Source organism: Lepidochelys olivacea, assembly GCF_965140295.1.
Source record: "Lepidochelys olivacea isolate rLepOli2 genome assembly, chromosome: 7".
Lineage (NCBI taxonomy): Eukaryota > Metazoa > Chordata > Testudines > Cheloniidae > Lepidochelys > Lepidochelys olivacea.
Genome location: NC_140417.1, coordinates 23,869,187 through 23,941,080, shown reverse-complemented (window position 1 = coordinate 23,941,080; position 71,894 = coordinate 23,869,187). Strand labels below are relative to the sequence as shown.

Genomic DNA, 71,894 nt, shown 5'->3' with positions numbered 1-71,894 from the left:
CTAATCCCCAGAGGGATAAAATGAAGGTGAGGGATTCCTTCCCACCCCCAATTTGTGTTAATGATGAAGATCTGTCATGATTCTACTTCTGACCTCTGGGCATGTAGGGGTTTCCTGCCTCCTCCCTCTGACCAGGCGATTACCGTCTGGTACTTAGAGAGTTTCCTTTTGCCCAGCTCCTTCCCATTGTTCTGGAGCCAGGCAACAACTAAGTGCCTCAAGGTCACTTCACACCAACTGTCTGGTGGGTAATAATCTCTCCTCAGAGTGGCTGGGCAGAGGCCGAGAAACATCTTGCTCTGATGTTTACAACTCCATGTTTGATCAGGGATCCTGGGAAACAGCTCATTGACTTTCCCAGGAGAGAGGCAGCCTGACCTCATGCTCAAAGCACTGGGAGTAAGGAAATCCTGAGCATTAACCCCCAACTCTGGTGCTGACTCCCTGTGTGGGCTCCAGAGAGTCACTTAAACTTCCTGCAGGCCACAGTCACCCCTGGGCAGTGGAAGCTGAGGTTTCTGACACCACAGCTTTATCTGGGCCTTGGTTCAGTTTCCCCCACTGTCACATGAAGGGGGGGATGCTTACCCACCTCAGTGAGGGGTTGAGAGATGAGAGAGTTGAAAAGGTAAAGTGCTAAGTATGAACATATCCGAGTGGAAGGTGCCCCTCACTGCCCTGGGTTAGCTCCCCCAGGTCCCCATACGAACAAGCTAAGTGAGCCAAGCATTCCTCCTCCTCCGCTGCTCATTCTGGTAATTATTTCCCTCTCAGCATCTGCTACAGAAGGGCTTCTCAACCTGCTTCCTTCTGAGCCCCCCCGGCTATTAAAAATTCCATGGCACAACTACTCCTTTTCAGCATCTCCCGTAGATTAAAGGTGGTATTAAAGCGATAGTTATACCATTAAACACCCACACACATGTAACAGAAAAGGCAAATATGGTAAAAAAATTTTAAAATGCATATTATTTTTGTTTTACTTACTCACGTGTGAATATTGTTGCTGGTGCTGACCCACGGGCTGGGTGGCTGGCTGAGGTGAGTCAGGGAGTGGAGGAGGCACTCCCTTCACAAGCCCCACCGCCCAGGGCTGAAACCCGAGCCCCGCCACCCAGGGCTGAAGCCCAAGCCCGACCCCAAGCCCCAACCCTGTCACCTGGGGCTGAAGTCTGGTTTATTTTGGCAGATCCCTGGTTGAGAACTGCTGTGCTACAGCACCATGCTGCTACTCTAGTGGAACAACAACATGCCAGTGCATGAGGGATCTGGCCCCAGGGAACAAGAGAAACTCAGGAGGGCTGGGCAGAGAGCTAGAAGGGAGGGAGCACCTCACTGCACTGCTTGGTACTTGGAGTGGCCCTGAAAGGTGCTGTCTTTAGTCCAAGGGAGGATTAGCACGGGGCATTAGTGGGAGGAGAATGAAGTGGGTGGAACAACTGTGGGGGGGTCCTGAAACCCCCCAGCACAGTAACCTGAACCTGAACCCTAACATGCAGTGGGAATGCCCTCCTGTGGTGATTGCATGGGCTTCTCCACTCACCTTGTTTCCTGGTGGCATATTTAGCTGGATATTCCATTGCTAGCCTCATGAGTGGACAGCTGCACACACCCAAATGCTGCTCATGGAAAGTCTGAATTTCAGCAATGTTCCTCTCCTGAGGGCCTGAGAGGGAATCCAGAAAGTACAGTCTCTTTTTCCAAGGCCTGCCTTTGAAAAACAACAAACAGGGCAGGCCCGGCATGTGAAGAAAGCTTTCCACTGCCCATGAAACACACTTAATATCTTGTCACAGGCAGCAGCCATGTGTCAACCAAAAGGATATTTAGAGTGCATGTGAAAGTGAGGGGCTGACAGTCCTGGCTAGAGATGAGCGAAGTACACACAGGTTCTATGTGAGGTTTCCACACACAGCTCTGCCAATGCACCTTATGCATGACCTGCATCACCCCCTGCTCTTCTAGTCCTGGCCTCTCCCCACACAGCTCTGCTAATGCACATTAGACTTGACCTGCAGCACCCCCTGCTCTTCTAGTCCTGGCCTCTCCCCACACAGCTCTGCTAATGCACATTAGACTTGACCTGCAGCACCCCCTGCTATTTTAGTCCTGATCTCCCCACAGCAGCTCTTGTCAATGCCCCTCAATCCTGACCCCAAACATCCCTCCCTGTTTCAGTGCTAGACTCCCATCATAGCTCTGCCAATGCGCTCCGGCTCTGATTTACAGTCCTGCCGGCTATTAGAGTCCTGGTCATGCTGCAAATTCATAGACTCAGATTCCATGGCCAGAAGGGACCACTGTGATCATCTCGTCAGACCTTCTGTATAGCACAGGCCGGGGAACTTCCCCAAAACAATTAGTAGAGCAGATCTTGTAGAAAAACAGCCAATCTTGATTTTAAAATTGCCAGTGCTGGAGAATCCACCACACCCCTTGGCAAATTGTTACAAAGGTTTGCAACACCGCTAAACATTTACACTTGATTTCCAGTCTGAATTTGTCTAGCTTCAGCTTCCAGCCATCAGACCACGTTATACCTTTCTCTGCTAGAGTGAAGAGCCTTATCAAATATTTGTTCCCCATGGAGGTACTCCTAGATTGAGCTCCTTGAGAAAAAGATGCATACTCTAGTAGGGATGGGTAGGCAGTGTAGGCCAGGTTCAAGTATGCAGTACAGGAAAAAAGCTACTTAGCGTGGAAACAAGCACAGAGCAGTCCACTCCAGAATAAGGTACTATGTTGTCTTGGAGGTTGCGTTGCATTGCTTTGCTACTAGAGACATGATCCTTTCATTGGGGCTGCACTATACTTAAGACCCACTCCCTAGCACAGACAGCATCAGGGGGAGGATACATTGTACAGTGGATATTTTGGTATGGACATAAACTGGTTAATCACCCGTTCAAATCCAGCCCAAGTGGTAGTGATTCACAGCCATTCCCATCTGATGGCTGTACAATGGTACTGGCGTCTGTGAAATGAGTTGGGTGGGTCTCAAATCCAATTCCAAGTGGGCAGGTGTCCAAGTCTCCCCACAATTGGCCCCCCTGCTGATCAGCTCAGCAGAGGGGCCCAGGATTGAATGGGTCATACAGACTGAAGTCCTCTCCGATGCCAGAGCTGGGGAGCCTGTAGGGCTGGGTGAGACAGACTGGTGGGAAGGGAGGGAGATGTTTGCACTGCTACTGCCCATGTTGCATGTGTCCTGTTGGGAGAGCATTTCACTCTCCAAGGCTGTCAGTGCAGCACCTTTCTCCAGCATGGAATTATCCTTTCATGCTCCCCGCTCCAGTCATTCAGACAAAACAAGCACCTCAGTCAGTGTCGCCAAATCTTACAACTTTATCTCAAGTCTTCTGATATTTGGTGTTTTTCTTAAAGCCCCAGCCCCTGGAGTCCTGTGATTATGTGAGCAGCTCAGCTTTCTTTCTTTTTTTAAAGTAGGTTTGTAGCCCTCATGGTTGCAGAGTAAAGCTTGAAAAAACAAACTATAAGGCTCAGAAATCAGAAGGCAACAAAAAATAACCCCTAAATTATTATTTTTTAAATCTCATTATTTTTAAGCCAATCTCATAATTCTGGGGGCCTGACTCTGATTTTTGAAAGCTTGACATTAGCAATACTGTTCTGCATGGGGATCATTTTTCTCCTGCCCCTAGAAAAAATGGAAATTTACCCCTGAATACAATCCTAGATGTGCAAAATGGAAATGCAAAATGTAATAGCAATGGCAGAGATGGGCAGGGCTGGGTCCATCTATCTGACTTCTGGAGGGGCCAATATAGATGTGATTGTCGGCTGCTTTGGGGAGGAGACTGGCTGTCTGGAGATGCTGGTGGAAGGGACTCTTTGGTGGATGGCCAATGACAATCCAGCCCCACCAGTGAAACCAGAGGGTCCTCTGCACGTTCCCCAAGAAGCCCAAACACCACAGGGTTGTTGATCAGCCCACACGGGCCCTCCCTCTCCAGCCATGGCCAGCCTTAAACATGTTTCCACGCAGCTGGAGGGAAACCCCAGCTGCAGTCCTAAAAAATAACAAATAATAAAAGTGGCTGTGAGCAGCAGCAGGGCTGGCAGGAAACATTCCCAGTAGCACCTGCTTCCTGAGTGCGACATTTATTTGATCCCCTGGCACCATCTGGGCCATGCCCCACTCTTTGTTTTCATTAGGAGTTTAGAAAAACAATTCAGCTTTGACTAATTGCTCTTTAAGGTTTTAGATTCACCCTGTCTCCTCCCTCCAACTTCCTCTCCCATCCCGTTACCCTCATTTGATGCCCTCTCCACCCTCTCTCTGTCTCTCCATTGCCATTTCCCCCTCTTCCCATCCCTCTCCTTGCTCCCCCACTTCCTGTTCTGCAGGACACACAAACTCCTCTATGCTTTCATTTCCCAAGGAGCCCCTTTTGCATCCAAACCGGCCAGCGGAGAGGGGTGGGGATGTAGAATCTCTGTGAAGCATGAGAGACTCTCTGCGTGCTGTTTCAGGATGGCTCCTTCCCTGCCCCTGAAGGCAGCTTCAGTACAAATGCACTAGCCTGTTACTGTGTGTCACAACATGTCAGATGAGTCACGATCTGTCGCAGCACAACTGGAGTTATGGCTGTGAGTGGGTGGGGAGCAATTGGAGGTCAATGCTAATTTACAGCTGAGTCTCTACACAGTTGGGGAATGCCCCAGGGGCATCTAGCTTTGGGAACAAACTGATATTACGACACAGTTCTGGAAAGGAAGCCGTTCACTCATGATCCACAGCTGATTCCTGGGCCCATATCTTCTTCCCTGGAAAATAAGTGAGGAACTAGACACCTTACTCAGCTGCCTGCAATCTTTGCAGCGTCAGAGGGTTGGTGGCAATTGTTATTCCTCAGCAGTCCTGTGATCCCCATAGCCTCACCTGATGGGTTTAGCAGGGTCGACCACCAAGACAAAGAACCAGAGGAATTCCGGCTGCCTGTTGACATTTATTGTGAAGACTTTGCAATGGCAGTATCCCTCCCTAATTACCACAGCATGTGGATCTGCGGACAATCCATTCTCATGTAATTAGCAGACCACATATGGCATTTTTCCCCTTGACTCCTCGAACTTCAGTGCAATATTTCTAGCTTCTCTCCCCTCTCCCTTTTGCACATCAATAGCACTTCCTGTCTGAGATCTCAAAGCACCATTTAGCATTTCTACTCCCACCTTCCAGTCCAAAAAGAGCCAGTGGCCCCATTTCCTTGCTCATTCCTAACAATCACTTCCTGCTCCATGATCCTTGTGATTATTTGGAGTGCACGGACTGCTGGGGAGCTGGGATTTCCTTTCCTGGAAACCTGGAAACAGCTTTTCTGTTCTCTTATAGACGCCTGTGTAACTAATTCTCGTTCTGTTTATGCCTCATGATACGTGCGCACAGATCAACCAACACGAAAGCTCCGAGTACCTTCCCCAGTCCTGGAATCAGAGCCCATTGCATATGGTAACCACAACAACAAATAACATTACACCTTCTTCTGAGCACAGTGTCCCATTCTGATTCCAGTCTTGCCCTTGTGCTGCGTAGCAGCACTTGGGGGCCTCGGGTGCCAGCTTTCCAGTGGAATAGAAATCAGTGATGCAGGCTCTGGATATATTCTCAGCGTAATTTGCTTTACTGGAAAGGAGTGCTGAACTGAGATGGTCGAACAGCATGCAGGGCAATGCCTTCTTCTAAGGATCTCAACCAAAACCAATGCCCAGTTCCCAGGAGACAACGCTCTCAAAGACTAGACTCTAATCAAAGCCCCAGGCAGCAGCAAACCCCCTGCTGCTCACACAGCTCCCTTGTCCACAAACTGCCTCTACACAAAACCTTGTGTAACCCCAAATTAACAAAACATAGCATGTCTTGTCGTCCCAAGAGTCAAAACTTGCTCACACAGGAAGGAAAAGAACTTATATGACTATGTGCAATCACAGGTGATGCCTGCCACAAAAACATCACCCCATTCCCCAGATTATAGGTATTATCCTGTCTGAAACAAGTTACCTGCGGGCACATGCAGGAGCGTGCACATTGAGAAGGCTTGCCTGAAAGGGTGGATAGTGAAAGTCTCTCTCTGAGAGAGGCAGCTTACATTAGTGATGAAGTGAGAGGGTCCTAACTCAGAAAGCCTGAAGGTGGAGTTTGACAACCTGAGTGTTCAAGGGAATTTGGATCGGAGATGTCGATATGGAGCTATCCCTACTTACTGCACGACAGACAGTCAGACTCAACAGACACCCTCTAGTCATAGATTTCCTCCCTTTTTTGAGACTCCATTGTCCAGAATGGGGCAAATGTTATGGACTTTAATAAATACAAATCAATGACTAGATTCCTAGGTGCATGGAGGAGGTGCGAGTATCCACTATCGCCTTTTATGATGAGATTACTGGTTCTGTGGATGAAGGGAAAGCAGTGGATGTATTGTTTCTTGACTTTAGCAAAGTTTTTGACACGGTCTCCCACAGTATTCTTGTCAGCAAGTTAAGGAAGTATGGGCTGGATGAATGCACTATAAGGTGGGTAGAAAGCTGGCTAGATTGTCGGGCTCAACGGGTAGTGATCAATGGCTCCATGTCTAGTTGGCAGCCGGTATCAAGTGGAGTGCCCCAAGGGTCGGTCCTGGGGCCGGTTTTGTTCAATATCTTCATAAATGATCTGGAGGATGGTGTGGATTGCACTCTCAGCAAATTTGCGGATGATACTAAACTGGGAGGAGTGGTAGATACGCTGGAGGGGAGGGATAGGATACAGAAGGACCTAGACAAATTGGAGGATTGGGCCAAAAGAAATCTGATGAGGTTCAATAAGGATAAGTGCAGGGTCCTGCACTTAGGACGGAAGAACCCAATGCACCGCTACAGACTAGGGACCGAATGGCTAGGCAGCAGTTCTGCGGAAAAGGACCTAGGGGTGACAGTGGACGAGAAGCTGGATATGAGTCAGCAGTGTGCCCTTGTTGCCAAGAAGGCCAATGGCATTTTGGGATGTATAAGTAGGGGCATAGCGAGCAGATCGAGGGACGTGATCGTTCCCCTCTATTCGACATTGGTGAGGCCTCATCTGGAGTACTGGGTCCAGTTTTGGGCCCCACACTTCAAGAAGGATGTGGATAAATGGAGAGAGTCCAGCGAAGGGCAACAAAAATGATTAGGGGACTGGAACACATGAGTTATGAGGAGAGGCTGAGGGAGCTGGGATTGTTTAGCCTGCAGAAGAGAAGAATGAGGGGGGATTTGATAGCTGCTTTCAACTACCTGAAAGGGGGTTCCAAAGAGGATGGCTCTAGACTGTTCTCAATGGTAGCAGATGACAGAACGAGGAGTAATGGTCTCAAGTTGCAGTGGGGGAGGTTTAGATTGGATATTAGGAAAAACTTTTTCACTAAGAGGGTGGTGAAACACTGGAATGCGTTACCTAGGGAGGTGGTAGAATCTCCTTCCTTAGAGGTTTTTAAGGTCAGGCTTGACAAAGCCCTGGCTGGGATGATTTAACTGGGAATTGGTCCTGCTTCGAGCAGGGGGTTGGACTAGATGACCTTCTGGGGTCCCTTCCAACCCTGATATTCTATGATTCTATGATTCCATCCAAACCATCCAAGCAAACCAGTCCCACAAGGACAGACTTGCCTGGGAAAGCATTAGCACAGATCACAAACAGTGACTATTTAATAGGCAGCTGACCCATCCCTTGTGTCTATTTACCAAAGGTTTATTCAGGAAAAAGCACAAATGTCAGGACTGGTTTCAGAGTAGCAGCCGTGTTAGTCTGTATCCGCAAAAAGAAAAGGAGTACCTGTGGCACCTTAGAGCCTTAGAGAGTAACAAATTTATTTGAGCATAAGCTTTTGTGAGCTACAGCTCACTTCATAGGATGCATGTCAGGACTGTGACTCTCCAAGACAGACCCACGCTCGTTGGTCACTTTCAGCTTTCCTTTCTCCCACAAGGCGGGCATTGCCAGATCTGGGGATTTAGGGCATTCAGCACGTAAAGCAGAGCAAAACAAGTGTGAGCCCCTGGAATATAGCGGCCACATGAGTAACCAACTGCACAGGGTCTACGAAGAGCAGATTGTGCCAGACAAACTGGAGAGCAATTTTCAGTCTAATTACAAAGTTAGTGAGTGGCTGGGTACAGCCATTGAATTGGTTTGGAATTAGAAAAACTAGATCAAATAGACTTGATAATGACACCTTACAACAGAGTGAACGCTGGCTGAGGGACCATAAGGAGAGAGTGATTATTATGAATGAAGCTGGGATGGAGCGCCCAATGGGATCCCTCACGGGGCAGTGCAGGGTCCGGGTTGGTTTAAATATCTTCATTTATGATCTGGAAGAGGAAGTCAATGGCACATTGACTAAACTAACAAAGGACATGAAGCAAGGGTGAGTTCTAGAAACCCAGGAAAAGAGGAGAGAGAGATGGCAGAAAGTAGCCAAATGAGATTGAACCTGGAGAAATGCAAGAAACTTCAGGTGACGGGGAAATAACCCAAAGCACAGATATCTAGTGGAAGGAAGGTGTTTGGGAAGCACTAATGCCATGACATATCAGACTGCTAGACACCAAAAAGCATGGACTGAACAGAGACACTGGCTTTATGGCTTATTACAACATTCTGTAACCCACTAACCCTCTTTTTGTCCTAGGCCTGCAGAGGTGTTAACAGGTAACTCTATCTTGAATGGTCCCTTGCAATATATGCAAACTACTTACGCTAAACAATCTGTTGCACCTTGCATTTTGCTGGGAGTTCCATTCCCAGCCCTGCAGAACAGCTCTGTGTGGCTGGAAAGCTCGTCTCTCCCACCAACAGAAGTCGGTCCAATAAAAGGTATTACCTCACCCACCAGGTCTGTGTAATATATCAGGGTGCAATAGAGGGCAGTAAAGTAGACAAGGGCTTAAAATGCAGTTGGGATGGAGGAAGCAGCAAAAAATAGCCAGAGTGGAACAGGATTGGGGGGCTGGAAACAGGCTGTATTTTCAGGGGTGGTCTATATTATGGATGTGGGCGGAAGTGAGGAGATATAGTGTATAGGGAGCTATATGTATCAGGGACCCGACATCCATCCTTATATGTTGCTGGCTTGGCCACCTACAAAATACTGCATGGGGTTTTGGGCACAACAATAGAAGAAAGACATTGACAAACTGGAGGAGAGAAACAGATGGTGAAGGCTTCGGAGTTGCTGGCCTACCAGGGACGGTGCAAAGCAGTAAATTCAGTACGTACAGCTTGAAGGAGAAATGACTGAGAGGTGATTTGGTGGGGGTCTTCAAACATTTCAAGTAATGGAGAGGGGAAGGACCATTTACCAAGGGCTGAGGAGGGAAATTGTGGGATGAAACTCAAAGGGAGATTTCAGCAGGACATCAGATGTTGCCAAACTTTACACTGGAATAGACTCTGGAACAGCCTCCCAGGGGAAGTCTCTGAAGTAGAGCTTGTAGGAAATTTTCTGAAGAAACACAGTTTCTCTGCCATGTGGACTGCCTGGGACCCAGGATCCCAGGCTTCTAGGGTCCGCAGTTCTGGGGCAGCTCTGCCATGTGGCCTGCCCTAGACCAGGGACCCCAAGCTTCTGGGGTCTCCAGTCCTGAGGCAGTCTATATGGCAGGGCTGCCTTGGAGCTGCAGACCCCAGGAGCCCTGGCAGCTGCTGAGTAAAACTGACATTCTTGTTAGTTTCACCTCTGCAACAGAATGTCAGTTTTACTCAGCAGCTGTTGTTCCTGGGGAGCAAGTTTATTTCAAAACTTCTGGTTTGTAAGAAATTTTGGTTTCACTCTGATCCCGAAAAAAACCAGATTCCAAAACTGATCAGAAATCAGAAACCACAAGTTTCAGCCCAGCACTAGTGTGAAGCCCCATATCAGGAGTTATTCAAAAGCTGGTTTGACAAAGCACTGAGGAATGTTCTGCTGGGGAGAATCCGGTAGGGTGAGGGGGGAGTGGACAAGATGAGCTCACTGGGCTCTTTTGTCTCTAACATGTATGAATCACCACTATAGATGTACTACTTATTACTTCATGGAGGTCAGCATGTAGTCACCATCCTAGCTTAAATACACACAAGCCATCTGCCATTTCATTTAGCAGTAGGGTTTTGGCTGCATGTCTGTTCACCTCTGCATAATGAGCTTCCTGTTCACACCTAGCAATCAAGCTATGCATGGGAAGGGATGTGCTCTACAGGAGAGGAATTAGTCCAATGGTTAGAGCACAAAAGGACCAGGGCTTAGGAATTCTGGGTTCTATTCCTGGCTCTGACTTTCTGAGAGATCTTGGGAAAGTCACTTCACTGCTCCTTTGCGTTTCTCAGTTTCCCTAGTGGAGCTTTACCATCCCACCTGTGCTGAGGAGGGAACGCCACTGAATAAAACTTAATTCTCATAAACTCTCCCCCCCCCACACACACACACTTCCTTACTGGAAGCCAGGTGGCTTTTTAAAGCTCCAGAAAGGTACATACAATAGAGGGCTTTCTTATCAGGTGACCACCAATTCACCTGATGCACTCACAGGCTGAATAGCTCAGTTTCTGTCTCCACTCATCTCCCCTTCAGCTGAGCAACAGCTCTACTGTCCCTCTGCAGAGCAATGAGGGTTTCTGCCCACAGTTTGGATCTTCACGCTTGAAAGGGAGCCGTATTTCTCTTCCTGAACGTACAGCCCTTTCCCCTATGTTCTGCACAGTGAGTGAGTCGCTCCTCAGAGCTGCCGGCTCAGCAGAAAGCCTCTGCAAAGCCAGAGTATTCCAGGCATGCCGCAGGAAGAGTGACTTGGGTTTCCATGGTTTAGGAATGCCGCTGCAGCCTCGCTGGCTTTGGCTTCTCTGCAGCTCACTTCCTGAAGCACTGATGCACACTTCCTGCCTCAGTTCCTGTCTCCCCCACCCACACCCATGCTCCTTTCTGGAGCCAGGGCCTGGAGTTTCCAGTAAACTCCAATTGCTCCCCAAAGCATCCATCCTTTCAGCCAAGGTTTCCATTTGGCAGTTGGCTTCCATAGCTCGGGTGGGGGCGGGGCAGGCTCTTGTTTCACACTCCTATTGTTGGGAAAGATTTGTTTTCTGCTTTAGATATACAAGGAGTGAACAAACCTCTCTCTCTCTCACACACACACACACACACACACACACACACACCAGAGCACAGATCATCACATCTTAGAGGCAACAAAGGGAAACTGATCACAGATCAATGGAGGTGATTCAGAGGCAATTCCTTACAGTTTATACATGGCATGTGGGAATACATGGGAGAGGAACAAAGAGGCCAAATGCTGCTATTGATCAATCAGCAGTGGAAATCATTTGCAGATACACCCCAAAACTGGTGGTTAATCCCCCATAGGATATACCAAACCAGCAACAAAAGTAAATTTCTGTTCCACCACACTGGCTAACAAGAAGTCAGAAAAGCAGTTTCCTTAGGTATTCCAGTCTTTGTATCACCACCAAAACACTAGACTTATAGATGAATGGTTCCTTAAAACCAGTTTCATCAAACAAAAAGAGTTCTTCTGATCCCAAAGGACCAGCCACACACCCAGGTCAATATATCACTCAGATCTTAACCAATAATCACGCTGTTGCCAATCCTTTAATATCTAAAATCTAAAGGTTTATTTATAAACAAGAAAAAAAGTGAGAGTTAAAATTGGTTAAAGAACCAATTACATACAGTAATGGCAAAGTTCTTGGTTCAGGCTTGTAGCAGCGATGGAATTAAGTGTTAGCTTAAGTCAAGTCTCTGGTTGCTTCCAAATCATTGGAAGGTCCTCAATTCCTTGGTGAGAATGCTCCCATTAGGATAAGTCCATAGTCCAGAGGTTTGAGCAGGAGAGAGGATGGAGCAGGAAAGAGGAAAAATGGAGGTGTTTCCAGGGCCTTTTAATAGCTTCTGCCATGTGGAGGGAAACCCATTGTTTCAAACAAAGCCCTCAGCACCGCTAGTGGAAAATCACAGGTGACAAGACGGTGTTTGGAGTCACATGGGCCAGTCACATCTCCACGCATGACTCCACTTAGTGACCACAGAAGCCGTTACCTATACCTCAGACAGCATGTTCACAGGAAAGTCCATTGTGAGTTAAATGTTCTTTTGATGGGCCACTCAATTTGAATAGTCCTTCCAAGATGAGCTGGCTATCTACCTTGTGGGTGCTACCCAGGTGCAAACATTTTGAAATACAGGGATAGAGACAACAGTCATGCATAGACATAGCATAATCATATTCAGCAAATCATAACCTTTCCATAGACACCTTACTTGACAACCTTTGTACAAGATTTGTTGCAATTATATAACAGTGGTTGCAACAATGATCTACATGGTCAGATTTTAATCAGATAATGTCACACCTTTCTTTCTCTTGTCGAGGCTTCTATCCAAGCCTTGATCAGTTCACAGCATGACTGCTGAAACCACCCTCCCCAGTACCCATCCTGGTCCCTACTAACCCAGCCAAGACACAGTCACTAAAATTATGTTCCTCACCTGTCAATCGGACCATATCACTCTTTCCATGTGTCTTTCCACTGGCTCCCACTTGCACACTGCATCCAATGTAAATGTCATGCCTTTCGAGCCTTACAAAACTCCTAAGAGCTCAGACCTGGTCACTGATGTCGATTCCCCGTTTGCGCACACTCTGCTCTGTGGGCAATGCCAGCCATGACCCCCTTTCTATTTCCTTCCACTCTTCACCTCTCTAGGCTGGTTTTCATGCTGCTCTGTGTGTGGGATGACATTTCTAATCCATGCTTGAAATGCAGTGCAGGCAACAAGCCTCTCTCACTCACACACACACACACACACACACACACAGAGTCCTTTTCTCTCCACCCTGCCAACATGCTTCAGCTTGACCTGGAGAAACCTCACTATCCAGGGCCTAGTCACTCACTCTGATGAGCCTACCATCAAAGGAAGTATTTAGAATTGTGGGTACTCTGGTGTGGACAGGTAGCCACATAAAACTCGAATCCACTCCACCAACCTCAAACACCGCTGACAGAATGGCCATTGGACAGTCATGACCTCTGGTCACTGCCCATTATGGCTACATTGGAATCAGCCACTTAAGAAACACAAAGTATCCCAATTCCTAACTGGAACAGAGGGGAGAAATCAAATCAATTTCACTTAAACAACATATCTGCTGGATAGGCAGAACTATCTTGCACCATGTGAGGCAACCACCAATGTTTCTAATCTCCCCAGAGACAATCCGTCAAAGCTGTTCCTGTTCAGACCCTGATAAAATCTGACCGAGATGTTTTTAACAGTAAGCTGGGGTGATTACAAAGCAGCCATCCCTCACCCGCTGGCTGGAAAAGCTTGACTTGGAGTTCTGTTTATAGCCATGTACTTGTAGATATATCGTTCAGGTCCCAGTGCGACCCAACAAGCTGTTTGTGGGCGATTCCCAAACAGGGATCAATGCAACTCACTCAAGGCATAGCCAAATTCCAGCTTCATAAAATAGCCCCAGATGAAATGCAAGAATGAAACAGGGTCCATTCTCCTCCCTCATGGAATGCAATATCACTGAATTGCCTAGGTAGCAGAGGGCAGCTGCCTATGGCTAAGCTCAGGTGTCCTCTTTGGCTCTTGCCAACGGCCAGGCAACCTCTTTGATTTCTGAGGTTCCACATGTCAGCAAGGGCAGAATCCAACCCTCACTAACTCACTGTGAGAGGAAAGAAAATGCAGAGACATAAGCAGGAACACTTGAGATGTGGATTTTTGAAGTCTTGGTTTCCCTTTTTGCATATGCACTTGGCAGGCACAGTTAATATCACTTAGTGTCCTGACATGTGGCAAGCAGGTAGGAAAATGGGTAAATATATGAGCAACACCTGTAAAAAGTATCATACATGGCGAGGCCAGGCATGACTCCTTCCCTGCTCCACTGAGGATAGGAATTTGCTACCTCTCAATAGATTTACACCAGAGTAATCCCGTTCACACTGGTGGAGTTATACTGGTGTCAGTCAGGAGATTTGGGCCCCTGATGTCATAGGGGCGACTCCATTATGGTCAATGGGAGTTTTGCTTAAGTAAGGATGTCCGGATTTGCTCCAATGCGAGTGATGAGTGCAGTCTGGGTGAGGAAAGGACTTAATTCGCAGTTAACTGTGAAGACATCACAGTGGCTGTTCTTTGGGAGCAGCCAGCACTAAAAAAGGAACACTCTTTTCTCCATCCTTAGAGTTCCAATGAAATTACAAGCCTGTGGCTTCACGCTTAAAGGAAAATTAAAAAACAAGCACAGTGACCACCAAAATAACCCAAACCCAGGATGTGCAATAAATAACGCAAGGACCAAAATGCCCTTTCAACTGATTTTTTTAATCTCCTCTCCCCTCCGCTCATAATGTCGCTTTATTGTTTTCTGATTTGGTGTCTGATTCTTACGAGTGTAATGGATGCTGACAGCGAAGTAATGGAGTGGTGGCAATTTCATCTATGCAGCCCTCACAGGATTTAATATGTCTGCAGAGACTGAAATAAGGGAAAGGTGACTACGGAGGACTGGGTGTGCTGGAGAAAGAGTTGCCATATAATAAACTGCAAGAAATCCAGGGCGATAAACAGCCTGACATGCAAAGTGGGGCTCTGGGATTTTCAGCAGCAGGTTAGTAGCTTCCTTTGATACAAAGTCCTTACCTAACATTGTAGGTGTCTTCAACATGGCTTTGCATATTTAAAGATCAGATTTCAATTGGAGGGGAATGTGCTAACTGGGTGAAAGTCAATAGGGATGATGGGGCTTCCCAGTCTCTCCCCTTTCCAGTGCCTGTGCATAGCTTCAGCCAAAGAAAGGCCACTTATTGCTGCACCCCCTGGCATGGGATAACCAGCCAGTCTCCACAAATCCCTATGTTCTGGCTGGACAGTCCAGCGTCCCATCTGGCTCCCTGGCTGCTATTTAGAAGTGTTGTTCCCAATCCAGGGGACATTTGGATGTTCCACAAATGCCCCCTCATAGCCAAGACCCAGCTTATTTGGAAAAGCGACTAGTAAGACCCATACTGATCGGCGCTGCATAACGTTAGTCTTAGGCCTGAGCATTGGCCCAAATTTCACCTTAAGGAGATGATGAATTTCGGATGCACTGGATTCTGACAGGCTATCTACACATTTGTCACTGTGAGCAATAATCAAGTAATCAAACCAGCTGGGTTCATCAGCCTTCCATTTGTTGATTTCTTGGTCCCGTTAGACCCTGCTGCCCCAAAGGTTTCCATTTAGATGGACCAGACCTGCAAGGCACATAGAAACAGACTGGATCCCTCTTGACACAAATGCAGGCAGTCCAATCACTTCCTTTGGCCCAGTTCCTTGTTTGAGCTCCACCGTGGGATCATTCCAAACTTTCACAGCATCCTTAGCAGGCAAGAATGAGACAATCTTGGCAAGCTTGGGGTTACTGACTGTGAAGAACTGAACAGTATGGTCACAGATGTGGGCAACCCCAGAGTCCATGCTGATGCAGCTCCCTCCTTGACCATGCTTCCTTGTGTCAGACATCACAGAGTTGGTTATCCCAAGCTGGAACAGTCTGGCTGCACACACCAGACCTGATATACCTCCACCCATGACAGCAGCCATAGCGCTGGGTCAATTCATCATAGACCCCTCCAGCAAGTCTGAAGACTTCTGCTGTATTCTGCAGTGAAAAAAAAACGTTTAGGTCTGAAATGCTGGGGATACAAGAAGGCAAGGTGTATTTGGATCCATTCCCTTGTAGCCCCAGGTCTGCTCCATCATGGTAACTTCAGCTCATTAAAGTTGCTTTGTCTTCCCAAACAAATTTTATATGGTCATTTAAAAATGCCCCAAACCAATTTTGAACAGCAATATGACAGTAGTAGAGGTGAAAGATACTTAAGAGAAACACTTGATGGAAAAACATAAATGAAGAAGAACATGGAATTATGTGCTGCAAATGGTGTCACGTAAGAGCTAAATCATTCATTCTGAGCCTCCCACACCCATGCAAGAGAACATACTTCAAGGGGAAAGATTTCCAGAGGCCACAAACCTTGTACTGTCTGTGTGTGCATGCCCTTTCGGCTGACAGCTGGACACATGACTGCGGCTGGTGTGATAGATGAGGACTGGAGTCTCTTTAATAGTATCTCACAGTGGTTTCCGTAAGTTAATGGAGATTGCACAACACTGCTACCAACTGCCATGCCGGATATATTTTGCAACCAAGGCTGCTGTGCCACATCTGTAGATGATATGCCAGAGCCTTCTGAGGAGGCCTTGAGGAAGTCTGAATTAAAAAAAAAACAAAAAAAACCAAACCTCTTTGAATAGCAGCTTGTTGGACAAGTGGCTTTGGATGATGTGAGCAAGCACGAGCAGACGTCTGATGTGAAGCAGCATAGCAGGTTTGATTACCACATCTCCACCAGAATGTCTAGAGGAAGGTCCACTTTGCCTACAAGACCAAGGGTCCTGAGATACAACAGTACCATACATGGTGACATGAGCTACTGTGAGAGAACAAGCCCATGAGGATCATGTGATGGGGACAGCAGAGATGCAAGTAATGGCTTGCATTAAGGAAGCCTCAATGTTAACTGTGCAACACATTGACAACGGTTGTCTCTGAACCCCCTTGTGGATGATCTTCAGCTGGCTAATGCTAATGAACTGAATCCTTTAGCTCAAGTAGCTGGGGTCTGTGCTAGAGGGTACAGGTTCTGTCTCTACTAATGTCCCAGCCAGGTGTTGTAACATCAGTGAAAACCCAGGCCAGTGCATCAAGGGGCTGAGTTCCAATCTACCTCCTTCTCCATCTGTCTTCTTAACGAAGTAGTAAAAACAGGAAAGGAAGGCTAAATGAAATGGGTTAAACTGGTTAGTGACGTGTGTTGGCAAAAAAAAACCACACACACAAAAAACCAAGATGAAGTGGGATCTGCTTAACACCTTTGAAGGTCACAAAATATTTTCTTAAACAAATGGTCCTAACAAAGTTGATTGATTTCATCCCCATGCTGTCCAATAAGCAGAGACTTGGAGATGGTAAATTCATTTTAGAAACCCATGATGGTGACCCAATGGAACACAGAGACTTTCAGTTTGTATCGAGCATCTCTTATTAAATCTCTAGACTCCTGAACAGTTTTCAAATACCTGCACAATCACAAATCTAAGTGGTTATGATGCCAACAGGACCCTTAAATAAGACTCTGCGGGTCACAATAAACTCACTCCCTCTGAAGAAGTTTGGGCCTTGCAACATGCCCTGAAACTCAACAGGCAGCTCTGTCTGATCAAAGCACCTAGGGAGAAAGATAACCCCAGAACATCTTTCCCCCAGCACCAAGTATACAAATTGAGGGATCATTGGACTTAGTATTCCAGCTGTTCTCAACTGCCAAGTCAGGACACAAGGAGAAAGGCAGCCTCTAAGATACACAGAACCCAAACTACGAAGGGCCCTATAGGTCAAACCCACCCACTTGGAAATGAAGTGGAACACAATGCAGTCTCTGTAACAAAGGTGTGTGTGAGACACACCACTAAGTAAACAGGCAGCTGAATTCTGCGCCAGCTGAAGTTTCTAAGTATCTGATGTCTCCCCTCACCAGTATGCAGAGACCAAAGTAGAACCATGTAGTTCCAAGATTTATAGCAATTAGTAAAAGGATCATAAGACCTTGGAAAACCATTGACAAAGACACTCCAATGGAGTCTTAGCTTCCAGGGTGGATCTATAAGGCTCAGAGCTGACCTCATTCTTCAAGAATAGAAGGAAGCTGGAGATACTTGGAACAGAAGGGAAACAGAGGGCCAAGTTCAAAAGAGCTCAGGGTCAGATTTTCAAGGGCTCAGCACTCAACACTGGGGCTAGATTTTCAAAAAACCCTGAGCGCTTTTGAAAATCTGGACCTGCTTGTGGGTGCTAAGCCATGTTGAAAATTCTGTCCACAGAAGACGTTTACTGTGCTAAGCTCCAGGGCAGCACCATCCAAAAGGCAGAGGCAAGTTTTAATGCAGAACAGTTGCACTGCCCTACAGGTACCCCAAATAGCATGACCTCAGGAACAATGTTCCTCTAATTTTTTACACTCATGTGCGGAATTAATTTTGTTATGTGACCAATATGGAGGTGATGTGTGGCAGGGGTGGGGCCGAGGGTTTTGGAGTATGGGAGGGGGCTCAGGGCTGGGGCAGAGGGTTAGGGTGCTGTGGGGTGAGGACTCTGGCTGGGGGCGCAGGCTCTGGGGTGGGGCCAAGGATAAGGGGTTTGGGGTTCAGTGGGAGGGGGCTCAGGTCGAGGGCAGAGGGTTGGGATGCAGGGGGTGAGGGCTCTGGCTGTGGGTACAGGCTCTGGGGTGTGACCAGGGATGAAGAGTTTGGGGTGCAGGCTGCCCTGGGGCTGAAATGGGGAGAGAGGACTCCCCCCGAGCCCTCTCCGTGGCCACAGCAGCTCCGGGGCCTGGGCCAGAGGAGGGGCGTCTCTCCCCACTGCGCATCAGCGCAGTCCTTGATAGCCTGCTGCACGGACGTGCAGCTTAGAGGGCACTTAGCTCAGGAATCAAATGCCACCTCCTCAGCTGCTCCAGAACCTGCATGACACATAATAAAAACTTCCTCTGGCAGAAGCCCAGCCTATGCAAACTGCCAAAACCCGCTACCCAGCATCCAGTGGCGGTGGCTGCTTCAGGGGAGGCCTAGCCTCCCCTGGCCTATTATACCCACCACTTATGCACCAGGGCTACTAAACAGTTGCAAATGACTTTTAAACACTACTGGCTTGGGGTGGAAATGGAACCAGTGGCTTATGGGTGATCATATTTCTGAACTCCCTGAGCTATTCAGTCCCCTTCAGTGTAAATTTCACTATTTCCATAGAGAGAGATTTCCTAGCACTCTGCTTTCCCACATGGAAAATAATGGTGATAGTAAGCAATTCTGACACTTCCAGAACTGTTCTCTAGTTCCTGAATCTGGTGGGTGTTGGTAGTCCATCGCTGTTGATGATATTATCGCAGTTCTTCTCTATGGCTAAGCATATGACTCCAAAGTCCGAACCCTGATGCACAGAGTCGGCCGCACTGAGCACATGGGAAGTCTGTATCTATGATGTTTGATGATACAGCTCCGTGGCGCCTTTCACATGCCACCTGTAGATGATTTGGCAATCCTGCTCAAACCTGTTACATGCTGATTTTGTCAGAGACCGCCAGTAAGTCCTGTTCTGGTGGGTACGGGACAGCTTAAAGCCATGACAGGTGCTAGCTGGCACAGCTTCTTCTCACTCTGGCACTGCAGCATCAGTGTTTCTCCTGGTGACCCAAGAATGTTAAAGGATCCTTCAAAATCAATAAAATGTGGGTGGATTTTAGTGCTCTAAAGTGCTTGCTCGGCATTATGTAAATAATCCCTTTTCCCTAGCTCTGCCAATACACCTCAGTCCTGCCCTGCAGCCCCCTTCCTATTCCAGGCCTTGCCTCCACTCTCAATCCTGACCTTCTGCAGTACCTGCTATTCCAACCTTAGACCTCTTCTGAACAGATTGCAAATCATGCTGAATTATACCGAGCTGCATGGCAGTCACTGAACAAGCATACATCAAGAGTATTACCCACATCCGTCTCACTGCCATGTACCTGGGCATCTTGCTTATTTTGGAAGAGATTCATAAACACCATGTTGGGGTAACTGCTGGACCCTGTTTAATAGGGGGCTGTCACTGCTTGCAGGGCATTAAAATAGTCCTGAAATATAGCCAGGGGCTGACCCAACCTCACAAGGGCATAACACACACAGCACTGAGCAGCGAAGCAATCTCAGTGTGGTAATGGGGACATCCCCACATTAGCTTATGGGAGAGGTTTCCTTGGAGCAGAATGTTAATATGTTCCTTAAATCCTGTGCTTTGAAGCCTCTTTTACTCGGCAGTCAGCAATAAGGTGGAGGGGAGACTTTAGCAACCAGGGAGCTAGCAAAAGCAGCTGTTGCTACAGTTGCCAAGGAGCACAGTATTCTCAGTCTCAAATGACTTCCTAGACCTACCTGATTGCTGGATTATCTGCTTTTCATGAACTGCCACATCAGCAGCCGCCCTGCAATCCTTGCACTGCTCACTTGACACAGTCTGGTTTATGCTTTGCAACTGGCAAAGTCAAGACCACAGTAATAGAGGTAAAGGATCAATCCCCTGTTGCAACTATTTTCCTTGCAGACATTGATTTTGAGTGGTGGAATTTGAGAACTTTTTTTTTTCTTTTTTTCCACATAGACTGTCAGGTCAGGGTTCATGCAGAATCAAGCAGCAAGTTAGGGAGTAATTTTATTTTAGTCTCCTGTTGTAGTTTCTGTAGCTGTCCCTCAATGCCTGGCCCTGGTGTACCCCTGCCCACCACTCACCAGCACAGCTGGAAACCTGCAAAGCCTGAGCTTATAGGGGCAGCACCCCAAATATTTAGCTCACTAACTTTAGCTTTTCACTCAGTAGTCAAACTGCTTCCAGACACCAAGGTCAGCTTCCTAACCTGCCCCGTTCTGTCTGGCCTCATTGCTCCCAGAATTCCTTGTTTTGTAGTCTTCACTATAAACTGATTCCTCCTTACTAATCACACACACATGTATGGGCAGAACTTTTTCTAGTCATAGTTTTTCAGGGAATGGCTTATCCTGTACCAAATCAAATACCTGATCATCTTCACCTGCTGCTGTGAAGCTCAATCTATACTCTTGCTTCCTCTCTCTCATTTAAATCTCAGCCTCTGTATATCAATCACTAACCAACCCAAGTGCCACATTTACAGAAGTGGCCTCTAATTTCAGGTTTCTCTGCTTTTCGGTGCCTAGTGTTAGACAATTCAGTATCTCAAGCTGATGTTAGAAAGTGAGGCACCCAAAATTAGAAGCTACTTTTGCAAATGTGGCCAAAAATTAATTTTCACAAGTGCTCCTCCCCTTGATTTTGGGAACCCAGTTTCAACCATCACGACATCTGAACTGACTGTCTTCAGTGGGATGGATCTGTGTATGTGCAGCACCTCTGAAAAATGAGGCCACTTCTCTTGGCGTCTACATACGGACATAGATCACTAACTTAAGGCAGACATGCTTGAAAATGTTGGCACAAGTAACTTGCCAAAGGCCACAGAGAGTCAGGTTTAGAACGCAAGTTCCTTTAGCCACCAGACCATCCTTCCTCAGTACAACTGTGCTAATTCCTACCAAACCAACAGCACAATCAACTCCGTGTCCAATACACTGTTCAGTCTGTAATAACACAGGAATCTATTATGATTATTTATTTTACAGTTGGCCAAAGTGTGCTCCCTGCCTCCCAGTGCAGACAAGAAGACACGGTGCCTCCTGCAAAGAGCATACAGGCTTAAAGTGAATATTTGTAAAGTTTAGCGCAGGCATTAGTGTTTGCAGGGTGGGGACCTGAGCATGCATACACAAACATGGTGACAATTTTAAAATAAAATAGAACAACAGAGAACACATTGGTCTGGAGTTTTTTCTCACACATGCAAAATCCATTTTACAGCTTGCATGCGGTAGCCCTGAAACAGCCCTTTGCTGACATGCAAGCCACGACGTGGAGGTGCTGGTTTTTGCCAGCAGGAAAGGGAGATTTTGTGGTCTACCTTAGTTAATGAAGAATTCATTTTACATATACATCCTTATGGTATTGCCAGGAGGCTATATTTTACAGCTGTGACACTGTACCTATTCAAGAAGGCAGCACTATCTAGTGGTCACCACCCAGGCCTGGAAGCCTGCACTCCTGGGTTCTATTACCAGTCATGTCTGCCATGGAGTCCTCGTGTGGCTTTGGGACAGTGGTGCAGGAAGTGCTCCGTGCCTCGGTTTCCCTGTCTGTAAAGCCACGATAATACCTCCTGCCTATCTCAGATCTGCATTGTGAGGCTTTATTAACATTTGCAAAACACTTTGGGATCCTTGGACAATAGATGCTGTGAGGTACAAATTGTCAAGGCTAAACATGGCATTTTCAAAAAGCCTGAGGAAACCCCCAAACTGTGTGTATAGTGTTCCATCATTCACTCAGCATGATCATCACACCACAGGTTGGTCTGTCGAGCTATCCACCCTTGGCCCCGCAACAATTGCTCTTTTCCCTCCTCTTGTTCCTCCTCAGGCAGTAGATGGGGCAAGACTAATAATTCAGATGACAGAACTAAGCTGATCCTGCTTAGAAAAGGCCTTACCCCCAAAGAGAGCCGACTCAGGCTCTGTTCTGCCCTGTAATCCAATAGTCTCTCCTGGCCTCAGCAGCAAACTCAAAACCTGCCTCCAGGCAAAGACACTTTGTCTTGAAATAAGGGAAGTTAAATGTGTCTTAAATGGGAACTTTGACACGCTTTGCTTTGATTTTACTAAAGTTACAAAAGTAGCTGTTAGAAAATATTTCAAACCTTCCCTCTCCCCCCCCCCCCACCTCCCGTGAGGGACTCACTCCTGATGCATGTCAGCTTTCCAAAAGGAATCAACGATTGGAGAAATTAAAAGCCTGGGTGCCAAATCTCACTCAGCACCCCCTCCCTGAGGGCACAATCTGACTATTTAATTACAGCTTTATCGGGAAACAGGCATCCCACAATCTGAAACAACAGTCGTAGTTTGACAGGCGAAGAAACACACCTGCCTTGGCTCTGAACAGACAGCTGACGAGCTGGCACTGGGGTGCCAGTATCATGATCTCACAGTACACTGACCAGTCCAGGAGCCCACGGGAATGGGAGAGAAGGGTGGGGGCAGGGGCTGTCAAGTGAAGATTTGACTACACCATTCCAGAACATCTTGTAAACCTTAAAGGGGCGGTTAACCCAGTGAAGAGACTCCTGGGTCCTGCTACCCCAGAATCATAGAGTCTGTCACCGGGCTGCACACAGAAGGTAACTGAAGACACTGGAAGCTGGAGGAGGGGGAGTGGGTAGCCCAGATTCTGTCTGGACAGAGGGTCCATATCTCCTATGAGACAGCCCTGCAAACCTTCAGTGAAAGATTGCTTCTGAGGCACAGGGAACACCATAGAGGGAAATGAAGCCACTTTCCACAACAGAGATGGGCAGATGAGGCCTGGCACAGCTAGTTCACTGTGTCTAGGGTGGGGATCATGTCAACAAACTGGAGTGCGGGTATGTGCCACTGCCCTCTGCAAGATAGGGTTCGAACCATTCAACTGTGTACATAGGCCTTATACAGCTAGTAGCTAATGGAGAGTTTCCTCTAGTTCAAGTAGCAGGAGGTTTGTCCTTTTGGAGCAGGAGGATCTGAATTTTCACCTTACTGGGGCTGTGAAGATCCCAGGAGGCCACAGATTTGTTGCATTAACTTTGTCACTTTCTTACCTGTTCAACACAGGCTTCATTTCACTGTCAGGAATGTCATTTCAGCCTCAGAGAAGTTCCATGAACATGATGACCCTTCTACCCTTGAGTCCTAAAGCAGCGTTGCTGATATCACGCAACGTCATGCAGTCTGGAGCAAGGAAGAAGCACACATTGCAGGACAGACCACAAAGACTGTCTGACACCAGAAATATACATATAGAGAGGCCTGGCCCTACAAAGACAACGCTTGGGAATATACACATTATGCAGGTTACGCAGGATGTTTGCTGCCCTATAATATGCTGATTCCTAGCCATATAGGACTCCTCCCTCTAAACCACTATTCTTAGCCCAACACATCAGTATAGTGTTAGAAGAATTGTACTGAAGCAAGGACTGTCATTGGATTAAGATGAGTTACAAAACCAAGGTCCATGTAAGGTGATCTGGATTCCATGGCATTTTTTGTAAGAGAAAGGGTCTTAGCCCCAGTGTCCTGGCCAATCTCCACTTTGGGTAATTGTCCTCCCTGTCTAACTAACTTCTGCCTTGTAACTTCAAGTGGACATGGGATTTGGCATCATTTCCTTTTGTCATGACTGTATCGTGTTGATGTCACCCAGAGTGACTGCCTTTCAGAGGTGGGTGAAATGACCCCTCTGTATTGTACAAGCCGTGAAACACTACAGAATAAATGGGGCCACAGAAATATAATACTTCCATGCCCTGCCCTGGCTATTTTTGTTCTCTTCCTCATTTGGGGTTTCTGATCAAACAAGGGAACCCTGTATCTTGCTTCTATCTTTGGGCCATGGCAGGCCCCAGCGTCTTTGTCCGGGCATATACATGTACCTGTGATTACATGACTAGCAGGCAGCATCTGAATTCTGGCCTGACTCTTCTTCCAAGGTCGTATACTCTTTGGGGTTTTCTATTATTATTTCCAACTCTGGTTTCTGTGATGGAATCTCTCATCTCCCCCGATCACAGCACAGAGGGATTCAATTTGAAAAAGGCAAGATGATGACATGAGCATGTTATTAATTTCCTGAAGTTTCATAAACTCAGCTCCATTTGGCTCTGAAACAGTGGCCAGTAACCTACCTGTTTTCACTGACATGATCAGTCTTGCACAGGGAACGTGCTGTATGCTGTGTAAATCTCACTGCATGATTCATGAAACTGTTCGTGCAGTGTAACGACTGAATAGCACAAGTCAGTCCTCTATAAAAAGGCTGTTAATGATCAGTTGATACCTGGCATTCAATAATTGCATGAATGCATGTAAAGCGAGACTCTGCAGTCTCTATTTTAGATTATCGTCAGCTCACTATTAAAGATGGGCCATGAGCCAAACACCTCTCAGCTCTGGGGTGTTCAAACTTCACCTCCCAATTTTGCAGCTGGGGCCCCTCTCTGACAAACTTATTTAGTCAATTGTAATAATTATCCAGATAAAATTCACCTCTGCAGCTGCTAACCCTGGGGAAGGGATTTCATAGTCTCTAGGGCCCTATTTCACCAAGCTTTAAGCATGTGAGTAGTCTCCTTGGGCATGTGCTTAAGAACCTTGCTGAGTTGGGGCCTACAGTAATAGAGTCAAACAATGGTAGGTAGAATGAAGTATCCCCTCTACAGTCTGACTCCATCTAGTCTGTGACATTGTGGGGGTCAGGTACTACAGTGATTGACATGACACGACAGGATAGATGAATAGAATAGGGGCAGGAAGAGGGAATGAGGGTCTTGCTAAATATGCATAGACAGGGACATCAAAGTAAATAAAATGTTTCTCTATCACCTTCCATTCTGCAAGATTCCAAAGCACTCTTGGGTGGAATGGTCAAAAGGAGTTTGCTTCCTAACTTCTGTTTAGGCAACTAACTTCTGTTGAAATCAGTGGAAGTTAGGCACCTAAATAGAAGTTAGGAAGTGAACTCCTTTTGACCATTCCACCCTTTACAGACTTTATATCGATCTGTTCATCCGCTGCTGAAATGCAGCCCACTCTAGGGTGGAACCTATCAGGTATTTAACAGTGCACAGCAATGCTACACAAGAGTTTAAGACAGGAAGCGAAGAAGAATCCTGGATCCAATCAGCACTGCAGGGGGAATCATTTTAGGGAGGTAGAATGTAAATACCCAAACTGGAATAAATTAAACAGATAAACAATAAGGGTTCTGAAATTACAAGTGGAGTCTCTTGCACTCATCCGCAAAGGCAGTGTTTACATGCTATTGTGGCTGGTGAAGCCCCATTCTTGCCCTGACACACATGGTATTACATTTGTAAGCTATTTTTTGTTGTTTTAAAGCAACGCTGCAATTTTAACCCAGAGTCTCAGATTGTCAAATAGTTTTTCTTTTCTTTTTTCTTTTTTAAAATACAGCTGAACTAATTTGATGAAAGGAAAAAATAAAGCGTAAGCCAGACTAAACATACAGAGTTCCTACCTACAACCAGCGTTCAGCTTCTCACTGCCAAAATCAACATGTGTCAATTTTTAACATGACAGGATTTTAAAGAGGAGGTTTGATTCCAGGACAAGGGGTGGCTGGAAAACATTAATAATGGGCCCTGTCCAGGCTGATATGACAAGCTCTTACAAAGGGTTTGGACTTTTATTTGGTGAAAAAATTATTTATGAACTTTGTCTATTAAGCTAAAACAACAGCCTTTTGTAGCCTGTACACACCTTGTGCTGGCCAGCAGGGTAAACGTACCTGTGTGTGTACGAGTGTGCATGTCTTTGTCTGACTGTGTATAAATTCTATGAGAATAGATAGAGTGTGTGTCTATGTGCATCTGTGGTGTGATGTGTGTGTGTGTAGATGTATTTATATTAATGTGGCTGTGTGTGTTGTGAATACTATATGTAAGTAAAAGCATGTTTGGGAGAGTGTTTGCCTCTGGGTGTGTAAGGGGTGATCTCTCTGTGTTTGCAAACACATTTTTCTCTCTCTCTCTCTCTCTTTCTGCAGGAATACTTATCTCTGCTTGGGTCTGTATCTTGGACTGCTTGGGTCTCTATGCAAGTGTGTTTGTGTGATGTGCGTGTATGAGCATGAATCTCTGCGAGGATATTAGTCTCTGTGCGAGTGTGTCATGTGCGGGTTTCTCTGCATGGCTGAAAATTTTACGTTTGCATCACATTGCTAAATTAAAGAAAAACTGGTTATTTATTTAGGAATCTGGAGAACTGACTGGTCACTGAGAGTCAGGAGTAAAAGGTCAAGGATGAACTTTATCAAAGCTCATATTCCTGCCCATCCCATGCCACGCACCAGGCCATTTTACCTGATTTTGTCTGGACAAGATGAGCAACGGGCTGGCTGGCCCAGCTCACTTGACAAGCCTGTCTTGTCTTGAGTCTGCCTTATCAGGGAGCATCAGTGTCAGCCAGACTTCATAGAATTTATTGAGCCGAACTGACTTTTCCAGTGATGTGCCTGTCACATTGGAAATGGCAGTTTTGGGTTATAACGAAAAGCCACTTTTATCGGCCATGCAGAAACAGCGTATCGCTTCTGTGAACGGGGTGTGCTTTTCATAACAAGGCATCCACGCATATTTAAAATAGGTCTGAAAGTGAATGAAAGAGGTGGAAGCTAGAATGTCCTTGAAAAGTGTCTATTAAACTATACGGTAGGACCAAATATACTGAAATATGGAAACACAAACCTCATCCTAAGAGACGTTAACATTTGGCTGGTTGGCGTTATCTTTCAAATACGCGGCTTGGCATAATTCAGCACAGGGCCTGATTCTCCTCGCTCTTGAATTGGGGAGAATCAGGAGTTAACATCAGAATAAGACCAGTTCTTCATTACCCTGCCCCTTGTGCAGTCACCTAGACACTGTAAAAATATGAGGGATCATAGCCCTCTTAAAGATCAAGATGACACCCAACATGGGGGACAGATGATCTCACACCGGACAACTGAGGGATTCTTACACCTTCCTCTGAAGCATCTGGCACTGGCCGCTGGCCGAGATAGGCTACTGGGCTAGATTGACATCATGTCTGATCCAGTGTGGCAATGCTTATGTCTCTCTCTCTCGGTAAATGACTTTGTGCTTTGCTAGGATATCTGAAGAGATGATTCACTTCGCTCAGCGTGAGGCAAACGCAGAGTCACAAAGGGAAGACAAGTCAGCTAATGCCCCCCACTTGCTGCTGTGCTTCCCCTCCTCCCACGTACCCCTTCTCGTGGCAATGGCAGCATTTACAGGGGCATCACCCCATGACACAGGCTGAGAGGTGCCTAGGATTTTCCCATGGAATTAAAATAAATACAGAGGGTCTTTTGAAGGTGTTAGAAGATGGCTAAGCATCAAGTTGGTTATGCTTTTAGTGGGACTGTGACCCGATATGTTTCTTTCTTTTGTATTTCAAGTGTGTTTGTGTGCAAACTTAATGCTGCTGTATAATGCAGGCAGGTGCTAAGCAAGCTTCGTATAGATACAGCTTTGCCAGCGCATCTCAGTCCTGATCTGCACCACCGCCTGCTAGTTCAGGCCTGGGCTCTCATACTTTCAGCTTTGCCAATGCACCACATTTCTAACCTGCAGGCAGCCCCCCGCTACTCAGATATTCCAGCCCTGGGCTCCCATACACACAGCTTTGTCCATACACCTCCATCCAGACACGCAGCAGCCCCTGCTATTCCAGTCCTGGTCTTCCCATTTAGCTCTGCCATAGCACTTCAATCCTGAATGGCAATACCTCCACTAACCTGAATCTGGGCTGCTTCTTGCCAGAGGCTGTTAAACATGAGGCCTGATTCTCTGTTGTGCTGACCCAGTCAGTGTAAATCGGAAAGGTCACATTGCACCAGAGTAAATGACTCCACAAGGTGCAGGGTAATGGTGAATCGGGCACATTGACTTCACCAAAGTTAATGCCTGATTAGCACCAGTGCAAAAGAGAGATGGATCAGGCCATGTGCACGTGTAAATTGTTGTGAGGATTGGATCGGGGGTTAGGAGGTTAGAGAGTTACCTTATTTGTTACTTTTCTCACTGCCACAACACTCAACTTTATTTGGGTTTAGGGCTTTGTAGGGAAGATCTTGGTTTCACTTGTACACATGCAAGTAAAAATTCTTTTCACCGTTACACACATTAAAAGGACAAGATAAAAAAAACTGGTCAACCATTTTTTAAAAGACCATCTTCTTTTTAACAATCCCACTTATTCCCTCTTCCTCTATTTCCCCCTTTAAACGTCTATATTGGGGTAGTCAATAGGCAGAACGTGGGCCAAATGCAGGCTGCCAGATGCTTTTTATTTACTTCTTCTTATTATTTTTGTATTATTTTCTGTGGAGTCTGGGCCTTGACTATACCTTGACCAGGAAATTTGATCTTGACAAAAAAAATAATTGACTACCCCTGCTCTATAGGAATAGAGGACGAGGGAATAAACGGGATTGTTAAAAAGATGGCCTTTTAAAAAAAAAAGTGCGATTAGTTTTCTCCTTGTCCTTGTAATGTCTGTAATCGTGGAAAGAATTCTGGATTGCTAGTGTGGACAAGGCATGTGACATTATATATATATAATATATATATTAGTATCATGGCTAAACTGCTCATGTTAAACCTAAGCCTCCCTATAGGCTTTAAAGCAACCAGTTTAGTAGATGTTCAAGGCAGCATGCCTATACTTTTAAAATATATTAACTCCTCAGCTAGACCAGGCCTCAGGCCCTGTCTTGGGCAGGCCTAGGCTATAACTCGCTCTACTATATCAAGTCATTAAACTGCATCCACATTGCTGTTATGTGGGATTTTAAACTGAAGTGGGAGTTTCAGCTAATTCAGCTGAAGAAAGCACCATTTTCCTGGTCTAGACAAGGCAAAGGAGTGTGCTTTTCATTCAAAATGAGCTAACATGACTGAAAATACACCCTTTTTGCCTATTAAAACAGGGCCTTACCAGTCAGCTGCTCAGGCATTGGGATTCGCTTGCCATTTGGTCAGAGTGGAGTGTCAACCAGTTGCTAGGACTGCTGCCAAACAGAGGGCAAACAGAGAGAGAGAAAGAAAAAAAAGACGTAGGTGGAAAATAGAATGAGGAGGAAGGTTACTCACTGGGGATGGGCTAATGGAAGGAACCTTACATACATCTCTCAAGAGTTGCTGAGGACACAGCCATGGAGACAGTGATGTTGTCTGGTACCCTTCCTCTCCTTTCTGGTCAGAACATCTTTCAGGTCCAGGAGATAAATCCCCGGTGCCTCCCAGTGTTTGGGATGGTGACAGCCATGAGGACAATGCTGGTTGATGCTTTTGGCCATGCACAAGCAATTTGCCAAGTGCGCCCAGGAAGGAAATGTCTCAAAGGAGGCAGCACGCATGTCCCATCAAACGAAGAATCTGATGCTCACATCTGGGGACACTTCCTCTAACCTTAAGGGATTTTTAGTGTGTTGCTATAACAATTCCATAGGCTCACAGGAGCTTGGGAATGCCCTAATCTCCAGCTCTTTCAATTCAGACAAGCTCACTTCACACACTCCTTTGGTTCTGTTCTGTGCTTTCTTTGAACAATAATTTAATTAACATGTTTATAGATGACAGCGATCTCTCTGCCACCTTCCACCCACTCTGGACAATTTACAGCTTCATCCAAAGGTAGGATTCAACACAACTAGAGGACCTGTGAGCCAGTAGATGCAAGTATTTTCATGTTCAATGTAGGACCACCTGTGAGAAGGGACCAGCTGTTTAACTTGAAATTTGGAGCCTCAGGCAGCATTTACACTAAATATTTCCCACACAATTGCCTATCATTGCTACCTCTGGTTGTAGCAATGGTGGGAGTGACCGTGTGGATAGCGCTGGCATCCATCACCATGTGATCTAGACCTTCTCTGAGCAGGGTTAGTGACATGGTGTTAAAATGCCAGCTACCAAGAGATCTGTGTCTACACTAAGGCTCCCACCATTGCAATCACCCATGGAGCTGAACCAGTGTGAAATGTTAGGCAAAATGGTTAGTGTAGACGCAGCCTTAGGTTTGGAATGGCCATGTCTAGTGGGTGCAATAGAGGAGATTTAGCCTTTTGGTAGGCAAAGTTCTTGACTCAACAGCTCAGAAAGTTATTTGATGTCAGTGTTCTGTGCCCATAGCTTTTAGAAAGCACTTTACCAATGCATTTTGTGAACCTGCTGCCTACCAGCCCTATGGTAACCAAACCAAAGTCATCTCTGTAGGCAGCTGCCTAGTGCATGAACTGGAAAACATCACCCCCAAACAATGATAGCACCTTGTTCAAAGTCAATAGTTACTGCTTGTTCACTTTGAGGCAGTCATTTAAATCATTAGCTCCTGGTGGTTGCTAACAAACTCCATTCTCAGTAGCTATGTAATGGGTGAATGATTGCTGTCAGCAGTCTGCTAACTCAACATTCCTCAGGACAAAATCAGGGCTGCTCCTCCTGGGAGGTGGGGTAATAAGTGGGGAAGGTATAAACACAAGCAGATACAACCTAGGCTGATTTATTGGTTTTCAGCCAGCCAATGTATTGGTCAGTCTTGGTCTTTTTACATTTATGTAAGTACAACTCAGTGAATGAGGGTGGGAGTGGGGACAGAGCTCTCTGGTCAGGCATAAGGGAAGATGGGCTCTAGCTGCTTAGGGCAGACAGGCACTGTTCCCGCTGTCCCACATAGTTCTGCCAATACATCACAAGCCTGATCAGCAGGTCCTCCCCTCCCCTGCTGTTCCAGTCCTAAGCCTGTGACATAGTTCTGCTGAAGTCCCTCCAGCCTGATCCAGCAAGCCCTCCTTTTATACCAGTGCTAGAGCTCTTCTGAGCAGAGACTGGGAAGCACATACTCAATTCTGCCAAACTAGTTAGTGTGTTTGTGGTGTAGACACATGCCCTAGGAGTAAGATTCATACCTCCCAAAACAGATTTCAAGTGTGATATCGTCTACAGACAAACCAAGTTCTCCACTATGGAGAGGCTAGTGCATTATCCTACTGCATCCCTTAGCTTCCTCTCTGTCTTTATACTGGCTACAAATGCTACCATTCCCAACTCAATGTTTGCCTAGCAGGTTCACAGACATTGCAAAAATAGGCCTTTTAAATTAAGTCATCCCCGCACCGCCCCCCCCGCCCAAGAGAGGATAATTGTCCCACTCCCTGTTAGAAAAGACATCTCAGGTGCTAAATTCATGCAATATTTGATCACAGCCAAAGAAATCAAGATTATTTACAGAATTCATTCATCTTTAAATGTAAGCCATGCTATTATTCCTATTCTGAATGGTGAAATTACTATATTTCCCCATTTTCCTATTAGAATAGTAGATAAATAGTAGATCATGTAATAGGAGACCTTTCCATTGTAGGACTACTGTAACTTCATCAATCTGAGACTGAAGCTCAACTCAGCAGAACCCAAGGATGGAATTCTCTTGTTAAATATATATTATTACTGTAAAATAGAGAACTTCTATTTACATTCAGTGGATCATATTCTGCTCTGTTATACTGATATAAATCTGGAATGATGCTACTAAAGTCAATGGAGTTACTTTAGATTTACCTGGGTAACTTAGAGCGGAATTGGGTTCAACTTGAGATCATTCAGAGTAGCATGACTGTGTGGTACCATGGTGTGACTGATTAAGAGTATCATGATGGTATGATGCAATAGGTAATAAAATTGAAAGTCTCAGCGCTGCATGGCATCATTGTGAGAGAATCTCAGGGCTCTATGAAATCATGGCAGGACTAATAGGACTTATCTTGTCTGCAAGTCTAGGTGAGTTTTCAGACACAGGTGAATTACAGAAAGAAGTTAAGTACCCCATATATACTAAATATGAATAACTAGCACTCGGAGGAGAAGTGGAACTGAGAGACTCAGCTTCCGTGGCATTTATCTTACAGAGACTTTGTTTTCTGAGGCTTTTTAATAGTGAGGTTGATGCCTTTCATCGTACACTACCATCCTCCAGCTGGGCCTCTTCCTGGGAACTATGCGTAAAGTGCAGATGCCACTGAGACAGAGAAACAACTGAGGACTAACCTGGGGCATTTAGCCACAGTGCTGCATCCAGCACATCATGGAGCCATACCCTCCCACACCCAGCAGTGGGCAGAATGCCTCTTGGAAAGCCTAGGTCACGCCAGGTGCCAAGCAATTTGCTGCTCTCTTTCAGAGGTGCAGTTCTCCTGCTTGCACAGCCAGGCAGCTCAGCTGAGCGGCAGGAGATGGGGTGGAGCCATTTGTCAAGTGCTGCCCCATGGTAGTCATGCCTAATGGTCAGAGCAGAGGTATAAGCCTCACTTAAGGTTGGGACTGGCCTGAGGGTGGCACTAGAATCTGGCGACAGGCTGGGGTCAGAACAGAGATCAGAGTTCATAGACAAGCCAAAATCAGTACCACAGCCGAAGTCCAGGTGCAAGCTAGAGGTCGAAGCCAGGCAGTCAGAATCCAGGGACAAGCCAAATTAGTATGGTAGCTGGGGCAAATACAGGCCGAAGTTCGAAGCTGGGTAGTCAGAGTCCAAGGGTCCACGAAGGACCAAGAAGTGGAGGCAAGGCTGGATTGGGTCAGTAACAGGGCTGGAGTGAGTCAGTAACAGAGCACAGACAAGGCTGAGGCTGGAGCAGGATCAAGAACAGGCTGGAAGCCTGGAGAGTCTGATACACCGGGAGGAAGGTTCCTGGCCAGATAATACTGTTGCAAAAAACTGATCTGCAGCTCTAGTGGGGTTGGGGAAATACCTGGGCCTGAGGGTCATCTGACCCAGGCTTGGCTCAGCCATAGGCTGCTGCCGCATGCCTGAAGGCTGGGTCACTGCAGGCATTGTGGGAAGGGTAAGTCAGTGCAACTGGGTCCAGGCTGCTTGCCTGCGTGGTGACTCAGCTCAGCTCTGTTGGAGAGGCACCTGTGCGAGTAGCCCGCGCTTGGCTGTAGGTTTGCCTCCCATCATGGTTCCACCTATTCCCTGCTGCTTTTCAGGTGTATTGCTCCTGGGCAAGAGCTGTGCACGAGCAGCCCCTAAACATCCCGGAGCTTTCCCCAACCAATAAATAAGCACCCTCTGTAATTAGTGTAATAGCTTGAGTCCCAAGCGTCTGTTACCAAACTGGTGCCAGGCCATGATATACCACCAAAAACAAAATCAACCCAAACTCTCCATGCTAGCTTGCAAAGGCATTGTGACAGACACTCAGGACCTGCAGTTCCCCCGAGCTGAGAAACATCAGCTAATGCAGAATGTGGCTGCAGCCAGGCAGGGGCAGCAAGAGCCCAGAATGTGCATGGTCCATATCCTGCACTGGCTGCTAGAAACCCCCTTGGCGGGGACATTCAAAGAGCTAGGCTGGGTCCAACTACCATTTCTTGCTCTCCATCCTGGCACACAGCCTGCTTTCAGGCAGAATGCTTAAGCCAAATGTCTCAAGGGTGCTGGGCTCAGGGCATTTCCATTAGCAGACCTTTCCTTCTGGCAGCTATTGACTCTAGGAGTTTGCCAAAGCCCAAGACAAATTACAATGAGAAAATACTGTAAGACTTACCTATTGGTCCAGGCTTTCCCCTAAGTGTCAGCTCAATTTCCATTATGATCCACCCATTGTCAGCATCCTCATCATCTCTATCCTTTCCAATCATGTCATGGAGCAGGGAGGCCTAGGGGTATTAGCTCCCTATACATGGGAAATGTTTTTCTGCCAACTTAAGCCTTATCTAGTTCACTCAGATACTATGGTGATGGGCACCATATCAGTGCTAGTAATCAGCTAGCTAGCTAGAAACATATGCTTTAATACCCAGGCTCTAATGACAGGGTGAACTTTAACAAGAGAGGAGCTCTGATCCTCAAAGTATTCCATAGTTATTTTTGTTACCACTCTTCTTCTGGACTTACGCAGCTCCAGGCCAAGCTTTGTGGTGCTTCATCACATGAGCATAAAACATAACTAAGTTACAAGGAGAGAAATTCATTCCCAAGCCACTAAAACCTGAGCAATAACAGTATTTTTAAGGCTCATTCCTACAGCTTTGAACCCAAGGGTTCAAAAAAATCACGAGCCGATCCCCAAAATCATGGCAGTGGCTAAACAATCCCATGAGACTTTTTAAAAAAAATACTAACTATAGTGTTCACTTGGTCTGCCTCTCTCTTTTGGAGCCTTCAGGGTGCACGCAGATCAGATTCTCCAGCTTTTCTCTGCAACCACAAGTACTAGAAACTAATGCAGTTGTAAATGAGACCAGACACTGGCCCTGTGGAGGCCCACACAAACAACTATTACTCCATTTCAGGCCAGAGAGATCTAAGAGTTTCATTTCAAAGGAGGTAAGTGACACACACTCAGAGCACAAAAGCAGAGACACAGCACAGTGGAGATACTGTAATGTTACTAGGCTGGTGTTCCTAGTCTGTGCTGAAAGCCTGCTGCCTGGCCTCCAATACGCTGCTGTCCACCTCCTAGCCATTCCCACCTTCTGTTGCTGCTTCCAGGGTTGCCTGCCGCCCAGTGTCACTATTATCACCGCTATCTCCTGAAGAGAACGGACACCCATAACAAGGGGGCTGGGAAAGTTTGGGGAGGGGGGGAAGAAATAGAAAAACAATTCTTACTTCTCCTCTCTGACCGTTCTCCAGCTGCTGTTGCTACTGTTGCTTTCCCGCACAGATATTCCCATATTTAAATATTCCAGAATAATCTCAAGAACAGCCCCTCCAAGTGCACAAAACATCATGGTTCCAGACAACAAACAGGCTTTTTGTACATCATGAGCTCACATATGCGTGTGCGCACACACTCCTTCCCTCTCTGCCAGGCTCCCAGCAGTGACCATGGAGGAGGGAAGAGCTGCAGTTCTTCATGTTGTAGAGAGAACATATTTGCCACCAAGCTGTCTAAAGCCTGCCCAGGTTTTATTTTATGGCATTTCCAGGGGTCACCAAACCCCTCCCCGATACCTGCTTGATAACAAGTGACTTTGTTTTACTTTTTTATGCCAGCCTGGGCCAGGTGGTTTAGTTGCAGCGATTCAAATCTGTCAGCTTGGAAAATGGTGGTGTGTATATAACACAAGGCTTTCTTTTTTTTTAAAAATACGTATTTAGCAGAAACCTGCAGTCTTCACGACAAAACCACCATGTAAATAAATAAATAGATAGAACGTGGATACCATTTGTTGCAAAGGTAAACGCATAGTGAGCCATAAGCACTGGAAAATGTGAAGTTGATCTTTAGCATATTATGAGAAGCGGTAGAGAGATCACCGTTGTGAAATCAAAAAAATATTTATTTACTCTGTGCCATTACTGTGCGGGTGTCTGCTCTGTTTGGTGATCAGAGACCCTCTACAAAATTTCCTAGCCAATAGGAAGTTAGAGAGTTCACTGAGATAATCAGGCTTCAATACACCCAAGGATTTAAACCCATGATTAACTCTAGCTGCATATTTAAATCTGGTTGACTTGAATGGGATTTAAACATATGCTTAACTTTAAGCGTGTGCTGAAGTGCTTTGCTGAATAGACATGGACTTCTGAACTGGGGCATAATTCAGAAGGCTCATTACTAGCACATATTAATGGTTATATAGAACACTATAGAGAAGGCAGTTGAAAAAGCTAACAGAATGTTTGGAACCATTAGGAAAGGGATAGGTGATAAGACAGAAAACATCATAATGCCACTACATAAATGCATGGTACACCCACACCTTGAATTCTGCATGAAGTTCTGGTCGCCCCATCTCAAAAAAGATACACTAGAATTGGGAAAAGCACAGAGAAGGGCAACAAAAATGATTAGGGGTATGGAACAGTTTCCATAGGAGGAGAGATTAAAACGATAGGGACTGTCCAGCTTGAAAAAGAGAGGACTGAGGGGAGATTTGATAGAGGTCTATAAAATCAATCATGGTGTGGAGGAAGTGAATAAGGAAGTGTTAGTTACCCTTTCACATAGCACATGAACTAGGGGGTCACCCAATGAAATGGATAGGCAGCAGGTTTAAAACAAACATAAGGAAGTACTTCTTCTCACAATGCCATCAGCCTGTGGAACTCGGTGCCAGGGGATGTTGTGAAGGCCAAAAGTATAACTGGGTTTAAAAAAGAATCAGATAAGTTCATGGCGGAGAGGTCGACTGCTGGCTTTTAGCCAAGACGGTCAGGGATGCAACCCCATGCTCTGGGTGTCCCTAAACCTCTGACTGCTAGATACTGGGACTGGACAACAGGCGATAGATGATTCAAACTGCCCGGTTCTGTTCACTTCCTCTGACACATCTGGCACCCAGCCACTGTTGGAAGACAGGATACTGGGTGAGACAGATCCTTGGTCTGACCCAATGTGGCCATTCTTACGTGCTTAAGGTCTCATCTCTTGCGAAACTGTGCATGTCTAGTGCTATGACTGTGAAAGGCAGCAGGATGGTGAGGATTTATCCCCTAATAAGGTTGATCTAATTTCTTCCTACTTTAGCTCATAATTAAGCCCAGCTTTTGCTTTTCCCCAACAGAGTGAGTGAAGTGCTAGGCAGGTCTGTTGCTCGTGGCCTTTCCTTGAATCCACAGTTATCATGAAGTGGATCAACCAAAAAAGAAGGGACAGGACACATCTACTTTTTATGCAAGATAAAGAAGAATCTTTATTTTACACTGATCGAATCCACTAGCTAGTGCAATAAATATTACAGCCACTGGCTAGCCTGACTGCACCTGAACGTGGGTCATTTTGAAAGTGAGAAGGCTAAATAATCCCAGCCACAGAAAATGGGCCTTACCTTTCCAATCCACAAGCTGGTCTCTTGGCTTTCTGGCACATGATGCTGTAGCAGAACAACATTAAGTGCAGCTTTCTAGCCTAGTTGGCCATGAAATGGGTTCTCCTTCCCGCGCTTAACTTCTGAGACCTATTGCACCATAAACAAACCTAAAGCTTTTGCTTAGGAAACTCGGATGCTTCGCCAATGCTGGCCAGAAGGTGGCGGCCTTCGCCTGCAAATCTCAAAGAGCCCAATTAGCTGTTCAATATCACTAGAAATCATTGCTGTTGATAGAGATAAATGGGTAATACACTATCTATGTAACAATAGTTTAAAAAAAAAAAAGAAAAGAACTTTTCATCAACGGCTAATCATGTTTTTTATTGCTTTGCTTTGCATTTTCTGGGGAATAAAACCTCAGAGGAGCCCACTCTGGTGGAAAATGAAAGGGCATATAAAAAAAATGAACGTACATGGATTCTAAATATTTCAGGTTGTATGACTTTGTGTTTGACCTTAGCAGAAGATGAACTAATCCTGCAATATAATAGACTTTCATAGAGATATGGAAAATGGCTGCTTTTTTATCTCAGTTGCCATGGGAACCATCAGAGAGAAGGCCTAGCTGAGATGCAATAGAAGGTTATTAAATGTGTGCTTGTGTATATTGGAAAAATACAGCTTTTTGTCATCCTGTGTCACTCATAGGTCTTTAATACCTAATGTTTAGGTTATTAATAAACTAACAGGTCCATTTTTTGCAGGGAACAGCAGTGAATGCAGCTGTAAAAAAAAAATTAGTACAAGTTGGACATTTGCAAAACTCTTTCATAGGGGCAGAAGCCGTTGGGCTGGTTTTTCTGAGCTATTATTTCCCTCAAGTTTGCACCAAAGTTTTCATTCCTCCCTTGAAGGAAAGCGAAGGAATACAGGAATGGAGCCCACCTATTCAACAAGGCAAAGAGCCCACGCCTCCCCTCCTCTTTGTCTTGTACTGGCATGGAAGCCAATGGGACTAGAAGGTGGTGTGGGTCTCACATAGCTGCTTCAGCACAAGGCTGCCAAGGTGAATCATACTGCACCTTGGCCACGTCTTTGTGCTGGGTTAAGACCTAAGGGGGGAAAATTTTAGGAAATAGTTCTTGGCTAGAAATGTTCCCCTTTTACATTTTTTTTTTTAAACCCAGGCAGCAAATTAAAGTAACAGTCTGCAAAGAAGGACAACAAGATGCAAGGATTGATGGCGGAGAACAGCAAAGGCGAGCCAACATGTCTCTCCAGGTGAAGGGATAGTTTCCCTCTCCCCCGCACCTCCCTGGAAATTGGAGCTGGGGGCAGAGCAGAGCAAACTCTCCCTGCTCTGCCTGGGCTTTGGGGCCAGGGTGCTGGGGCGGGGCGACCCTTCCATGGGCACGTGGCAGGCCCCGCTCTGGGGAGTCAAGTCACTGTGCAGGAGGCATTTTCCTTAGGCAGATGTTCGCAAAAGCTCGGGCTGCTGGTGCCCGTGTCCCGGGCTGGAGGGAAGCGCAGTCACAAGGCGCTGTATCCGGGGCAAGACCCCCTCTCCTGCGAAACGGTGCGGACAACAAAATACCCCTGCTCTGGGCTCCCCGCCGGAGCGGGCTGTCTGGGGGGCCAGGGCTGCGGGGTGAATGCTGCCTACCTGAGCCCGGGACATTAGAACCAGGCCCCCAACCGCGACCGGGGGCAGCGGGGATGCGATCTGCTCCCGCGATCAGCCCCGGCGCCCACCTAGCCTCCAGCTCGCAAGGGAACCGCAAGGGGAGCCCGGCCTACCTGCCCCCGTTCACACTTGTCCCGAACCGCCTCGCCCGGCCCCCCGGGGAGAGGAGGGACTGAGGCAGGGCTCCCCACGCCTACCTGCCCCGGGGTCAGCCGGGTGCCTCTGCCCCAGCAGCCCGCATGTCCCTGCGGTAGAACCCAGGGCACGGGGCGCTCCGGAACGAATCCGAATCAATCTAAAAGCGACAAATCCGGAGCTAATCGCTTGGGGACGGGACAACCCAGCCCCGCGCGAGAGCCGTTGAGCGCAGCAGAGGGGCTGGCTAGGGATTATTGACCCAGCACTAGCCGATAAATGCCCAGGCGGCCGCGACCTGCTCCTCAGCCACTTAGCGCCCTAACCCGGAGCCGGTGTGCTGGGCTCTGCCTGGGAGTTAACCCCTTCGCTGCCTCGGGCCAGCGCGGGGCGCCCTGTGCTGGCAGCGCCTCGGAAAGCTAGGTGGCTTCCCGGAGCGGGGAAGCTGAGGCTGGAGGGTTTGGGGAAGAAAAGGGGCGAACCAATGAGTGCCAGATCCTAGCGGGGGCAATTTGGTGCCGACTGTCCTCAATCAACAGCCCTCCAGCTGCCTGGCGCCAGCGACCCCAGGCCAGGGCACAACAACCGCCCCGAGCCAGACTTCGGCTTCGGAGCTGGTCTGAAGGCAAGCGAGCAAAGCTGCTTATTTCTCCCAGGCAGGGGATCCCCAGCATGTCCGGACTGGAGGAAGCCCCTGCGCAGAGGCTGGGCACCTCCCAGTCACAAAAAGGGGGACCAGATCACAACTAGAAAAGGAGTACTTATGCTCAAATAAATTGGTTAGTCTCTAAGGTGCCACAAGTCCTCCTTTTCTTTTTGCGAATACAGACTAACACGGCCGCTACTCTGAAACAGATCTCAACTGTTTGTCTTCATTTGGTTTCCTACCGAAAAACAACCTCTCCCACACCCACCTGTATGTAGATATAAACGTAAGGTAACGATCTCTCTCCCTATGATCACACCCTTGGGGGGGAGGGTCTGTGTGTGCCGTTAGACATATATTTATTCAGGCAAGTTTGCCATCTCCTAAGTGGTCCAACCAAATCTAAAGGAGTCATTACAAAGTGTGTGTTCCCCCCCCATATTCTTGTGCCATTTTTCTCGCCAGTGTCAGAGATGGTAGGAGCGCACTTTGTTACACAACGAATATAACAGTGAATAAATGAGGAGTGCTAACAAAATACGAGCTGTTAAAGATACCAGCCTCACGAATAGCCCATGCATTGCACACACACACACACACACACACACACACACACACGTGTATTTCTAGACAATCGCTGGCTGGGCACACACATGCAGGGCTCACACACAAGCATGCATGCATGCTAAGTCAAGCAAAGAATACATAGATTTTGCCTATCTGCCGATCAAACGCGGAGATCTGCTCTGGTAAATGATGCATTAGATGCGGTGGCTGTATTTGTTGTGTGAGTTTTGAAAGGGTCCTGATAATCTGGAAGCGAGAGATAAGGAACACCATTTATTCAGCAGCACTTTGGAACCAATTTTCAACCCTGTTCAACCCCATTCTCCAGCAGCCTCCAGGAGCCCAGGAGATAAGGATTGGGCTATTCATTATCTTCACAAGGAACAAAGATTAGCTAGCAGAGATGAAAAATTACCCCTGGATAGTAATAAGGAGGAGAACCTCTAGAGTAGTGGAGCCTATATTCTCTCCGCTGCTACTACTGCCTTTAAATTCTCTCCCTCTCTTTTCTGTTAAATCGATATTGAAAGGGTTGGGCGATTTGTTAAACCTACTCACTGTCTATCATATTTTTCAATATGCAGAATGTGGTTGTTACAGTGGAAGAAAACGGTGCGGGGTTTTCCCCCCCCTTACCCTCAGACTTTAAAATGACATCTTTAGCATGAAACCTAACTGGTGCAGGCAGAATAAACCCTCATTAGCCTATACTAAGCATTCAGCAAAATACATTTTTAAAACCTGTATTGGGTCACGGTGGAGTTTGGGGATTACTCCGTACAGACATCTGACCAGCCCGGCAGATAGCAATGCAGTTCTCAAAGAATAGACATTTATCCGAAACTCTGACCTTTCTACAAAATTGAAGCAAAAACGCCACACACACACACACACACAGCGCCTCTGGGTTCAAATCCCCATCTCTATTAAAATGCATGCGTAAGAACCCCACGGCTACTAACCCTTTGAATTACACAGGACCTTCCATGTTAGGGGACTTTTTTTTTTAATTCGAATATCTGGATTTGCAATAGCGCCTGGCTTTTGCCTTTAAAATATGAGCACTTTTTAAAAAATAACACAGCCTTTCTTTTCTTTTTTTTTACCCTGAATAAATCTGGTTCTGTATCTCATCTCTTAGGACGAAGGGTGATACAGGCGAGTAATTAAAACAGTTACTTTGGAAATGGGCTGCTGGGGGCTGATAAGAATTATCTTTAGCATATCAAGGACCTTCCCCCCCCAGCCCAGAATCATATCACAAAGACAGACAGAAAATGCCAGCAAAATAGGATTTTTAGTTGTTTTTGTTGCTCACATATTTTTTACAGCCATTATGATAATTCTTCTCCAATATAACTTTTCTGCTTCCTTCTTGAAACGCATTTCTCCCTCCTCCCCACCCCGGGATTTTTTTTACATTAGTGTGATCATTTAAATTGGGAAAGTGGGGTTCCCCTTGCCCCCAAAAGGAATTTAAAATATTTGAAGTGTTGGTATTGTATCCCATCCTTTCCTAATCGAAGGGCAATATTCTCTCTCACACGCTGCCTTTTGCCTGAAGAGCGGATATACCGTTTAGACACAGCCCTTGCTGTGTAATGTACCAAAGAAGTTATTTTGCTAGCTGTACTATGGAGGGTGGGGGAAGTGAGGGGGGACAAGGTGAAACTCCCTATAAACCAATAAGAAAATAAAGAGCAAAGGTGAAGATTTCCAGCCTTGCGCTGAGGCTAGTTGCTTGCAAACATTTTCAAACACATTAGTTCTGGCTGACTTGCCTAATGGGCTGGGATAGATGCATTTTAACATTTCTTTCTTTGCGCACAACGACTCGCTGGTTGGTATCTGCTTTTTAATTCCTTCCTCCGGCCCCCTCCCCACACACAGAGCTAATATTACGTTCAGGTGCATAGTCCAGCAGATTAAAATTATGGACAGAAAAGTAGGAACGATTATAAAAGGCCAGCATGTTAAATGCAAGATTTACTCCCCTCAGCAGGAAGGGGAAAGAATACAAACTGTTCTCCTTTCTTGAAAGAAATAGGAAATAAAGGAGCAAATAAAGAGGGACTGCAGCTATATAGACCTTAAATCTGAACCCCAGATTTCTTAGGAGACTGTAGGGTCTTTGTGTGTGTGTGTGTTGTTGGTGTTAATATCAATTCATTTAAAAATATGAAAGTCAAGTCGCGTAGACTGTGACAGCGAACACAACAAAAGGTGCAAGCGGCAGACAATGGGATGTGCTTGTACAGATATTGTAATGATGCAAATGAAGTTGAGGGGACGAGCTGCCTTATTATGTACATAAATACACACCGGCTCGCTGTGCCATCCGTGAATGCAGGAGAGGGAGAGGGAGAAGGGGAGGGAACGGGGGAAAAAGACCAGCTCGAAAATTGCTGCCAGGTTTAAACTGCCTACCCCTGGCAACCCCTCTGCTGGCCTGCTTATGCATTCACCAGCCATTTAGACCCTTTCCTTCCTCTTTATTCACATACATGAAGGCGAGCTAGGCAGAGGCGAAAGTGTGGTCACTATTAGCGGCTCCAGACCTGCCTGCGCCGCTGTCAATGAGCCCAGGAAGAGAGAAGACCCCCAGCCCCCCAGGAAAGAACGCAGTGGAAGGAGATCAAGAAGCACCAGAAGAAAAGTCACTGTAGGGAAAAGGTAAGGGTATTACAAATAATAAACGCGTGACAAAGTGCCCTGAGAAACGGGGCTGGGACTCTGCTTCCTCGGGCTGTAGATTAAAAACCTTTCATTTCGGCAGAGGGGGGAAATGCCAATTGAAACAGAGAGCTTTGGCTGCGGAGGTGGGGAGCTTACTGCATCTCTTCCTCACCGGGGCTGCGATGAACTGGAGAAAGTGGACACAGCGGGGCTCCCAGGGAGACAGTGCACTTGGACAGGGAGAGATTGTCCTTGCAGCCAGGTGTTCTTAGCAAGGGGAGATGGAGCGTTGTTTATTACAGACTCTCCCCTAAACCGCCCCTATGCATTTGTCACTGGCCGCTTGGATGGAAATGCAGAATATTTTGGGTGTTGTTCCCAAGCCACTCCATGAGGGACCCGTCTATCTAAAGAGTGGCCACTGCCCAGTGACAGAGAACAGCTTGGCGTGTCAAATAAAGAACTAGTGCTCGGCGTTTTAAATAAACCAGTCTTGTCTTTGCAGATGATTTAGGAGTTGTTTTTCCTCTTCCAGAACAAATCACAGAATTTGTTATTTCTAAAAATGTGCAGATCTACTACATATCTGGTGGGGGAAAAATCGTTCTCTTTGCATGGTTGCTTTATAACACGGCTGGTTTCTTATTTGAACTAGCTGCAAACAGGTAAAGCCATCCTTAGAAAATTTAATAATTTACAGACCAAATTTACTGACCAAATGAAGCGATGCTTCAAAGAATATCTAGAGACATACAGCGCGGAAGAGTAAGCTCCTATGAAATAATCTTGTTCTCATTCACACTGGAAATGGGTGGTTTTTATCGGTTTTGAAAAACATTTCACCCCTAGCGAATAGCAGGCTCAGAGATTAAAATAAACCAAGAGGGTTGGAAATTGAGAAAGAGCTGGTAGTTTTCTGTTTATAATGTAAACCTTGTGTCCCCAAATTATCTTGCAACTCAGGTATGAAAGAAGCGATCAAAGATTCAAACTGCTTTGCTGGTATATTTATATATTAGATGGATCTAGGTCGGAAACTGATTTCTAATGAACAGTGTTTTTTCATTCTTAAACTCGCAGTCACTTTAGAATTCCCAGATACTTTCTCTTCTAATAGACTGGCCCTATTACAGCTAAAGAATGAGAGCGTTTTAAACGCCACATCATCCTGCCAAACTATTCCTTTCGCAAAGAGGGAAGAACACGGATTATTGCGATGGCCCAATAAACAAACTAAACCAAACCACCGTGAATTAATAGCAGTGAATCTCCCAGAATTAAGTATGTGTCTTTATGGCTTATCATTTTTTAAAAAAACAAGCTCCACTTCGGAACCTTTATTTCTTTTCACCAATGGGGGGGTTCAATGTTAAATTGACCCTCCTCCCACACGCCTGACCCCGTCCTATCCCCCCTCTCTCATTGTTGTCAGATTTGTTAATAAAAAGATGCGAGGGTTTGTTCTCCCCTGGAAAGCCCCGCATCTCCGCCGGCCCTGGGTTCTGCTCCGTTTGCACCTGCCTAACCAGGGAGCCTTTGCAGCCCCAGTCCCGTGCAGCAGATTTACACAGCTTTGCATGTTTTAAAATTACCCAACTATAGGCTTCAACCGCGTTTTTTTCCCAAGGCAGCTCTTCCACCCCCACCCCACCCCCTTTATTCTCCTTTTGCTGTGGGGTGCAGAGACTGGGAGAGAAATCCACCCTGGAGACTGAATGGCTTTGAGGAGATTTCAATAAGAATAGTTCGGGTGCAGGATTTGGAGCCAGGGTTGGCTTGTTTGGTTGGAGAGCGAGAAGCTGAAACAAGGGTAACATCTTTATTAATTTTTTTAACTCAGATTTGGCCATGTCCAAAGAAACTGGCAAGTAAAACAGCTGCCCAAATACATAGTATCATTCCAATGATTAGTTATTTTAGATAGATAGATAGCTAGATAGCTAGATAATCAGTTGTCGCAGACAGCTAATCGTACCAAAAACTAAATATCTGGGTCTGAAACTGACATCGAATCGTTCTCTTCCAGGGCCCGATCTTGCAGCCTTAACTCAGGCGATTTCTCCATGGAAGTGTTGTTGCCTGAGCAAGAACTGCAGGATCGGGCCCCAAATATCTGACACCCGAATTGACATCGAAATATGCGTCCAGAAAATCGAACCCTGCAACGAAATCTTTGGTATGAGAGTCCCATAGACCGTCTACCATTACAACAGGGGAAGCAGTTATTAATTGCACGTATTAATTATTAGTAGTACTATCCTCGTTATCGCTGCAGTTGCTGCATTTTGAGCAGAAGTAGGTTTGGCAATTTCCAAAGCTGTGTGGTGGTGCTGGGGTTTGGGGCTGCCTGGCACGACCAGGTCTGGGGCAACAGACTCTGGGCTGGAGCATACACGGTACTAACCAAGGTGGCTCAAGTAAGGGATGCCCTGCAGATCGTTGTGCCCAGCGCCCGGGGTGAGGAGAACTGGGGAGCCAGTGAGGCGACCAGGGAAGCCAGACAAAGGTTCCAGGGCTGGGGAACTTTACCGGGATGGACAAATTGCAAACAAATTGCAGGGGAACAAAACGAATTTACAAGTTGTCAGGCGCGTCGAGAGGACAGGATCCAAACAACCAAAAAAGCCAGGAGGGAAAACAAGAGCCAGGAGGGGTGACCCAGTAGGGAGTGAAAACTCCCATGGAGCAATGGGCAAAATATCCGATCTGAATCACCTGGCTGGGGGGAGGGGAGGGGGGCATCTAGGCAAGGCTTTTACAGTAGTTAAGAAGAGTACGTGGTCGGTGATTTATTCCCTAAATCGCTCTGTTTTTATGCAGCTTAAATGGGGGCCCGCGGTTAAGAGGTAACTGTGTCATTTTATAACCTTCTTAGCCAGCATTAAAAATGTACTAGTCATGCAGGTCGTATTTTAAGAAAGAAAGCAGGAAAGAAAAAGAAAGGAAGAGGAACACTGGGAAAAGTCTGGAGAGAAGGGCTGGAAAGTGACTGCTCGTATTTCTACCCAAAGACTCCCTGTAGCGGCTAGGCTCTGAACAATGATTAGTATTTTAACTAACAGCAGAGGACATAATCACGACAGTAACAAACGCGGCGGTGCCTTGCTCTGCCTGGCAGACTCTCGGCGGTTCCCCCTCCGCGGGGTGCGGAGCCGATCCGGCAGGACCGCCACCGGCCGGGCTGCGTGTGCGCGCGGGCAGGGTCCCCCACTTCCCCGGGCCGCGGGGAGAAAGGCTCTGGCGGGCTCTGTACCTGCCGCAGCAGGCTGCGGGGCTGCTGGCTCGAGGGCTAACCCGGAAGAGTGTGTGTGTGTGAGTGTGCCCCCCTTTCTGACGCCAGTCATACGTGTTTCTATTTCTGTACCTGACTTAGCCAGATTGCTGGAAGACTCGGGGTTGCAGCAGCCCCGGCGAGCAGCGAGGCGGCTGTGCGTTACATCCACAGGCCTGCTTCTTCTCCCCCCCCCCCCCCAGCTCCAGCGCAGCCGGCTTCCTCTGCCTCCCCCCCCATACACAGACACATCCCACTCTGCACCCCATGCTGCTGGCACTGAGGATCTGGCTCCTGCTGCTGCTGCAGGGGACGGGCGTCGCGGGAGACCACCAGCGGCCCTCTCAGCAGTGAGTACCTTGCATTGCGCTCCGCCAAGGTCTGCACGGCGACGCAAAGGCGCCCCCGAAGCCTGCGTGCCCTCCGACAGGGCTCGTGCCCTGTGCAGCCCCTCTTATCTCAGACCCTGTAGGGGTTAATTAAGTGCGCCTCTCTCTCGCTCGCTCTTTCCTCCGTTTTTGATGGCTGCACCAATTAGTTGCACAGAGGAAAGGACGAGAAGAATAGGGTTACAAAGAGAGGAAAAACTTCTGCTGCCCATGGGGTTTGCAGTCAGGGTGAGTGAAGTTTAAACAAAGAGGAAAGTCGATGCGGTTGCAATTCGAACAATACATCTGAATGGGAGAGCGACAAGGCGAGGCTAGGAATTTATGCTAAATCATAGTCTGTGCTGTGGTATGTTAGATGACATGTTAGTGTACGCCACTGTACCTAGCACTTCACCCCGGTGAAGCAGGATCGGGGCACAGAGATTGCAGCTCTGATGGCTGGGGCGGAGTTGGGGCGAGAGATTTCTTGTATTTACTTCGCGGCGGCGTGGTCTGGCGAGAAACCTTGCCCGTGAAGAGTTTACAGATTGCGATAATTATTATCCGTTGTAATATTTATATCAAAGGCGTGAAAGGAGGTAGGAGACGGCCGGAGTTCCCTCCTCGCCTAATTAACAAGATAAATGATAGGAAAAGTCCAAAACTGCCAAAAAGAAAACTGTCACAAAGGGCAAGGCTGAATGTTCTCGGGTACCGAACCGCTCCCCATCCGCACGGACAGGCCAGGGATTATCAGACAATTAGCTCCGCCACCGCTTTCCTCCCCAAACGTTCAGTGTCCACATTCTGTTACAGCAGAGCATGGGGATTTGGTTATTTCCCTGTTGAACCTTTGCCCACTTCTTGTTGTTTTTAGAGTCTGGCATAAGGTCTCTTAAATTGAGATTTCGTCAAATAAAACAGGGGCAAACCTTGAGGGCATGTAAATAAACAGTCTGCGTGTAGGTCTGGGCACATATGTTTTCTGCCTTCGAATATATTTGCGCTTTGATCACAGTCACAGGTGTCTTGCTACATCAAATGGCCCCACTAACTGTTGCTAAAACATGTTCCATCCCCCCCTTAAGGAGATGACATCACTTGTCAATCAAATTAAAATAACCAGCTGTGCTTCCAGATCTGGAAGATCTCCCTTTAAAAATTACAACAAAAAATTAAGGTTAGTAAAACTGTTGTATAAAAAGAGATAAAAAAGCCAGCCCTGAGAGATAGACAGCCAGTCTGAGGAGAAAACTTTATAACTCATAAGAGGCAATTCTGTTTTACCAGTTTTCGCTCTCACTAGATAAATCCACGCAGATCTATCTATCTATCTATCTATCTATCTATCAGAAAGCACAGATAGCTGATTTATCGGCTTGTCTGGAAAATATACAGAGAAACACTTGAAAATAAAAGGTGGGATTTGATGTTTGGAGTTCATCCTGACACAATTCTTCCTTTTCTTTTCTCAGTTGCCATACCCTGCAGACTATGGTATGTGCAAAGAAGGAGGGCGATTTGTAATGCATTTGGCGTACCTTGTGTTTGCATATAACAGCCAATAAATCTAGCAATCTATTGGAAGAGGCTATGGAATAGAGATGGGGGAATGCAGGGCCCACGGAGTGACTTCAGGGACTGGAGCCGGCTGGCTGCAATCCTGCAGCTCACCGCCCGTTCAGGCAGATTCTCTCCAGAGAGGACTTTAATAAAATTGACAGAATAGTTGTTTAACCAGCCGTGTGAAACAGGCTGAATCTCAGCTCCAGAAGATTAGTTAAGCTTCTGCGCCGAAGGTCCTTGTGCGGGTTAGTTTATGTTCCGATGAGCGCATTAATTAAATAAACGTCCCCAGCATGCAGCTTTACTCCTTTGCCCCCACGGTGTTGCTGCAGTGGGGGCATTTAATAACAAACCCACCCTAACAAACAAGACCGAAGCACTGAACTGCCCTCAACGAGCTGAACAAGCACTTTGTAAATCAGCGGAGATCACTGAACCTGGAGTTCTCAAAACACGTTTGGAATCGAATTCATAATGATCTATTAAAGCACAATTTCCACACACCCACCCTGCGCTCAAGTAAGTATCAGTGGAGGTGGATCTGTAATACAGACAGGAGTTCTACGCTGTGTCGAGCGATTTCGCTGGAAAGAATTAAACCGCCTTTGAACTCCTGTATCCCGCGGGGAAGAGGTATTTTGTTTTTTTAAAAGGGAGGAGGATTTTATTTGCTGTTTGTTGTCAGGAGTTTAAAGAGAAGAGCGGGAAAGCGCGATTGAGGGGTCATCCCGAGGCGGCGGAAAGTAGTGCATGGGAGCAGTGCCCTGCAGATGCTCAGAAGACATCATGAAACTTAATAATACATAGAGACACTCATTAACAATAAGAACCGGCCGATGGGAGACCATGACTTTCCAGGAAAATAAGAGGCTAGGAAGAAGGTGCCCAGAAGCCTGGGCGAGGTCAGTAAGAGTGTCAGAAATACCCCGAAACCATTGGTGGCAAAGGAAACCAGTGAAGGATTTCTGTTAGCGACATGATCCAGTCCCAGAGAGAGGCGGCGGAGGGACGGACAGGCAGGGCATTCGGCTGGATTTTGTATTTTCATTTCTGCGGAGGAAGCGGCACCGTGTATTTCCCCACCCCCAGTGTATCCCCAATGCCCCGCGGACGGGTTGGGTTTTTCCCCTCCCGCTCCTTGCCGGCATGTGAATGTTGTAGGCAAGATCTGCAGAGGAAGCAGCGAGCTCCCCTGGCTGCAGGGAAGTGGCAAGAGCCGGCTGCAGGGTAATCTGACACGGGGGCTTCAGGGAGAGTTTCCCGGGCAGTTTTGGGGTCTGTCGCTCCATAAATCAAGCAGCCTGATTAATCTTTACAATTTGTCTTTTAAAACAAACATGAACGAATTATCAGCTCGTTAACTGCGATTTTATCACCTGCCTAAAACAAACAGCCCCCCCCCCCAACGCCGCCTTGCCCATTGCAGCGGGGAAATAATTAAAAAGGTTGGTATTAATTAGTAAGAATGCATTCGGAGCGCATTAACGCCGGTGTTAATACGATCGCATTAACAGCCCAGCCATTGCGGCGAACTCGGATTCTTCCCCACACTTTCGCGGGAGCTTTTGCAATCACGTTCTGCGGGGAGCTGCTGGATGATCTGTGATTTTTCAGTGTGAAATGTTTGTTCGGATCTGTTAAAACATTCTCCCAGCAGCCCCCTCCCGGTCAATTTTGCAAACGGGGGCAGGAGAGCATTTATTTCTAGTAAACAAACGCGGTGAGATTTGTTGTTCCCTTCTGTTGTTTGCAGTTTGATACTTGGAAGTAAAAATACCTGATCTGAAATCGCCTTATTTTCATTTAACAGATCGATTTGGGTGTGTGAAAAAATATAGATAAGTTTTAATTATTTTTTTAAAGAGGTTGTCACCTCTCTCCCTCCTTCACACCCCAGGCCTGGTACAGAGCCTGCGGTCTATACAGCCTGATATTGGAAGATCATATCTGCTAAAGCGCCCTTACACCAGAATCCGAATAAATCATCCAGGAATTTCTAATACTGCCGAGTTTATCTTTGGGTCTATACTGTACTAAATCCTGCACAGGGGGCTGCAGTGGCAAGCTTCTAATTCAGTCTGTAGCTATGTCAGGGTACGTCTCTCCGCGCCCCGATTTCACCGGAGAGTGTGTGTGTGTGGGGACGCTGACAGACTTCCTCGTACGATCCCTTCTCTCCTGTTTTAATCCCTTTCACTGGCTGAAAAGAAACGGGAAGTGTGTGAGTGGGGGGAGGGCGGGCTGGGCGAGAGGGGTTCGGGGAGGTCCCACGCCTGGGGACCGCGGGCAGGCAAGGGGAAGCCCGGAAGGGGGGAGAATCCGAGGACATGGGGAGGTGGTGGTGTGAAGACGGGGTTAGGTTCAGGATTCTGGGCCCGGGTTGTCGCACAGGATGCGGGCTTGGGGCGAGCTCCCGGCCGGCCTTGGCTCAGAGCCGGGGCACAGACATCAGCAACCCCCCCTCCTCCCTCCCCCCTCCCCCCCAGCAGAGCTGGGCTGGCTGAGCCCGCGGGGGGCTGCGCTGTGTTGCCCCAGCTAGCTCCGAGCAAGCCCAGTCCCGGCCGGCGCAGCCAGACCTCCTGTCTCCAACCCCCGACCCCTCCCGAGGCCGGGCCAGCCCAGCCGGCTGCAACTGCATCGCGGCTCCTTTCTGCGGCTCCCACCCCGCCGGGGGGCTGGGGAGTGCAGGGCTTCCCCTCTCCCGCAGGGGCCGGCGGCGGCACATCCTCAGCCCGGCTCCCCCGACCCGGGTGCTCCCGGTCCTAAAGACCCCGAGCAGAGCCCGGGACCGGAGCTTGCTGAGCTCCCACGGATCCCCCACGGCCGCGCGGCGCCCACCTCCCGGTCTCCGGCTGCAGAAGCTGGGGCCGGGGCCGGGGCCCGGGGGATCCTGGCAGCGGAGCTAGGGCGCAGGAGTCCGGCTCGCCTTAGTTTTCCAAGAGGGGCAAGGAAGCCCGCCGGGGGGGGGGGAATCCTAGCCCCCCCCAGTCCCCGCAGCCCCCTGCCCCGCAGCCAGGCCCAGCCTGCAGCCAGCGGGGAGGAAGATGCCAAAAAAGGGGGGGGCGGGGAGGCTGTTCAGTGTCTGGCCCCCGCTTGCCTTGAAAATCTGGACTTGTTTTGTCTGGGTGGGAAGGTGGCAGGGACGGAGGCAGGAGCAGCAGAGGGGGCAAGGCAGGAATTGGGGGTGTCCGGGACCCCCAGTTCCCAGGGAGAACCCGCCCCGATTCGAGGAGAGAGGGGTTTGTCTTGTATTATTATTATTATTAAAAAGTTCATTTCCTGGCGAATTTGGCAGCGGCGGGTGACGTCAGAGCCCCGGCGTCTCAGTGACTGGGGCCGCCTGGCTGGGGAGAAGCAGCCTCCTATTACCCAATTACTGACTGTCAATCCTCCGAGCCGGCCCCCCTCCCCTCTGCAGGGAGACCTTCCCCTGCACACCCAGCCCTGCCCTGCGCTCCGTGCGGGGGGGGGGTGATATAGCCTGGTCACCCCAACACACCCAGCCCTGCCCTATCCTCGTGTGTGGTGTGGTGTTTTTTTTTTTTGGGGGGGGGGGCGTTATAAAACCTGGTCACCATCACCACTGGCCTACACTCTGTGTGTGATCATATAAAGCACCCCCTAAAACACACTCCTGCCTTACATTGTGTGTGTGATTATATAGTCTGAACACCCCCACCACAAGACACCCTACATTGTGGGTGTTGTAGGATTATATAACTTGATCACCCTCCCAATCCTCCCCTAACCACCACCCCCATGGGGGATTATATAATTTGATCTAATCAAACAAATAATCCTGAGGGGGTGGATATCCCCACAGGACAATACAACCTGATCACAACCCCCACCCCAACACACATACATCAATTTTGCCTTACAGTGAGGAGGATCTACCCTCCTTCCCTGTCAAGCATATTACATCCTGCTCACAACATCTCCCCTCTCTCCCCCAACACACCCCTCTGACCTGGTGCAGTGGGGGGACTCCCCAGCCCATGATATAACCCGATCATAACTCTTCCCTGTCCCCCAAAGCATGCAAATCTCGCCCTACAGTGTAGGGGAGGTGAGGAGATGTACACCACCCAGAATGATACAACCAGATCACACACACACCTCTCCAAACCAGCCATCATCCTCCACCTCTTCCATTGTGACCTGGAAATGAGTTGGTAGAAGGAATAATAAGTATGGAACTTACACATAAAGTAAGGAATGTGACAAGACTTGGGGCCAATCTCAAAAACATCTCCACAGGGTCCCCTGAACCCACTTTTCTTCCCTAGCATAGTCTTCATTTCTGAGGTGGATGGGAGAGAGAGGCATTTGTCTTGCTTTGATTCCACCATTGAAATCTATTCATGTCAACAATTATTTTTCTGCATCTAGGAGATAAGAGGATTTACAATAAAATGAAAACAGCTTTTAAAAAACAACCAAAACCTATCAGTCAATTAGTTCTTTTTTAATATCAATATTTTTAGGGGTAGGTAGGGACCTGGCCCACACCATGTTAGTCCTAGTTGTATTTTCCTGTGGCCCTGTTGTTCTTTGCTGCCTCTCCCTTCTTTCCCCCTCCTCTGGAGTCCTTTTCGCAGTACACAAGCAGTCAAAGTGGGACCTTCAAACTGTGATAAATTAATTAGCTCCCTGCATAAAAAGCCTGTTGATTAGAACTGCACTTCTCATCCGCCCTATACCAGGCGGGTTGAAAGCCTCCGCTGCTTCAAACGGACAGAAATACGTCAAAAAACCAACCCAAAACAAAGAGAGGGTTTATAAAAATGAGTTTTAAAAAGGTTCTGGATGAAATAGCACTGTAGGGCTCCGAGGGCCAGGACTGGTCCCCTGCGCTTCAGGCTGTTTATTGTCTAGTACAAACATACACTTACTTAAACAAGGGTGTTTTTTCCCATTATCTGGGTGTTTCCTAGATTTGTAACGCTGTAATGTCGCTTTGGGCCTGACCATGCTTTCGGCGCACAGCCCAAACTCACAGGCAAGTCAGCGAGCCCAGCGCCCGCATTACTCAAGAGATTTCAGGGAAAGGTCCCAGGGAAGTCCGGGGGGGCTCTGCGCGAGAGACAAGTCGCCAGGATCGGGCCCGAAAATAGACAACCAACGACTACCTATAAAACGAATGACTCAAATGGATTTTTGGGCTCCTAATCCCTCTAGTTTACACGTCCACCCCAGGTGGGCTCCAAACAGGCTTGTGCGGGTTTATTTTCATTTTAATCTTATTTTATTTTGCTGATTCAGTTCTTTCGAACTAACAGGACGGTAACAATCCGGGACAAATCAGACATCTGCTAACGGCCCGAATCCGGGGTTTTCGAACATTTAAAGTCCTGCTTCGGGAAAACTAGAGTCCTGGTTAAATGAGAAACGAGTCCTGTATTAATGCAACTGGCTAAAATAACCTGCATTCGTTCCGAGCAAACAACCAGAGTTCACTGGGGCAAACGCATCACGCTTAAACGTTTAGGAAAGAAAACGAGCATGTTCCTATCAAATCTCTACCTATCAAATACCTTTTCTGTTTAGGAGCCGGTTCCACCGTCCTTACTCACACAGAATACCCATTCACTTTAATGGGAGATTTTGTCTAAGGAGAGCCTGCACGATCCGATTCTGTCTTTACAGCGTACTCCCGATTGAGGTTCACATTCCAATCAAATAAACAGATAAACATAATTTTGCCTTAATTGTTTTTTATAGATTTGTGAGGCAATTAGCAACTCAGTTAAAACGGGTTTGTGAGCGTCTTCTAACAGGCTGCTGCCCGGGCATCTTTCCTGGGAGAGCCTCCTGACCCACTTAGGTGCCCCCCCTTTCACTCCTTTGGTGCATGTATTTCGATCCCCAAAACTGGTTGGAATAATTTGTTCATAACTTTATTTTGGAGCGTAGCGGGGTATTTAACGTTAGCCGCAAACAAACACCAGCTCTGCAAGACAGGCGGACCTGGATGCTGCTGCGGGGAGGGGAGAGTGGAAGCGGGGATAGCGGGAGGTGGGCGGATGGGAGGGGGGGGGTCTTTTCTGTCCTTGGCGGGTTCAGCTCTTTTAAGATGTTTGGAGTAAATTAGGGGAATGTGGAGTTCTGGGGCCAATGGCAGCGCGAGGCTGGGCGCTAGGACGCTGATTGGCTGGGCGGAGGTTCTTAGCCCTGCGCGTCGCCCCTAGTTCATGTCTACTGAACTGAGTCCAGCTGGCGCCAGGGCTGACATAGGATGCTTTGGGGATGTTACAAAAAAGGCCAGAATAAGTGGAGCTTGCCATCTGAGTAAGAACCTCCATCCAATCCTCCTCTTCCTTCTCTCTCTCTCACTCACTCTCTTCTGCATTCGCATCCTCCAAACAACCATCCATCACCACCCCTCTCCCACCCTCTACACTTACAACCCCAGAAAGAAACTCTGCAAACATTTGGAATTAGATTCACTCCACTTGGAAGGACTTTGTGTAAGTATGTTGGGGGGGGGGGAAGAAGAGCTGGGTTTATTCTGCAGGGAAATTGCCTCTGAGCTGCTGCTGCTTTTTCTTCTTCTCCTTCTCTGAACATTCCTTTCACTTTTCCTTTTCCCCTTTTGCTTTTGTGTCAGTTCGAGCTGGTATAAGTAGATGACATGAGACCTCCTGGCTTTACTTCCCCCCCCCCAAGGCAGCTGGAAAAACTCTTATTGACGTTTGTAGAAAAGAGGAAACCTTTTTAAAAAAAGCTCTTGAAAACAGATGCTGTTTATTTGGGGGGCGGGGGGAGGTGAACCCAGGGTAAGAACTTGTGGGGGCGACGGAGCACAAAGTGAGACTTTTTTTGAGGGGGGGGCACAAAGAGGGACTTCTCCTACCCCCGTTTAGCTGCATGTTGGGAATTGCGGAATTAGATCAAACCAGATGGAAAATGCAGAGGGTGACGCGCCTCCCTTGAATAGCCATGTAAAGTACTAACCACTCCTTTCCTCTTACAGGTGGTGTCCCGGGCGTGTCGCAGGGAGCCTCTCGCCGCAGCTTTCCAGCTAAGAGAGAGGGACACGTTGGCTTCCCCCCCCGCCCCCACCCGTCCTGAGACAAACACGAGCCACCTGCCGTTTGTATCATTCTGGTTTTAGAACCGACCCATCACCAATCCGTGCCGGCTGGGGGTGGGCTGGGGGATTCAGCGCCGGCATGGAAGTCGCCACCGACCAGCCTCGCTGGATGGCTCACCACGCCGTGCTGAACGGGCAGCACCCGGAGACGCACCATCCAGGACTGGCTCATAACTACATGGAACCGGCGCAGCTCCTACCTCCGGATGAAGTCGATGTCTTCTTCAATCACCTGGACTCCCAGGGCAACCCCTACTATGCCAACTCGGCCCATGCCAGGGCCAGGGTGTCCTACAGCCAAGCTCACGGTAAATCTGCACCGGTCTCTCCCCCCCTCCCCCGCAGCTTACTTTCTCCCCGGGTCCTCTGTGGGCTTGTGCCGGGCGGGGAGTGATTAGAGACCAGGTTTGTCTGGGGGCTGCTTCAGTATCACTGGAAAGGGAGAGCCGAGAAAAGGGGCTCGAAAGGGAAGCCCGGGTGGACTTTAACCCTAGACATAACCGATGGGGGGAGGAGGGGGAGGAAGGGGAAATAGACTGAGAGGGTGGGTGGGTGGGTGCGCGCATACAGACCAAAGAAACTTCCTAGTCCCGAGACACGGGCACTTCCCGGATATGAAATACAAACTAATTCAAATCACAGGTAGATTTTATTTTGGGGGGACCGGGGTATTAGTAGCAGCTGAGAAAGTGCTCCCCAAGCCTGCAGAGCCAGTGGGTTTTTTCTTTTTTGCGGGGGAGGGGCTGCTCCCCCCGACACTGTGCTTTGGTCGCTCCCCAGGCTGTGGCTGCTGCTTTCTTTGCTGTTAAATCCAAGGGGCAAGTGGGTTGGGAGCCTTTCGGGACTTGCAGGGTGTTGCTGGCGCCTGGATAGGGAGAGGAGAGGCGGGCATGGGGAGCCTGCGTTGTCCCCCTGTCTCGTCAGGGCACGTCTGCTGTGAACCATTCACCCCAGCCACAGCGCTGCTCCGTTGGCTTGGGGATGGTGGGTGTCCTTGTGCGGGCGCTGGATCTCCCTCCCCGGCGATCTGGCTCTGGCTCTGGGCGCGTCCCACGCGGAGAGCACCGGAGCTGAACGGCGAGCCGCCGCTGGACACTTCCCCGGCCCCCTCTGCGCAGGGCAGGCCTTCTGCCCGCGCCCCCCAGCGCCCTGCAGGGCCCGTCTTCCTCGCCGGGCTGGCCTGTGTGATAGTGAAAACTCCCCTCTCCCCACAGCCCGTCTGACTGGGAGTCAAATGTGCCGGCCTCACCTGATCCACAGCCCCGGGATCCCCTGGCTGGACAGCGGCAAAGCGGCGCTCTCGGCAGCCCATCACCACAACCCGTGGACGGTGAATCCCTTCACCAAAGGGCCCCTTCACCCTTCCGCCGCTGGAGCCCCCGGAGCCATCTCCGTGTACCCGGGCAGCAGCACCTCCAGCACGGCCTCGGTCTCCTCGCTCACCCCGGCCTCGCACTCCGGCTCCCACCTTTTCGGCTTCCCACCCACCCCTCCCAAGGAGGTGTCCCCGGACCCCAACTCCAGCAGCGCAGCCTCGCCCTCCTCCTCCTCGGCCGGGGCCAGGCAGGAGGAGAAGGAGGCCATCAAGTACCAAGTGTCTTTGTCGGACGGGATGAAGATGGAGAGTGCCAGCCCGCTGAGGACCAGCTTAACCTCCATGGGGGCCCAGCCCTCCACCCACCACCCCATCCCCACCTACCCCTCCTATGTGCCGGCTGCTCATGAGTACAGCAGCAGCCTCTTCCACCCGGGCAGTTTCCTTGGCGGCCCAGCCTCCAGCTTCACCCCCAAGCAGAGGAGCAAAGCTAGATCCTGCTCAGGTAAGCCCTGCCACTCCTTGATCTCTGCGGCGCCTGTGCGGTGTTTGCCTGGGGGGGTTGGTTGATGTCGCGGGCAGTAGGGGGGTGTTGTAGGTCAGGTTTGTGTATGTGTGTTTTTGAGGAAGGCTGGAATGCGTGTTACATGATTCTAGTTTGGAAAAAAAACCCAAGAGGACAGCTTTTTACATGCACTCCGATGAGGAGGTTAGGGTGGATTTACTTTGTTGGCACCGAGATACATCTTAATCTCATCCCCCTGGATTTTTTAAACACGCTGTTGTTGGGGCAGCTCTGAAAAATGGACCTAGCTTTTCTGTGATTAACTGCTGGTAGGGCAAGCAGCCTCCTTAAAGGTCTAGTCGACTGGCTCTCTGCTCTGCATCAGTCTCATGGCAGGGCCTAAGGGACACAGTAATCCCTACAAGAAAAAAAGCTGGCAGATCTAAATTATGCAAATACCGGTTTATACAGCAAAATCTCACACAGAAAAAGAAAGACAGTGGCTGGTTCTAGTCACTGGAAATTCTGGGCCAGATCCTGCACTCTTTTCTTCGGTGAAACTCCCATTGACTCCATGAGGGGAATTTACTTCTGTTTCCTTGCAATAAATTTGCACCTTCATTAATAAGAGAAAAGGCCAGTCGTGCGCTTTTAGCATTGAGCACACATTCACAATTGAAATTACCAAGCCAGTTGCTTAAAACTGAAGAGGGCTTGATTTCTTTCAGATCACACAAGGAGCAAAAGTTCAATAGTTTACACACCAGTACTGAGGACCAAAGATACCTAGTAAACGCCAATTTAAAGCAACTCAATAAAAACTAGAAAATGCGATCGGACATGATTGTTCTCTGCCTCAGACCCATCCCTGTTTGCTAAAAACGGATGGCAGAGCTTCACTCCAGTTTCACTCCCTCTTCACTCCAGTTTTCCCTAAAAGTGTCTTCTGAAGCCAGCTCCTTCAGTGTTGGCTCAAGTTTTGATCTCACTTTCAAGTGTCCCCAGCTGAATATCTAGACGAATTAAGTCAACTGTATGTTGTTCTATTCACCTAAATCATCTTCCCCGTTTGTCTTCCCATCGGTGGAACAAAATAAAAGTATATATTTGGGATAGCGTTTTAAAGCCACCTTTAAACAAAACTAAATATGTGTACACACACCTCTATTTGCTATTTTGAAAGCGGCCATTAATTAAGAAACCTGATCTCTTTTAGGAATTTTGCAACAAAAAGATCAGACATTTTACAATATCAGCTCTATTTCAAATTGCTCTTTTAAGGGATTTTTTCTCCAGTGTTTGAAATGCGGCTGCTGTTTTCTTTTTTTAAACCGTGAAAAGAAAATTTAAAATAGAGTCCCCCCCCCCCCCCCGACTGCTTTTAGAAACAGCTCGAAGAGTCACGGCAGAGAAATGGATCCTTAATGGCCTTTTTTGGATCCCTTAGTTCTCGAGGATTTTATTAGATGGGGGAAGTGAATGATCTTGATTTTTTGTTTTGTTTTGTTTTGATGGGAGCCCCCGCGCATGAAACTGGGGAAAGTTCGTGACCACTCACTGTTTTTGTAGGGAAACTAAGACTCACGACACGACGACTCCTGCAGCTTCCTGCCCTAGGAGGGACAAAAGCTAGGAACGCAGAACTCCCCTCATTTTTCACTGCAGACTGTGTTGTTTAAAAGCCACCCACTCCCTAGATGGAAGGAGACACAAGCCCTGCTGAACTCCACAAGGCCTGCTCCAGTTACTAGCAAAAATAGTTTCCTCTGCAGTTAAATACTGTACAATTTGCATAAACTGTGTTAAGAGAATTTCCTATATTAAGCAGACCAGCCCTCAAACCATCAGGGGCAGTGAACTTTAAGCAAATAGCTTTCTGAGGCCAAAACAAAAAGCAACAACAACAAAAAAGGCAGCAAATATCTAAGGGATTATATGTGGTATTCTAGTTGGAGATACAAGATGGGTGAGCTAATATCTTGAATTGGATTTTGGGTATTTTTAAATGCTAGTTGGGCCACTGTAGAATCAGGCCTGTGTTGCCACTCACCAAAAATTAAAGTATTCAAACAAATGAGGAAAGAGTAGGAGTCAGATAAACCTCTCCACCAAATCAAAATTTTCCACTTAAAAAGTAAAGTACAGAAAAAAACCTGTTTTTATAAGTTCCAGAGTGCCTGCTTAGATACAGTTTTTTCAAGTGTTGCATTTCAACCAGTTTTGCTAAATTAAAATAAAAATACTGATTGAACCATTTAGATGCTGTATCCACTTCCAAGCTGCCCTGCTTTATTTTAGGATATTGCAGCACTTGCAGCAAAGTGTCTTTTGGCCCAGATACCCCTTTTCCTTCAAAATTTTCGCTTTGTGTGTGTGTGGCGGGATATATGTGATCTAGCCATAGAGGTGCAATAGATATGGCAGGGGAATGGTGCACATTACATGGTAAGGGAGCTCTTGTTGTTACCGAAATGATACAAGTGCCATTTGACACAACAAGAGTGTCCCTCTTTCTCACCTTGCAGAGAGAGCAACTGGTTTTTGATCACAACATAGAGTGCTAGTTTGTATTAGAGACACTAAGGAGAGCCTTGCCACATGTACTGTAAATAATCAATGCTGTCTAATTATGCTTGAATAATGCACTGTTTTGACTTCTGGAAAATGCCTAAAGGACAATGCAAAAAGCTTTTGTGAATTTGTTTTTGAAGAAAGAAATCCGGTTTCTTCGTGTTTCCATTTAGAAGGCAGAGAGTGTGTGAACTGTGGAGCTACTGCCACCCCTCTCTGGAGAAGAGACGGCACTGGGCATTACCTGTGTAACGCCTGCGGGCTCTACCACAAAATGAACGGTCAAAATCGACCACTCATTAAACCTAAACGAAGACTGGTAGGTGTCTGTCTCTGCTGGGTTTGGGGATAAATTATACAAAGGGACCACACGCAGACCCACCCATGGTGTGTCTCACTCATCTCCTGTGCTTCAGACCCCGCATGGATGCTAGATGTTGTATTGTACATGAGACTTATGTCACTCAGAGGTCACGGCATAGCCTAAGGACAGATTGCAGGGACTCCACCCATAGCAGCTACATGCCAAGGTATAGAATGTAAGTAGGCTAGCAATCTCGATTATATTCCTACACTCTGTTCCTATTGGAAGATATGGGGCATGATGTGTAGCTGTGTTTCTCCTTATGAACACACACTTTGATCCTTGGATGACAGCTTTCATTTGATTTCTCATTTATTTGGCCTCGTGGGGCAGTTCAGAAGTGAAAGGGTTACAAGCGTGACTGGACTCCAACATGTACTAAAAAAAAAAAAATTCCAGCCCAAAAAACAAAACAAAAAAATCAAATGAGTCAAACCCACTGCTCCCTACTTAATAATTATTTGTATAAAGGCCATGAAGTAATTTTCACTCTTCTATTCCATGACAATATTAATATTGGTTCCCTCCTCAGACAATCCCCTAATGTGTTTTTTTTAACCCTATTATTTTTCCATGGAGTCACCTATACTTTGTATTTTCATTTGAGTGATTAAAAAAAAATGTCCTTTCTAAGCTCCTGGTAGTAGTTTCCTATCCGGATATCTGTACGTTAAAGATAAGGAAACTCTGTGTATCTGTTTCCTGACTCTAAAAGCTTTAGAGAGTTTCTATAGGCAAGGCATGCCAGTCATGCTTGCTGTTTTGAAATTTCTAATACACTTTACTCCACAAATAATGTGTAAAATGCTAAGAATAATAAATATATATATTTTGGAGCCATGTGATTTATAGTCCCTAAATCTCTTGGCCATTTTGGGGACATTTTACTGGCCTGGGAGGAGGGAAGGAGAGTTGGTTTTAATGATATAATGCTGGGATGGGATAAAGAGGATTTCTGTAGTGAGCCAGAATTTCAACTATGCAAGCTTCTTAATGACTTGCTTTCCTTCTAAAGTGACTGACACATACAGAAAAATGTTAAGACAACAGTGTAACATTATCTGAAGTGCTTGCCAGACTGAATGGGACAGGCCACAGAGCTAAGCAGCATAGTTTAGTATCAATAAGCCATTTCAAATATGCAAACATAGCTCTTCACCTTCGAGTGGGCTGGGAAATTGCCCGACTTAGCTCACTGAAAGGAGTTTTGGGGAGCTAGATTTTTTTCAGTTGTGTTTTTGTTAAATGTTATATTTCCCCTGTGATTCACTCCATTTGTTGGGACTGGAAGAAGACTGTTTTCATTTACGGGTTTATTAATATTAGGTTTTTTTATTGCATGTCAAAATGACATTGTCAAGGCTTGAAGGCCTAAAGTTAGTTGTGTTTTGGTTTGCTTACATGTGCATGCACTAGGGTACAAACTGCCTCAGCTCTGGCTTTTGGCTTTGTTCTTGCAGGCTGGCAGGGGGACTGAAATAAATAAATCTCCATGGCCTGATTCTAGTCTCACTTTACTGAATACTCCTCTGCCTTCAGTGGAGTTACTTCTGATTTACACCAGCATGTACTATAAATAAGAGCAAGATCAGGGCCATAATCTTCAGAGCAGGGCCAATCTATGGTTTGATATTTAGCCAACTCTCCAGCAGAGCAGATGGGCAGAGGAAAATGCATTACGAGGTGCATAAAGCCCTGATCACAGAGAAAACCCAATGTTCTAGGATGTTATGTTGTAGATTCTCCCAGAAGCTCAATGCCTTGAGAGGAGCATTGCTGGGGTGCAGGAAGGGATGGGCAGTAGCTTGTCCCTAGGATTTTTGTAGCCAACTGTAAAAATCCTTAGGGAGCAGGGCCCCCAAAAAATTAGCACAATATAGGTGTTTTATAAATAAATATTTAATTCTCAGAATTCTCTGGGTTGTACAAAATGGAATGTATTCTAAACATTTCCTAGAGCATCTTTGAACCTTCCTAATAAGGATATCGCCCCAAAATACGGGGTGCATTTTGTCTATTCCTAACATCTTCTGAAATGCCACCCTTGTCCAAGGATGTGTTATTGTAGGGTCTCTCACTCAAGTGCTTATACTGAAATCCACTGGTCTTTTGCATGCGTTTACATTTTTCCTATCTTGCTGTTCTCATTTGGGAAGGCTGAAAGGTTCCCTCTGCCCCACCACGGGTCAGCAGAGCAATCTGATTAAAAGCATCAGAGTTTAAGAGAGGATATTTTTGGGGCTTATCAGCCTAGAAAATGAATAGGGATAGAGGCAGTAGCAGGGGCAGCACAATCATTGCTGAAAGGCATGAGACTAGGTTTGCTAAATATTTAACAAAAGTTGGAGCTGGTTTTGTTTTCTCTTTCACTTGTAAATGGAAACTGACATTTTAGTGATGGCTATGATAAATACGGCACCCATCTAAGTAATGTAGCTGGTTTTCATTGCTGGTCACCTTTACAGGGACACGATCAGTTTAAAAATCATCGTCTAAACGTCCTCCTTTCTTGTATTGTGCTATAAACACTGTTGGTGCTTAACGAATTCGTAATAAGAATATTTTAAAAATCAAAGTGATCTTGAATTTATGTGGAGCATTACCAGGGAAAGCTTTTAAAAACAAATGTATTTCCCCCACTCCCCTCTGCCCCTTATTAGTGCTGTTTAGCTTTTGCATTATTTTTGTCTTGGACAAGGAAAATAGACTACTCAGCTTCACTGTCTGGTTTTCATGCAGTAGCCAAATGTTCCAATATTTGGGTGGCTGTTACGATGGGGGACCATTTAAATACAAACAAGCAAAACCCGAAGGGGGGGGGGAAATCAAAGCAACACTTCTCTGACCTTTCTGTTTTGTAAACAGATTTGGGATTAGTTACAAATCCTACATATTGGACCTAAATTGACCTTTAAAATGGGCTTGTTCCAAGTATACGCAATAATTTTCCCTGTCTTTTGGTTAGTCAGCGGCTAGGAGAGCAGGGACCTGTTGTGCCAACTGCCAGACAACCACCACTACCTTATGGCGACGTAATGCAAACGGAGACCCAGTTTGTAATGCCTGTGGACTTTACTATAAATTGCACAATGTGAGTATTTGCTTGTCTTGTGTGTCTCTGCTTGCTTAGCTGGGATTGATGCTTTAACTGGATGGCATGCACTGGCCTTTTATTGGTTTCAGGTTTTTTTTCCTCCCTCCCAGGTTCCCCTGGGGACTCAGAGCCATTCTTTGTTGGCATAGTGATGCTAAGTTCACTGACATTACAATGTATTAGCTTGGCTTCTAAAAGCTTGGGCAAATCAGGCAAAATAGAGTTACAACACTAGTTTTAACTAAGCATGTTGTTTGCGCTTTCTCTCTCCAGCAATGCAGAGGCCATTTGAAATGGATTCTGTGCAAAGGTTAATCCCAGGGGGAGGTATCCTCTGTGCAGAATTGTCAAGTTTTTTGTTTGTTTGTTTTTAATAGTAAAGATTGTATTTTTTTAAAAAAAGAATGAATTTGGAGCAGGAATCATTCAACACATTAGAACATTATTTAAAATGTAAGTAACTGAGGTTGCAGCTTTCCTAGGAAGAGACCACTCCCATTTTAGAAGTGAATTCAGGTCAGTGTGTGCTGCCTTGTTTGATCTCTTCTATTAGGAAATGAATGGGGGGCAAAGGGTAAGCATAAGGGAAGGATGGCCATCAGCTGCCAAATTCAGTCCAACTTGTTTTCATGTCTGGGGTTTGTGTGTGTGGCTTCATTAAATAAATCAATATAAACAAGAGAGAAACACCATTTTGTTTGGCCAGAAAAAGTTCTCTGTCCAGGAAAACACACGGGGGCTGTCCAAATATTTTCCTTTTTGCACAATAAGGTCATTTTGTCTGCATGAGCCTGATTTTCTCATTTCTTGCAGGTGAACAGGCCATTGACCATGAAGAAGGAGGGAATTCAGACCAGGAATAGGAAAATGTCCAACAAATCAAAGAAAAGCAAGAAAGGCTCTGAGTGTTTTGAGGAACTGTCCAAGTGCATGCAGGAGAAATCCTCTCCATTCAGCGCCGCTGCCCTCGCCAGTCACATGGCACCAATGGGGCATTTGCCACCTTTTAGCCACTCTGGACACATCCTACCAACACCTACTCCCATTCACCCATCTTCCAGCATCTCATTTGGACATCCACATCCATCCAGCATGGTTACAGCCATGGGATAGAACCTGAGTATCAAGAGACCCACACAGAGATTAAGAACACAGGGCTCTGTCTAAGATGACACTGAGTAAGGAAAGATTCTGCCAAGAGGAGAACATAGGGAAGGAAAAAGGGGACCTTGCGCCAATGTGGTTGAACTCTTAGGGTTGGACTAAAACCCTGCAATGATGAGTCTGCTGCAGAAATGCTTAATGGTGCCTGTTATGCACTTTGCCCCTCAGGTATAAGGAAAACGAAGAACTCACTTGTTTGATACCTGCTGGCCCAGCAGAAAGCAAAGGTGGCAGAAGCAGCAGAAGACGGATGCTGGAACTGGCTCTCCTTTCTCTGTTATTACTGTGAATATTGTAAAGAGATAGCAGCCTCCAAAGGCGGAGCAGGCTGGCTGGTAGCCACCCATACTGGATTTCTATGGTGGACTTTGTCTGGGGGAGAAGGGGTGGGAAACCAGGACAACTTTATAAAAACTTAATTTTTAAAAGGAAATCAGACACAGAAAGTCATCATTTATTTTGCTCTTGTTTTCCAAAAAGAGCCTCAAACCTTCTGACTTGCATGATTTTGTGCCTTTTTTGGGGGGTGGGGCGTCAACCCTGCTAGAATAAACACAGCTTTATAATGGGGGGGAGGGAAGTGTGCGCTAACCAGCCACCCCTTGATTGTCTTCATCAACATTACATACAAAAAGATCTGTTAGGGAAGGGATGAGAGAGAGGGGAAAACAAAGCAAAAATGTACCTGGAATATGGGAATGTAATGGGCCCAAGATGTGGATTATTTTGACGTAATGCCTGCATTCTTTTTCTTAACATGAAAGATTTTATTTAAAAAAAAAAATGCTATTCCACAAACAGCGAAATAGGACAAATCACTAAAAAAAATACACTGTAGGGAACAACTCTGTGCCAGGTGGAAGTAGCTAGAGGAGGTCTTATTCATCTGTCCCATCTAACTTCTAGGAGTCTATCAGCAACGAGGGTAAGGCAGAAAAAATCCCATTCAAACCCTTTGGAGGTTAAAGCGTTTTGTTCTGCCTTGTGGGCAGCTGTTGCTTAAGAAACAGACTAGCTGCTTTGGTAAACTCACCATAGTTTGGCTACCACATCCATGCAAAGCCAGAGCGTGTGCTATCTGTAGGCATCCAGGCTACGGCACAGTTCACACCTGGGAGTGAGGAAGGGCAGAAAGTGGATTAAGATCACTGGACAAGAGAAAGAGAGAGAGGCAATCAGTTTCAGCTTCACATACCCTTCAAATCCAAGAGGAGGCAACAGCTGAGGCGTTGAGGGACGGTAACTGTTCCAAGGGGGACAACTATTTCCCATAGCACATTTTATATCTAAAAATAAATAAATAAATAAAAAATGAGTCTCCCATTATTAAACCATATTGTACGTAAACAACTGAAAACAGCTATTGCCAATGTGAAGTGTATTCTATTGATTGTTGTGACCTGATGACTCTCATGAAAACAAGCTCCAGTATAACATATGATGTACATATTTAGCTATACTTCTGATGAAAATGCCCCAGTGAGCAGAGGGGTTTGATAATGTAAACTGCGTAAGCTTAATTCTGTGACAAGCTTTTTCTTTTTCTTTCTTTCTCCATTTTTTTTTGATCAAGCCAATTGTATCTTACTGCAAAAGTTCTGCTTAAAAACGAACCCACATAAAAATGGATGTACATTTTTTTCCTAAATAGGTAATTGAGATATTTGATAATGAAGTAAGGACCAAGCAGCCATGGAAATCCTGCTTTCCTCCTTTTTCTGGTCTGTGTAAGGTGCACTTTGTAAAAGTGGAAATAAATGAATGGGGCGGGGGAGGAGGGAATTGGTTGGGAGATGCTGTAAGAATTTTTAATTTACTGAGTCAAAATTTGGTCTTTTTACTTTTTACCTGTTACTATGGTACAGTTGTACATTATTTGTACCCAGCTCAAATTTCTGCAGGATTTGGGGGGTGATGGGTGGGGGGAAAAGGAGTGGGTTACTGATACAGTTGACAAAGTGCAATATATTGTCAGTCACTGCAGCGTAGACAACGGCAGTCAAGATTTAAATTATTTTGTACTTGTATCAGCATAAAAGTTCTGCAGTATTTTCTGTTTTTATTCTTAATTTTTTATTTTGCTTATTTTTGGATTAGTGAATTAAGTTATTGTTAATTATGTACAACATGTTTATATATTGTCTGTAAAAAGTGTATGCTTTCCTCATATTCCTTCAAGATGAATACTGCTAAAAATAATAAAATACCTTTTTTGTGAAAGCAGTTGTGCCCTGTTTCATGCAATCAAGTTGGTGTGTGTGTGTGTGGGGGGCTAAAATATTACAAGGGTGATTATGACCAGTGGAATGATTAGTTTAAAATTTGTGAGGCTAGATTATCAATATGTTTTAAAAGCTAATGGGTTTAGAGAAATAAAAACAAACTTTTGAATGTTCACATATCAAGGAGCATTCTCAGGGTTGTATGTTATCATAAGGAGTTCAATGTATTATAGACTCTAAACCAGTTTAGCACAACACCAGTGTTTCTAACAACAAACTGATTTTTAAAGTTTAAAATAATAAATCCTTTTAAAAGTGAAATTGATGCTGAAGAAGGGCAGCATTTTGCTTCAAGAATATCCAGTGGTTTGGTTTGGTTCTTTTGCTATTGACTTAAATGGGAGCAAAAGCAGGGCCTAAGTTTGATAGCCCTAGATACTGAAGTTCTGTGTCCCTAGAACAGGCAACAGAGGGGGACGCTTCCCTGAGATACTGCTCTGCCCCGGTGCCTCACCCCTGCCCTAGGGCTGCAGGACCCCACTAGGGATGGCAGGGGAGTTCAGCCTCCGGCCTGTTCGGTCTATGGACACTGTTAACTAGGGGCACAGTTATTGCTAACTGTGATGATGTGTTGGGAGGCAGGATTGGGTTTGTGTGACTGACCCCTGTGCACTAGGACTAAGGCAGTAACACATTTCACCCAGGCCACCAACCAGCTGTCACAAGGTTACAATTTTGAGGGCTGTTCTAATCCAGTTGGCTGATCCTGACATACCTAAGGCACTCATCTGGGGCCTTACAGCATGACAGGCTGAGCGTCTGCAATCCCCTTTGACTTCCGTAGGTGAGGCAAGGGGGGTCAGCACCCCTCCAGGTAAAGCAGAATGTTAAAACCAAATGAAAGATGTGCTCCTGCTCCTGCTGAGGCTGGGGGAGTTTTTGGCCCTACTTTCAGTGGAAACAGGCTAGGGTATAATTGTTTACAGTTTAAGAAAAGTAACCTTTTTAAAATGCATATATTTCCCATCAATGCTTCTTTTAATCTGCAATCTCCCCTCTGGCTCCCCAGGGAGGCCATGTTAGTAAATAAAAAATGACAGATGATAAAAAGACACTAAATTAGGAAAACTAGACAAGCACAAGTAACAGATACAAGGCTTTCCTGCATCATTTCAAGTGTTTTAGTCACTTTTCTAACTTGCTTAGCAAGGGTTAATGCAAACACCAATAAAAAGTGGTTTACGGGCACAGATACAATTCAAGTTTACTTTGCAACTTCTATTTAAAATAAAACAAGCCGACCATAAAACAGGTCTAAAACTGGGTTATATCTAGAAGCTTTTCCCTTTGAAACCATAACACACTCATCTTGCTCTGATGTCTGCAAGAATTCAGCCAGCTGATGATGGTTAGGCTGAGGGGAGAATGGGAAGAGCTAATATTATTTAAAACAACACTTTACAATTTAGAAGCACTGAGCTATTAGCTTCTATTGTTTGTAACATACCCTTGTTGTTTCTTAGGACTTGTCTACACTATGGGCTGGCTTGATGGGCAGCAATCAATCCAGCGGGGGTCGATTTATTGTGTCTAGCATAAATGCGATAAATCGACCGCCGATCGCTCTAGCGTCGACTCCAGTACTCCACCTCAACGAGAAGCACAAGGGGAATAGCCAGGAGAGCATCTCCCGTCGACACAAGGCAGCGAAGACCCTGCGGTAAGTAGATCTAAGTACGTCGACTTCAGCTATGTGAAGTTGCGTAACTTAGATTGACACCACCCAATAGTGTAGACCAGCCCTTAGACTAGGGCCTGGTTCAGTAATTGACTCTGCACAAACCAATCCCTGTGCGTGCCTTCATGGATCAGCTTGCAGAACCCAGGCCTCGATTGTAAACTCTTCAGGAGAGGGACCACGTTTCCTATTTTGTAAAGTGCATAGCACAAGAGGCTCCTTCTCCTGACTGGGGCCTTTGATTGTGACTGTGACACAAATAATAAACAATCCTGTTTCCATAAAGTGGCACTAATCTGTGAAAGATCAAAATGTCTTTCTGTACCATGATGTCTTCAGATATTTTATACAGTGAAAGAAAACAAAATAGCAGGGAATGAAAACTGAGTAAATATGTAAAGTTAGATACAAAGTATAAACACAGAGCAGATATCAAGGCAACAAATCTGGATTTAAACTCATTTCATTTCAACCGAATACTGGGGGACAGCTTCTCATTGATGGGGAGCCCTGACATTACTTGCCTTTGGTTCCCATTGTTGGGATTATTGTTTTAAGCCGTGCTTAATTGTCATGTCTCTACGGCCACATCAAAAGTCAAGGAGATTAGGTTACAGGGAGTGTTTAATGTCAAAATACAAAATAAATAGAATGGAAGCTGGAAAAGGTACCCTACTTCCTGAGATTTCTGCTCAGGCTTTTGCCTCAAACATTTTCTATTTTTAAAGATTGCTTTTTTAATGATAGCGTTTCTTTGATTTAAACTTTCCTTTCCCCAAATGACTTCACTGTTTTCCTATAGCAGCACAAAAGGGTTAATATTCATTCTCTAATGTCAAATATGGTATAAGTTATGCAAGCTTCTTAAGTATCTTGGTGACCTGTAGATGGCTACAGGAGAATTTTATTATTTACTGGCTTGCCAAACATTTATCGCTTATAACTAGAAAACTAGGAAACAGATATTAAGTCTGACGTCCTTATCTGTGATTGTATGGAAAGTTCCTACCGTACAGCATGTATATATCAATCACAATTAAACATTTCTCTATTTATTTATTTTTAAAAATTGATTTCATGTTGGTGAAAGGTGTCAGACTGACAGACCTGAATAATGAAATCGTCTCTGCCCACAGAGCAGGTTCCACATCGCCAGTGACAGGACAAACTTCCCCCACGCTGTGACCTTGACCTGGAAGGTAGGAAAGGAATTTAGTTTCCATGGTCCGTTCAGACCTCTGCCACTCTGCTGGTGTTGTCAAAAAGGGAGCCAGTCAGTGCCAACCTGTGTGCATAGATTTTGTGGTGAATTCCTATTCACTAGGAACTGGGCTGAGAACCCCGACACAGGATACAAAACAGCCATCAGGTGATAAAGTTCATTTATTACCAGCCTGGACTGGATTAGAATGCATGACCTAGAAATGAAATACTTTGTTATACCAACTCTCTGAGCCATCTGGTGCCTGCAAATAAACATTTCTAAGTGACATTAAATGGTTGTTTTTTAAGTACATTGATATGACTGAAAATAAGATTGTGCTGGATCTAATGGCTCTGACCGCAGCATCAGGATTTCTGTTCTGTGCCTATTTAGGAACTTCATTGACTTTGAATAGCCTTGAGCTGGATTCTCATCTCATTCTCAGCAGTTTTGCACTGGTGTAACTCCATTCACTTCACTGGAGATACACCAAATTAAATCAGGAGTGAGATTCCCAGAACTTTATGCAGTATTCTAGGTGCAGTCGGTGGGCCTGCTTTCTAAGAGGTAGAAAGACATCAAGAAATAAGAGGAGGAGTACTTGTTGCACCTTAGAGACTGACCAATTTATTTGAGCATGAGCTTTCGTGAGCTACAGCTCACTTCATCGGATGCATACCGTGGAAACTACAGAAGACATTATATACACACAGAGACCATGAAACAATACCTCCTCCCACCCCACTGTCCTGCTGGTAATAGTTTATCTAAAGTGATCATCAAGTTGGGCCATTTCCAGCACAAATCCAGGTTTTCTCACCCTCCGCCCCCCCCCCCCCCCCCAAACTCACTCTCCTGCTGGTAATAGCCCATCCAAAGTGACCACTCTCTTCACAATGTGTATGATAACCAAGGTGGGCCATTTCCAGCACAAATCCAGGTTCTCTCACTCCCTCACCCCCCTCCAAAAACCACACACACAAACTCACTCTCCTGCTGGTAACAGCTTATCCAAAGTGACCAATCTCCCTACAATGTGCATGATAATCAAGAAATAAGAGGGAATTCAGGGAAGGGCAGTAAAACTGAGGACAATCCTGGAAGTACTGAAATGAAAAAAAACCTACATTTTTTCCCTCCAGAAGTTCAGTTATGCACTTGTGCACCTAAATTTTGCATGCATTTCTGTGCTGGCAGTATATGCAATTATAGCACTTGCAAAACATAAAGAGCTAACTGAGATGTGTCCTAAATGATGGTGTAAGTTGCATGTGGTTAAATCAGCATCAATTGACCAAATCTTGGTCCTATTGACATGAAATGTAGTTTTGCCCTAGACCTCAATGAGTGAGGGAAAGTCTACACTTAAAACACTGCACTGGTGCAGCTGTGCTGCTGTAGAACGTTAATGAAGATGCTCTAGATTGATGGGAGAGAGCTCTCTTGTCAGCGTAGTTAATCCATCTCCCTGAGAGGCAGTAGCTATGTTGGCGGGAGAAGCTCTCCCCCCGACATAGCACTGTCTACCTGGGTGGCATAGGCACCGACTTTCTAATGTGCTGAGGGGTGCTCCTTCCCCAGTTCCGCCCCAGGCTCAAGCCCCACTCCACCTCTTCCTCCAAAGACTCACCCCATCTCTCCCCGCCCCCATCCTGCCTCTTCCTACCCCGTTCCACCCCTCCCCTAAGTGCACCCTGGCCTTGCTCCTTCCCTCCTCCCCCAGTGCCTCCTGCATGCTGCGGAGCAGCTGATCCACAGCAGGAACCAGTATGCCACAAAAGATTGGTACCACTAGGGCTTCTAAACAAAAGAGAAAAATTAGAAGAGTATGAAAAAAACCCCAGTATGACAACACAAATGAGAAACCAGTGACCTAAATATATTCTGCATATGTTTTCTCTGCATGGTTTGGTTTTTTTCACTGTAGTGTACTTCGTGAACAGCAGTTAGCTCTGGCATAAGGAAATTTAAATCTACAGGAGCTGGGCCCATTTATGCCAGGGATGAATTTTGGCTCTTGTTTCTTCCAAACATTTCTGCTCCTCACCGTGAGTCTCCTTCAGCTTCTTTAGTGGTGCCCGAGTCTGCTTTGGAGTTTGACTCTGCTTTGCATACTGGTTGCGGAGGAGAAGCCTGAGACTCTGCTATGGCAGATTTCTTTCCCCGGGGTATAGAGAGTTGAAGAATGGGATTAGGTTATCTGTTCTGGTTGTCCATCAGATCTTTATCTTTAGCCATCTCATCCATTCTCCCACCTGGCCACTCTGGCATTTTGCTCCCTATTCCAGCAGAATATTTTGCTGGAATCTTTCCAGGCTCATCCCTAGCATGGTTTCACTCTAACATTTTGAATCATTTACTACCTCCATAATATATTATTGGCCTTAATTTTGTTCTTTCCCTTTCATGACCTTGTATAGTTCTATGATAAATGCATCCACATTTTAAGGGCCACAGTGGCAGGTAGCTAGAAGGGCTACAGTGAAATTGAATAAAATAGAGCAGACTGAAGACATCCTAGAGTGCAGTCCAGGGAAACTACATGTCCCAGCATCAGTGGCTCC

At 46.5% G+C, this 71,894-nt stretch overlaps 1 protein-coding gene across 5 annotated transcripts; it reads left to right on the top strand.

Moving 5' to 3' along the window:
• The first annotated feature begins 42,584 nt into the window (after window positions 1–42,584).
• Window positions 42,585–66,386, top strand: GATA2 (GATA binding protein 2). 5 transcript variants are annotated; one of them, XM_084634725.1, is made up of 6 exons: window positions 42,585–42,849; window positions 55,034–55,461; window positions 56,368–56,973; window positions 59,685–59,863; window positions 62,874–62,999; window positions 63,816–66,386. In XM_084634725.1, the coding sequence occupies exons 2-6, from the start codon at window positions 55,233–55,235 to the stop codon at window positions 64,113–64,115; spliced, it is 1,440 nt and encodes a 479-aa protein (XP_084490851.1). In that variant the 5' UTR covers window positions 42,585–42,849; window positions 55,034–55,232; the 3' UTR covers window positions 64,116–66,386. The 5 variants fall into 5 exon arrangements, with proteins under 5 accessions (XP_084490851.1, XP_084490852.1, XP_084490850.1 ...); XM_084634726.1 differs by lacking the exon at window positions 42,585–42,849 and adding an exon at window positions 46,456–46,473; XM_084634724.1 differs by lacking the exon at window positions 42,585–42,849 and adding an exon at window positions 54,263–54,348.
• The last annotated feature ends 5,508 nt before the right edge of the window (window positions 66,387–71,894 follow it).

Bases quoted from the DNA above. Each gene is read 5' to 3' on its own strand.
- GATA2 (XM_084634725.1), top strand. From the start codon at position 55,233: ATGGAAGTCGCCACCGACCAGCCTCGCTGGATGGCTCACCACGCCGTG. The intron at 56,974-59,684 runs GTAAGCCCTGCC...TTGTTTTTGAAG, and splicing joins CAAAGCTAGATCCTGCTCAG to AAAGAAATCCGGTTTCTTCG. The intron at 59,864-62,873 runs GTAGGTGTCTGT...TCTTTTGGTTAG, and splicing joins TTAAACCTAAACGAAGACTG to TCAGCGGCTAGGAGAGCAGG.